Here is a 72,089-nt window from a genome sequence, read left to right as displayed (position 1 = left end):
AGGAAGGACTGGGAAATATATACCTCCATACACATATACACATATACACATACATTCATATACATATATACATGCATGTATGTATTCTAGTTCCTAACATATTGCTTCTATATACTACGAGTTTCAAGAGTTCAAAGTAGTATTTTCTAATTTAGTGTTATCTGTGAAAGTAAGTCACCCCCACTGCTCCACAGCTGAGATTTCAGATTTTATAAAATTTTTGAATCTCTGGAGACAGAAGTGCCATTTTAGGAGGTGGGTAGGAAGGGAAGTATATTTGACTCATGATTTCATTTCTATAGTTAATTCTTTTGTGAGTGAAAATTTATACTTGCCCTAAAATTTTGTCAGTCTTGGGTACCTGAAACATCAAGAAATTAAGTAATTTATTCAAGGGAACAATATATGCCAGAGGAAGGATTTGAACTCATATTTTCCTGACTCCAAGTGTGGTACTTATCTACTATGAATACTGCTTCTGAGTCAAAATGCTCAGGATACAAAGGGAAAAAACTCCCTGCCCTCAAAGGCAGGGTCAGAGTGGGGATTAAACATTATAGTTCCAGGTAAATAAATGCAGTACACACAATAAATATCATATAATTTCAAAGAAGATACTGATAAAGTGAAGGAGCAGTTGGGAGATAAGGAAGACCTTAGGTAAGATCTTGCACTAGAGTTGAATCTTGAAAAGACCTCACAAATCTAAGGAGAAGAAATTAGAAAGGAGAACATTCCAAGTACAATACCCTACCTGTTTTGTCTGCAGCATAATTCTCCATGATATACAAAAGAAATTGATAGAATTTTGGTAAAATTTTTAGCAATTGAATCATGGATTTAATTGAGATTACAATCTACTAAGTTCAAGGCCTAGGCAGAGACTAAAAAATTAATAAGGCTTCTATGATATGATAAAGAATTTGGGTGAGGTTATTTTATTTGTTTATCTTTTGTTTTTCAGGGGGAGCAAAAATGGAAGCCTCATCCAATAAACACTGAGCAGTCCCTCCTGTAACTTGGCAGTTAGAGTTTTGTGGTCTGTGGCGCCAAACAGATAAGAAGGAAACAGAGAAGGGGAGGGCTAAGGTTAGACAAGAAGGAATTTCTGGTGCTCCTCATACTAGCTTAGAAATACAGGAACCAAATGGAGAACTTAAAGTAAATAAAATGTTGCTTTCCTGAAATTGTTGAGATAACCTTAAGAAACACTGGAAGGTCATTACCAGATTAGGTTTAAAATTGGAAGAGACAGGTCCTCTGGTCCTATGCATCTCAATGTTGCACATGAGGAAACTGGCGCTCATGTAAAAGTGACTTGCTCAGTCATGTAGGATGCCAGTTGAGATTTCAATCTAGTATCTGGGATTCAAAATCCCATATTTTTTCCTCTGTAGCATATTGTCTGCCTTAGATATAGCATATGTCATTTGATCAATCATAGCGAGGGATGAAAACAGGTATCTCTGTTAATTTTATAGCTCTCTCTTTGCCCCAAATTCTTTTTTTGTCCCCCTAGTTGCCTTGCTTTTGCCTTATTGACCTTGACTTTCTGGCTAGTTATGCCATATGATTGATCAATAAGTAATCTATTTATTATCATTTATTAAGTGTCTATTATATGACAGTAACTGTGCCAACTACTGGGAATACAAAAAGAGGGATAGAAGTCAGTCTCCGTCTTCAAGAAGCTTGTGATCTCTATATTGACGGAGATTCTGTGGGTGAACTCATGTAGTACAGTTCAGTTGGGCAGCAGAAAAGACCAACAGTAGGCACCATTGATGCCATAGGCATGTCACTTCTTCCAATCTCACTTGGTTTCACTCTTACCACAAAGTTGTTGGGTTTTTTTTTTATCACCGTTACATAAAGTCCACTTTAAAGTGGGACCTGAGGGCATAGAAAAAAGGGCATTGAATTCAGAAAGACCTGGAGTCAAGTTCCAACTTTGATATGTACTAACTGTTTGAAGGAACAAATCACTTAGCCTCTCAATGTTCCAAGCAGGACTCTTAGACTATACTTTCTGAGCAGATGCTGATGGAATTGCTGGAGTTCCCTATATCAGTGAAATTACAGATGTTGTGCTAAAAAGCAAAAGAAAATAAAAACAACAATTAAAAAAAATTCAACAGGATACCCTTTCCACTCTCAGGCTCCTTTAAATACTTGAGCAGAAGGCAGGTACAATGAGTCACTCCTCATATCAGATGTACATGGCAATGCTGTATGTTGGAAGTATACCTGGGAAATCTCCCCTGTTCTCTGCAAAGTACTACCTATACTTTTTCACTTTTTTGTGCCCTGATATGATCCCTTATCTCTATAATGGTGACGAGATGTATTTGTGGGCTCCCACCTTTAACAACCACCTACTTACTAAACAGTCTAGATAATTGATAATATATATAGAAATATCAATATAGTAATTAGGGGCAAATGTCCAGTGTACCAGGAATCAATACTAAATTAAGCCTTGGAACAAGCATGAGTAATGTTGAAATTTGGACCAGGAGATAAGCCATGATGAATACACATTGAAGTGGGCAGCTCTCCTTTGCCCTGTTCACATAGATAATGCACTCTACCTTAGCTCAGGCCCCAACCCATTTCTACTCCACTATTGCAAGAGTCTTAATTGGTTTACCTCTCCCCAGTCTCTTTTCTCTTCAATCTATTGTCCACATCTTTGGCAAATTTATGTTTCTAGAACACATACCTGACTGCATCACTCCCCTACTCAAAAATCTTCAGTGACTCCCTACTTCTAAGAAAAAATGTAAAATCCTCAGCCTGACATTTAAGGTCTCTTTAGTCCAGCTCCTACTTCTCTTTCCAAGTTAATTTCTTCTTGTTCCTTATCATGACCTCTCCATTCCAATGAAAATACCCTTTTGGCAGGTCCTCACAGATTATATTCCATCTTTGCCTTCATACCTTTTCACAGTTTGTCCCTAGTTTCTGCAATTTATTCTGTCTTCATCTCTAAATCTTAGAATCGTTAGCTTCTTTCAAAAATACAGCTCAAATGCTAACTCTTGATTCTTCTCAGTTGTTAGTGTTCTCTCCATGTCTCTCTCTCATCTTCTTTCTTTCTTTCTTCCTTCCTTCCTTCCTTCCTTCCTTCCTTCCTTCCTTCCTTCCTTCCTTCCTTCCTTCCTTCCTTCTTTCCTTCCTTCCTTCCTTCCTTCCTTCCTTCCTTCCTTCCTTCCTTCCTTTCTTTTTCTTTCTTCCTTTCTTTCTTCCTTTCTTTCTTTCTTTCTTTCTTTCTTTCTTTCTTTCTTTCTTTCTTTCTTTCTTTCTTTCTTTCTTTCTTTCTTCCTTCCTTCCTTCCTTCCTTCCTTTCTTTCTTTCTTTCTTTCTTTCTTTCTTTCTTTCTTTCTTTCTTTCTTTCTTTCTTTCTTTCTTTCTTTCTTTCCTCCTTTCTTCACTGTATTCTTCTAAACAAATTTTAAGATCAAATATTCTATGCTGTCCAATAGGAGGTCCTTTCCAATTAGACAAAGTACAGTCCCATCACGTAGGCTATGAAAAAGACCATAAGATGAGAGTTCTAGGGTTTTAAGGAATCTCAGAAAACTTGCATCCCAAACTATCCATTTCACAGATGAAGAAATTGAGGTTCAGAAATTAACATGCTCAGCTTTACGTAAGTAGAAAAAAGGATTTTGTTCATACAAAGAGGATTCTCAGTCAGGAAATCTACAGATAGTTTTAACTATCCCAGCAATCCTAAATTCTGGAGGACTTGTCTTGATGCTATAGGTAGAAAAAACTTTAGCCACTTATAAAATATTTATTTACCTTTTGAAAGCAATGAAGTCTCCTGAAGCACAGTCAGTTTCTCAGAGGTTAAAACATCATATCCTGGCTCCACAGTTTGAAGTTCTCGGCTAAAAGGAAAGTAAGAGATTCTTTTTAAAAAATATTTATTTCATTTTTAATTTATGGAATAAAACAAGCATTTCTATAAGACTGTATAATAAATAAGATGAATGCACATGAAACTGTAAATCTATTGAGTACAACTTGCAATTCCTTTTAAATACATAATGAAATTATCATGTAAATTTGTTTCTAACGTGTTTCAAACTGGGGTGGTACTGGTGGTACTTTTTTCTTGACATGAAAAAAGGATGATATAACTCTTCCTCTTACAAGGCATATATGGGAATGGATGCTAGTGAGTGTTACTAATTAATGTCAATGAGCAGGCCTGGAAGAAGAGAACACATAGAGTGGACAGAAAATTATATAATCCAAGATGATAAACAGAACACTTTGAAGGTCTAAGCTATAAGCTTTCCTAGAGGTAACATGTACGGAGTTATAAGATAGTTTAGGAGGAAGAGACCCCAAACTAGGAGAAGTTCTGCATGGAGTAAGTCAGGTCAGTAAACTGATTGATTATTTTGTCTGGAGAGTGGGTCCAAAGAAACATGCTCTTACAGAAATAACATAATTGCCCCATTTCCTCCTAACTCACCCTTCTTAGCATGGCTGAAGCCCTAGACACCAGACCCTGAATTCAACTTAATCAAAGAATGCAATGCAGTTCAACAAACATTCATTAAATGCTTACTATATGCAAGGTACTGTGCTAGGCACTGGTGATGAAAAGTAAAAATGAGACAGTCTCTAATCTCAAATAGCTTATATTGTAAAGCAATTACAAAGTGGTTGGATTTTCAAGCTTAGAGTCTTGTGAACTAATTACTGTTCTAATGGACAGATATTTCTCCTGATGACTGGTGACTCTGCTAATCCTTTTTTTTCCTTAACTGCAATACCCATGTTCATATATGAACTTCTCCTGATTTCATTTCACTTCAGTACTGTGGGCTCAATAACTGAATTTTTTTTGTTCAATATATCTCACAGTGTTGGTATTTAAGAACAAAGGATAAGGTTCAGGAACTTGCCTTTTGAAGACATTTTTTGCCCTACTCAAACTGAATTTTGCAGAAACGGGTAGCTTAATACTCATTCAGGTTCTTCCAGGCGCAGGACATAACTAAAATGGAAATAACCTCTTTTTTTTTTTTATTCTGAAGGAACATATGACTGTCAATTCCTGATTAACCAAAATAAGCTTCTCAGTAGATGGTGAAGGATACCACTATGTACTTTCACTTGTCTTTTGCTAACTTTAGTTCTAATTTAGTCAGGAAAAATACAATTTTATGGATTTTTCCAGAAGACTATAAAACTCATCTACAAAGGAGATTAAGAAGCATGCTTTGAATCATTTTTTAAATATTCTCTATGTCTCAAGTGAATATCATAAAAGTGCTCTCTCAAAATTGTTTTTGTTCATCATAATCACAGGTTATCTACAAAATTCTCTAAGGCTATTCTGAATTGAATATTGACATATCTTATTTAGTGATATTAGAATTTCGAAACTAAAGTATAATTCTATTGTATTTCTTCAGGGATGCAAACATCATCACCCTTCCCCTTCCCAATTCCCATGACTACATATGTTCAGTTGAATCACTGTTTTCTCAAATCATTCTGACCTAAAACAACCATTACATAAGAAGTCATTGTCAGTCAGTCAACAGCATTTATTAAGCAATTGCTATGTACCAGGGGTTAAGTGCAGTCATAATTTAAAGAAATATACAATGTGCAAATAGCTTAAAGTCTAGCATAATGCCTTGCACCCATTTGGTGTCTAATAAATGTTTGTTATCTCATGCTACAGGAAACAATTGATGAATGATGTCAGAAAATAAATGAGTTAAAAAATGATACAGGCTATCAGAGGGTATAACAAAATCAGTGAGGCTGGGTATAACAGAAATTCTGTGGCAAAAGAATATATAAGTAGCCCTGAAGGATGATAAGGATCTAAACAGATGAAGAAGTCAGGGAGAAGGACATGCCAGGTTGGCATAACATAATGAGCAAAAGTAGGAATGAGTATGGTGGGTTCATGGGCCAACAAGGATATAACTCTGCCTGGAGCTTCTCCTCTACTCTTAATAAATGTCTGTCACCTGACAGTTTTTCTTACTTTTCATTTTTATTACTATAAAGAAGAACATAGTATGTAGTTATCACAATTTATACTGTTATAAATGTTAGTTATTTCTATTGAGTAATATTACTGTTGCTGATATAAAACTCCTTTAATACTGGAAACAAAGGCATCAACTGTTCCTCACATGTACCCATTAAACATTCGGTGTAGAGGTCTAATTAATTTAGAAGACTGGCATTCAATTAGAACAGTCAGTCATCTCCTTCCCTCCCTCCCCCACCCCACTACTATAAAATAGAATGTGTACATCCCCAATCTGGAAATGATGTCCTTTTCACTGCCAAGTATGTTACCTCATGCATTCTTATCACAAAGAACTATAAAAATCAAAACCAATTTTTAAAAAATGTTCCATGGATGGGAGTTAGGACAAATGCCCATCTCAGGGGTAGATATCATGATTTACTAGTATAATGTGTAAATAAAGATGAAAGAACTGAAATTTAGCAAGCACAGTTAGATTATACATGATATGGACATTTATATGGACATTTATTTTTGACTTAAGAAAAACATGGTACCTTTTCCCCCAGTGCAAAAGACTTTGTATTTGTTCGATTAGTATACTTGTTAAATGTATGAAACTATGTGTTTATCAAAAACCTTTGGGTAACCAAACAGATAGATACTTAGGTTTAATTAAACTGCTGAGCTTCAGGTCTAACTAATACCTGAACAAGAATTCCCTCTATGCCTTGCCCTATCGGTGACTGACCATCTGGACTCCTCTTGAAAAGTTACAATGATGGACACCCAATACCTCATTTACGAGCCCTTTCCACTAGTTAGGCTTTACTGCTAAACTGAGTTAAAATTTGCCACTTTCTAACTTCTACGCATTGTTCCTGGCTCTGCCCTCTAAGGACAAGTATTACAAGTCTAAATGCTTTTTGGCCCCTCATGGTAGTCTCTGAAGTTTTAAAAGATATTTTAAAAGCTATCATGTACTTCCTAAGTTTTCTTATTCGTAGTCTGAACATCTTCAATTCTTTCAATTGCTCTGTTGAACAGGGCAGACTACAACAAGAACATAACTTCCCTGGAACAACTGTACCAAGGTCAGTCAGAAAATATATATTTATTAGGCACCTACTCCATGCCAGACATTGTGCTAAGGACTCGGGGAGGGGGGGGGGGGAGGGGGGAAGGGGGGAGGGGATACAAAAACAAAAACAGTCTTTGCCCTCAAGGGACAAACCCATTCAGAGTTTTCTTGGTTTGCCATTTCCTTCTCCAACAACAATGACAACCACAAACAACATGCAAGGTATTGTGCTAAGGGTTGGGGATACACAAATCAAAACAAAGACAGTCCTTGCCCTCCAGGAGCTTCCAGTCTATGAGGGTAGACTAGACACAAAAGGAAAATAAAGACTGGGTTGGGGGTAGAGAGAGCTTTCTGAAGGCTCAAAGGCATGCTGGAGAGTTCCAAAGAACTCCAAAAGCAGTATAGCTGGTGAGAAAGAGGGAGGTGAAAGAGAGTAATAAAAAAGGCTAACATTTATATCCCTTCCAGTATCACTGCCATGTCCTGGCAGAGAGACTTAGGAAGCCCAATAAAACTACAGCTATGCTGTTTCAGGGTTACTCAAGACAGACAGGTCATGGTGGAGATTTCTGATAAAAGGTAATCCACTGGAGAAGCAAACCACTCCAGAATCTTTGCCAAGAAAATTCTCTGGACAAAGGGCTTGGTGTACTACAGTCCATGGGATCAAAAGGGGTCAGACAAGACTAAATAACTGAATAACAATGAAAACAACTAATATTTATATAGTAAATAAAAATGTATTAGGCACTGTGCTAAGTTCTTAACAATTATTATCTCATTTGCTCCTCACAGCATATTATTCCCATTTTACAGATGAGGAGATGGAGGCAAACAGGAGGTTAAGTGACTTTTTTGCTCAGGGTCCTACATCTAATAATTTGAACTTAGGTCTTCCTGATTCCAGGTGAAAGGAAATGTGCAGATCTCATTAAATAATCGGATTTTGTCATATGCCCTAACCCTAAAATGTCTTATGTGCCTCCATGTGCCAAAAACAATTAAAACTTGCCTCCTAAGAGGAACCAGAAGGCCCTATAGGGAAATGGAAAGAACTATTCTAGATCAACAACAAGGATAAATAAATGAAGTAAATGAAACATGGTGCATGGGTCTCATATTCAAGTATCTAGTCTTATATTTCACAAATCAGGCAGTTTGCCACAGTAGTTGAACAGGCAGGATTCAAACTCAGATCTTCATGAACCTAAGTTCAACGATCTATCCCCTGAGATACATCACCCTAGATATTTCAGACATAGATAAAATGGAACATGTCCTGAAGAGGGAAATCAAGGCAGTAAAAAGATGGGAGATATCATATGAGGAAATGGAGATATTTAGTCTGAAAAAGAAAAGAACCAGAAGGAAAAAAGACTATCTTTAAAAATTTGAAGACTTGGGTTGGTTTTTTTTGGGGGGGGGGGCAGGGTTTATGTGGAAGAGGGTTTGGAATTGTTCAGTTTGGCCCTAAAGGGCCACTGAATGATGAACTATGAATGATGGATGGAAGGTGCAAAAAGGTAGATTTATAATTTAAAAAACAAACAAAAACACTTTCCCTCCTTTACTTCCCCTCACAAACTCTTAAGGGTATGCATCTGTGGGGAAGGCTACTAGGAGACTAGGTGCCTTATTTGTACTCCCTTTGATGTTTGCATTTGGTCCACAGATTCTCTGTTGCTCTGGAATTAAGGCACAAAACACATTAGAAAAGGTGATTGAGTGCTGAGGATGTGTTCTGAATATTCAGTCTATGAGATCAGATTTGACCTTAGGTCTCCCTGACTCTGGGCAGCTAAGTGGAACAGTAGATAATATGGGGCCCAGAGTCAGGAAGACTTATCTTCCTAAGTTCAAATCTAGCCCCAGATCCTTACTAGCTGTGTGACCCTGGGCAAGTCATTTAACCTTGTTTGCCTCAGTTTTCTTACCTATAAAATAAAATGAGCTTAGTATCTTTGCCAAGAAAACCCCAAATGGGACCAGGAAGATTCAACTGAAATGACTCAAGAACAATAACAATTTCCAGACTCCAGGCCCAGGGTATTATCCACTGTACTACCTAGTGCTGTAATATTAATTATGTTAATACATCTTCCCCAACCATTAAAGGGCCTGCCCATCAAGGGAAGCTTGATTAGGGGAGATTTGTTTTATAGAAATTAACACCCTTTGTTAATTTCTAATGAGGCACTGGTTTTCAAGAGTTATGATGCCCTCTGTCTCTGAAAAGTATATATAGTCTGAGTTGAGGTTTTGTTTTGGGGCTTAGCTTTTGGAAGAAGATTGGTGTGCCAGATGAGACTCTGGATAAGGCTGTGGCTAAGGAGCCCCTGGCTTCGAAAATCCAGATGTTAGTGCTTCTCTCTCTGGTAACTATGTGTGTATATGATGGTCAGACAGTTGGATCTATCTGTTGATTTGTGACATATGCAATGCTTATGGTCAGATAGTTGGAAGCCCTCTCTGTTGGTTCATTAGAGAAGGTGATTGAGTTCTAAGAACATGTTCTGAAGATTCAGTCTATAATCCTCTACAAATAAATTCAATTCTTAATCACCTGGAAATAGTACCCAGACATTTGCTCTATTCTGAAGACAGGTAGTCAGATCTAACAAAGTGGTGCCATTGGGCACCAATAATGGCAGTAAACCAATGTTGCTTCCTATCTTTGAGAATGAAACAGAATGGATTGAAGCTATGTATGGACCAGTCATGCCTGGATATCTGACATGTTCAAGTGGAAACTGTGATTCAAAGCTCAAACTGAGTCATTCTTGGAATAATTAATTATAAGTTAACCTAAACTCTTCCAGATCTCATTAAAAAATTATGAGCATATCTGTGATTTCCCCTGTGTAAGAAAATTCTTTCCATTAATTCAGATCAGCACCTGATCTTCAATTTATAGTCTTAGAGAGTGAGCTGGTGGCATGGAGAGGTGAAATGCCATGCTGAGGATCACAAAGCCAGTAGAAGTCAGAGACTTGAATCCAGATCTATTCTGATTTTGAACTGGTTCTTTATCCACTATACCACAGCTGCCTCTCTTGACCTCATAAGCCTAATGAACTTCCGTTCAGTTTAATTTTGTCTGACCCAAGTCAATTTTGCTCCACAGAAGCCCTCAAACCCCATCTCTGTCTCCTTGTCTCTCTCCCTGTCTCTCTCCCTGTCTCTCTCTCTGACCTTGTCTCTCTGTCTCTTTCTCTCTGTCTCTTTCTGTTGCTGTCCCTGTCTCTGTCTCTCTCCCCTTCCCTCTCTCTCTCTCTTTCTCTCTCTCTCTCTTTTCCCTCTCTCTCTCTCCTTGTCTCTCTGTCTCTCTCTATCTCTGTCTCTCTCTGTCTCTCTCTGTCTCTCTCTTTCTCTCTCCAACACTTTCACTTCCTTCCCCTTGTCTTTGCCTAACTCAGCCTGCTAGCATTCTCCCTTAACTACTGGGTTGAGATAGATTGATAGCTCAATTCAGTTGTTTGCTGTATTTACTGCCCTCATTATTAATCCTAAAAACAAACTTTTTATTTTTAAAGGGGATCCTGGAGAATATTTGTGGAAAATCAAATCAATATTTTTTGAGGGGGATAGCATATTATATACAAGGCACTGTGCTAGGCAATGTGGGGTCTTTTTTAAGTACAAAATACCATCTTAATTTCCCAAAAGTTTTCAGTTGAATAATCTCCATAGTTTACAAACAACTATGCCAGAAATAAACGTGTACGTGATACAAAGGGAATAGAAGGCTAATTGTATAAAAAAAGAATAGGCTTGGCATAGTAGGCAGAGTGATGGATTTGAAAACAGGAAAAGCTGAGTTCAAATTCTGCCTAAACCCCAGTACTGTAACTGTGGGCAAGTCACTTTCCTTCTCTGAGACTGTCTTCTCATCTGTAAAAATGAAATCATTGGACTCGATGTCCTCTAAGGTCCCTTTTAGCACTAAATATATATTTAATGGGATGATCTATGATTCTATAGCTCCACAGAATTTCCCTTTTAGAAAGGGAAAATTGTTCTCATTTTTAAAAAGGGGGTGAGAGATCTATAAACTATAGCTGATGATCCTGGCTTCAATCCCTGGCAAATTTTTAGAATATATTATTAAAGGGATGCTTTGTGAGCACTTAGAGAGGGAAACAGTTATCACTAAGAGCCAGAAAGGCTTCATAGCAAACAGGTCATGCTAGATTAACTTCATTTCCTTTTTGGATTGACTTACTAGAGTGTTAGATCAGGGAAATGCTGTAGACGTAATATACCTAGATTTTTAGCATAGTATTTGACAGAATCTTTGTGCCTAACTCCTTCTGCCAGATAATGCAGCCCATTTCTCTCTCCTTAGTACGAATCCTCTTTCTTTCATGCCCTCCTGAAGCCCTGCACTAGGAGAAATATATATTTCTAGCTCCTCACTGCCACTTTTGGGCATTTCCTCTGCTGTTATTACCCAGCAGCCTCTCCTTCTCTGAGACACTCAATCCACTACATTCCCCAAATCCTTGTTGCCAGTCCCTAAGTCATTTTCACTCCTTTCTCAAAGCTTTCAGTTTCTACATCACAGCCTTCTCTTCTCCTGTACTCCTCCCACAGATGGGGACTATATCACATACATCAATGTCCCCTCAAATATTATGACATTTTAGTTCCTCAACTTTTAAAAATCTCAAGACCTATAGTTCCATAATGCCGCAGATACCATAAGAATGAGTATACCATGTCTTCCTTCTCACCATGAACTATGCTTCCTCCATACTTTTGAACTTTGAAATCCTCCTCTCTCTTTACAGTCTCCTAATCTTCCATCTTTCCAATTTTCTCACTCCTCCTACACCAATTCTTTCTTCTAATTGTGACCTCAAAATTCTCCATACTAATTCTACCCTCACCTCTTCCTTTTAACACCATGAGAATACATATTCAGGTAAACTCTACAGTGTCATCTGCTATTGAATCCTTTGCCTTCTTTTCCCATCATCACTGTTTGTGGGTTTTGGTTTACCTGCATAGATGTCTTCTCTCTTGCTATTCCTATGCTACTGGAATACCCCTGGAAGACTGTGCTGAATTAGTCCAGGGTAAACTTGTGCTATCTAATCTCATCTGGGCCCTCACTGCTTCACAGTAATCTTTACTGTTTCCTGAATTTGTCTCACATCATCAATTGCCTTATGGAAATTTCTACCTCAGTGTCCCAACACACTCATATTTAATGAATATGAAATGGAACTCATTGCTTTTCTCATTAAATCTATCCCTCCTCCAAATTTCCCTGTATCTGTTGAGAGCACCATTATCCTTCCAACAATGAGGCTGACAATATTGCAGTCACCTTCGTTCCTTTCTGCCCCCTCACCTCTAATATACAATTAGATGCCAAGAAATATCCATTCCATATTAACATCTCATACATAGATTCCATTCTCTTTACTTTTATTATCATCACCCTAGTTTAGGCCTTTATCACCTCTCACCTGAACTACTGAAATAGCCTAATTGGTCCCCAAACTTCCAGGATCTCCTCTCTCCAAACCATGTCACACAAATGCCAAAATATTCCTCATCAAGCACAGTTCTCACTATATAACTACACTGCTATGTGGCTCCTTATCACCTCTGACACCACAGCTTTGGATACACTTATAGAGAAGGTAGACACGGAATTAAAGGTAACAAAAAGAAGAAAAACAACATTTTTGGACCAAGTACACGTATGCAGATGAGAGCTGTGCTGGAGACAACATGATTTTGAGAGTAATGGGAGATTAAATCAGAAGGAACCCAAAAACTAGGAAGATAAAAAAGGGGGGGGTGTTAAAACCTTGAGTGTTATTAAAATCAACATAAGTTAACTGAACCCTAATATTTCCTAATCCTACTATCCCATCTATATAGAATTTTCATGTCAATAATTCACATATGCATTAAGGGCATTCTTCATAATGGTAATGGAAGAAAATAGGCTTTCACAAAAGGTACTCCACAGTAGACTACATCTTTACAATCATTTGGTTTACTAGAAAATTAGATATATAGATGAGAGAGAGAGAGAGAGAGAGAGAGAGAGAGAGAGAGAGAGAGAGAAAGGAAAGAAGGAAGAAAGAAAGAAGAAAGAAAGAAAGAAAGAAAGAAAGAAAGAAAGAAAGAAAGAAAGAAAGAAAGAAAGAAAGAAAGAAAGAAAGAAAGAAAGGAAGAAAGGAAACTTATATGCTTATCATATACCAGGAAATGTGCTAAGTTTTGCAAATACAAACAAGCTAGACAGCACTTGTCCTCCAGGACTTTATATTCTAATGGGAGAAAGAGATAAATAAAGTGTAACTGGAAAGGGTTAGGATCCAATCTGTAAATGAACAAGAAGTGGATTGGAAGCTTGGACTCCATCAAGATTAGGAAAAGGCTTTTAAAATCACAGATCTAAGGGCAGAGTCCAAGGTTGTCCCAGGTTGGGATAGGGATGTAGGGGAGATTAGAATGATGTCTGGAGTATGAACAGTATGGTGAAGAGATGGCTGGGAAGTGACATGGTGACCCAGTTCCAAGCAAAATATGTAATAAGGCCCAAAGGTTGAGTCCAATATGGTAGTGAGGGTTAGATGAGGGTGATAGCATTTGTTTCTTGGCTATAGAAGTACTTGATTAATATCAAAATTAATATCAAAAATCACACCCTAAAATTTCTCAGCTAACACGGTATTTCCTAGGCATGAATCAAAATTTTGCAAGATTTCTTGAAATATGAGAAAGAGAACCTTTCTTGATTGTTCCAACTATTTGAGTTTGCACATGACTTTGCACATATTTTAAAATATAGCCTATATTTACTTATCTATATTGTATCTTCCTAGTAGAATATTAGATTCTTGGGGGCAAGGACTGTGTTGTTTTTTATTTTGTATTCCCAGAACTTAGAATAGTACCTGGCACAGGGGAGGTAACTGATGCATGGTCAATTGGACCCTGTTCTTTGAACATCTACTCTTCATATTAGAAATTGCTTAAAGCAATGGAGATATATTTTCACCGAACGCATTTACCACTGGCATGGAGGAGATCCAGCACAATGTTTAAGTTGAAGAATAATCCCCAAATGTTCCTGTTTGTGGATGATATTGTGATGGGTACATCAGTCCCTGAAAATATGCAGAGACTTTGGGGTAAGAAAAACTTCATAATAATTGCAGCTATCTAAAACCGGAATATGATTGACCGCAGGAAATAGCAGATTCCTCTGCACCTGGGTGTGAGAAATGAGTGAATATTGGTGATGCCCATGTCAGATTTTTGGTCAGATACAAATTGGACATGATAGCTCTGAAGGTGACTTCCAACTTGGAGATTCTGTAAATCCTCGAGCAAGAAGGATTTATACTGGTGTTCTTAAAGAAACCTTCACATCTTATAGGTGAGTAAACTGTGATTCACTTTGCTTAAGTGTATGAACAAATTCTTATAAGTAGTGACAGAGTTGGGAATGGATGGAATAAGCCTCTTCCATTGTCCTTTTCAACACACCATACTTCCTGAATACCATGGATTCCAGGAAATACACATTTTCTTAACACATTACACTTCATTTTCAAATTCACATCTCTCCAACATAGACTAATGACATTTTATGGGAGAGTGGTGACATTTAATACAAAGGGTTACTACATGGACCTGTTTCAAAGATAATTGGATTACATAAATTATTATATTTGAGTGCTTTACAAGGACAAGATGGCATATTAGATAGTAAAACATGTGGACAGACTATGTAAAAGTTGTAAGACTCTCTGAGGGGAAAACTTCACAGATATGTCTTCATTAGGTTAATATAACAAGCAGAAATATGTATAGTGTACTCCAATGTATTAAGGCAGTATGAAAGTAGGAGAAAAAGACAACCACATGACCTTGGTTCAGGCCTCAACTCTGCAACCTACCAACTATATGAACTTGGATAAATTTCAGGCAACGAGCTAACTAGCTAGATGATTTATCAAGTGGTATGCACTGGGGAACAAACAAACTAGAAATTCCATGTGATCAAAGAGCTCACATTCTAATGGGAAAAGAGGGAAACTCAAAAACAGAGATGGAGGTGCAGGGGAAGGTAACTGAGGGGCAAGCTGGAAAAATCTGAAATGTGAGGAGTAAAACCAGAAAAGAAGTCAGCTTGACCTAGGAGTCTCATGAAATGGTGGCCTGGGCTACTGATGCATCAATTGGGAGAATAAGCCTCATAGTAGGAACACTTTTGGTGAGGGGATGGAGAAATCCAGAGAATGAAGTGTAGGGGCAGTAACCCTAAATCTCTCTGAGTCTCAAATTCCTTGCATGCCTAAAGGAAAATATAATGAGTACACAATGTGCTTTACAAAGATAATCTGAAGATTGATGTATATTAAGTGTTTTGTAAATGTAAAATACTATGTCAACATAAGTGACTTATTGACAACCTATTTCTCACTAATTCTATTGTCCAGTGTTGGAACTGACTAGTCTCAACTTGCATTACATAACATTTCTAGCTTTCTCAATTTAGAGTCAGAAAGATTTGGACTTCAATTCTAACTCTGGCACTTACTAGCTATACTATCAGGGGCAAATCTTTTAACTTTTCTCAGGTTCAGTTCCTCATCTGCAAAGTTGCCTAAAAGTACCTACCTCATGGGGTTGTCATGAGGCTTGAATCAGATATTATAATTATATTGCTTTGCAAATTTTAAAACACTAAATAAATTGTAGTTATCATCATCATCATCATCACTTTGTTGCATACCTAAAAGAAATTATAAAAGACAATTAAAATTCAAATCTGAAGATTATGAATACATACTTCAATACATAAATAATATTCATAACCTTGTTTTTGTGAGTAAACCTTCCATGAATATAGATTATGTGTCTAGAACTTGATAGTTGGGCTTTGAGAGTTGCTATGACCAAAAATTTAATCACCCAGTGGTCAAATTAATTGGCCCTTTTCCTCCAAATTTAGCTAGGCTGTTTCAGGCAGCTATCCAGGACATCATATGGATCACACTCACTCTACTTTTTTTCCAAATGACTTTACAAAGGTGGTTTTAGTAGCTATTCCTTGCATTTTGTGCTGTAACCTTCAGGTGCTTATTAGTGTTTTAAACAACATAGATTTTAATGTTTAATAATCTTCCTTGTATTCAGCAAGCCAGAGTCAGCCTACACAACAAATAAAATTGTATTTCTCCCAATTTGCACTTTTATTTAAGAACCACTATCTGTGGATTGTGTCATGATTCTGTAGTTGGTCTTCTCCATGATTGCAGAGGGTCAATTGAGAAAAGGTGTAGTGAAAAGGAAAGATTCCATGAAGAAGAAAGTCCTTAAACTTTTTCGTGAAGAAAACAGGGAAACCAAGAGGAAATGAGTGAGAACATTCTAGATGGGTAGCCAACACAAAGGCATGGAGATTGGAGTTTAAGTGTCATATGTGACATACAGCAAGTATGCCAACACAAATAGATAACACAGTGCAAGGAGGGAAGTAATGTATAAGAAGTCTGGAATGGTAAGAGTAAAATAATTAGTGAAAAGATGAAGACATCAAACAGTTTCTCTACGGAAAATCTGTGAGAGGGGTCAGAAAAAAAGTTGCACAGGATGAGCAGTTGTGAAATAAGAAAGTAAAAAAGAAAAGCAAGTCTTCAATGCTATTTAACCCCCAGGTTCTCTCCTGAGTGGTGTGTACATCTCAAGGTTCTGAGACTCTCATTTGTGGTCCACAATGAGAGGAGCAATCCCAGGCAAAGGTGGAATAAATGCATTGCATCTCATTTATGCACAAGACCCTTGTGTATATATTCATTATAAACTATCACAAAAAAGATGGAAATAGAATGAATGGAATTCTTAAATGTTTAAAAATGTTATTTCCCAAATCAAGTTTATTTTCATTCCTTAAAATCTGCTCTCCTTTGGATATCCCTTAGATGTTTCTCTTGCAGAATCTTGAACTACATTAAAGAAAAAAATCTGTACATTCTAAGCGGTCACTATTAAGGAGTTTAAGCAAGATGACTTACAATGAACATATTTTTGTATTAGTAAGTTTTAATAGATCCCATTTTCTACTGGCTTAGGAAAGATTAAAGAAAAATCTTTCTATTCATTTCTTCACTGTGTATACTAATAGCTTACATTTCTGTGGTGGTTTAAGGTTTACAAAGTGCTGCAACAACTCTATAAAGCTGGTAAATAAAGTAGTAGCCAGATTTTACAGATGAGGAATCTGAGGCATAGAGGAGTTAAGTAACTTCCCCAACATTACAAAGCCAGTAAAAAATGCCAGACCAGGACGTAAGCTCAGTTTGTCTGACTGTAAAGACAATATTCTGGTCACTTCAACACACTCCAAAAAACAAACAAAAAAAATTAATCTTCACCAAAAATTATCCATGATTCTTATTGCTTTCCATGATGCCATTTGACAAAATCCAATACAACTAAATGGATGGTCTGATGACACAAGGAACCTTCAAAAGGACAAAATCTACTTGCACAAGATGTGTTCAACTCTTGCTTATAAAACTTTATCATTTACAAAGTTTCAACTCTTATTTATAAAACTGTTTATCATTTACAAAATTTCAAAGAATAATTAGAGAGATCCACAATGCACAGAGAATTCTTTGATTTTTCTGTTATATCACATGTTCCTGAGCATTTGCCAAAGTTAAATAGCTTGAAGATGTCATTGAGGGGTGGGGGAAACAAAAAAAAAACTATTGAGGTTTGTCCTATATAGACTCTTTTTATCCCAGAAGGGTCTTCATAATAGGCTGATACTTAGCCCCATTAAAAAAAAAAGTAGAATTTCTGATTTGGTAAGTAATTGATAAATATTTACTATCCATTCTTTCTCTCTGATCCCAAGCCCAGACAGAAGTAATAGCTACAGTAAAAGGTAAAAGTCACATATCACAGGGACTAAATTGCCCATTTCAGTTCAACTTTACACTACTGTCAAACCTAGCCCTGTTGTTCTATTACCACTCATGCCTACTGCTGTGTGACAGTGAGTTCCTTACTTAAACTCTCTGAGACTCAGTTTTCTTATCTGTATGAACATTATGCATAATAATTTTTGCATTTGCTACAGGATTATCAGGGTTGCTGAGTTCTTTAAACCTTAAAACACTTAATAAACGATTATGCATTGACGTTATTGATTCAAAACACCAAGCTTCAAAGTTATATAAAGAATATAGCATAGAAGAAGTGGCTACTTCTACTCTTATGACCTATGTGCAGATGGTCTCATAGAGGGAGAAAGACTGGTGCTTTTTTCAGGGCTAGTAATAGCAGCTATAATATTGATAGCACCTGCCCCATGGATTAAATGCCTTCTTTTCTAAATTGTGGTAGCAATGCTATTTTTGTCTTTGAGCATTATTTTCATTTTGCTTTGTGAGAAAAGTCTATTCTTTGCCTGATTTAAACATAATAACCTTGATGAAATCTTCTGTCTATCAACTGGGGAGTCACTGGCAAATCTATCAAACAAATTCTAATAAAATCTTATATATGTGTACAGTGAGCTGTTTTATTGATGGACTTTAAAATCACATATATATCTAATTAGCTATACTGTGCTGAAGAAGTATTCAATAATTTATGCTCTGAGCTATTTTAAAATGTAAAATCATATCATGACTGCTTTGTTGGTGGATGTTTCATTACTTCCTTGCCAAACTGATGTGTGTTCTCCTATTTTCAAAACTAGATTTCCTCTTAGTAAATTTTATCTCATTTTATCTCAATCACTGTTCAAATTATACTGAATAATAATTCTCTTTATATCTATGAAGTGTATGTAATTTTGTTACCCACATTCATCTCTTGGTCTCCTGATACTATAGTTATATAACTTTTTTGTTTCTCCTTCTCCTTCCTCGTGATTGATCCCCAATTTAAGAAAATTATTTCTCCAATCTTTTAACCCTTTTTAAAGAAAACTTAGGTTTTTAAAAAATATTATTTACTTTTGGGTTTCCAATTTTAGAAGAAATGAGTTCTTTTCAGTGAAGCCTCCAGTTGGATTTCACATTCTTAACATTGTCATGTCTCTTAGGTTTGTTTGAATGCTTCTCATCCCTGAAGGATAAAAGAAGATGAAACTCAGTATCTTCTCAAGCCTTCCTTAGAGTTCTCTCAATAGCCAGACTGTTGAATAAAGAAAGCTGCTCTTAGGAATACCAGAGGGTGAGGAAGAACTTTACAAGCTGGAATAAAAAGTTGCAGAAGCCCCAGAACAGTGAGCTGTCAAAACTGTAATTATATCTCTCTCCTGCTGATACTCCTCAATTTTTCCATCATTCTTCTCCTGAGTGGGAAATCATAGAATTTCAGAACTAGAAAGTATGTTAGAGGTCACATATCCCCCTCATAGTAAGTGTGCTTTCTCTCCCATAATTTCATGTACATACTTGTCCATTTACATGTTAAATATGCCTAAAATATTGTAATCTCCTTGTGGGCAGGAGCCATTTTTCATTTTTTAAATCTGTAGCACCTGGAAGAGTAACAAGGATAGTACCTAATAAAATACATACATATATATATGTTATATTAGGTATTTCAATGTGTCCTGACTTGGATTTAGTCTAATCCCTTCATTTTATGGTTGAGGAGGTGGAAACATAGAGGCAAAGTGGTTTCTCTAATTTCACCTAATTATTAGCAGAAAAAGAACTGATTATCTCTCCACTGATTCTGAGCCCAGGGCTCTCTAGGTCAGACCAGTGATTAATTTAATGAGTTTACAAGATGCGTACCCTTTATTTGGGACTTGTTTCATCAAAGTGGACAAAATGACTATCTTGGACTGTTGTGGTTGAACTCAGAATTAAACAGTTGACTAGTACTGTTTAATTTCTGTCAGCCAGAATATCCTCAGCTATAAAATGAAGATAATAACTGTACCTGCCTCATAGGGTGATTGTCAGTATTAATGAGATAATGTATGTAAAATTCTCTGCAAATCTTAAGGCACTATACCAGTGCTAGTTATTAGAATATTGTAAACTAAAGCCATAATAAAGGGAAGCAAAATATGTTGACTTTACCTTTAACTGTTTTCTATGAGTTTTTCATATTCATTGGACAGACATGATGGGAAAGGAGTTGTTTATTTAGTATCCCCTAGTGTACTTCATATTAATCATGCTTATTCTCTTGGAGAAAGGACTGCCTTCAGAAATAAACGCAATGAACTTGAGAATGCCTTCTGAAGTTAAGCCTGTGAAGCATGTAAGAAACATAATCAGAATATGGAAAAGGAGTGGCTTTAGGGTAGGAAGAGGCAGCTTTAGAAGGTGAACAAATAGTAACTGCAGGAATAAAAGAATGGCCCTCAAACCCTCTTCCCCCTTGCCTAAGTGGTAAAAATTCAGACTCAGAATCAACAAGAAAGATTAAGACCATTCTATACTCAATGGAGGGAGACTGAGCTAGTATGCTTAGTACTACATGTGCAGTATACACAGTAGGTGAGTAATAAATGTTCTGAATCTCCAGGGTACATTTACCAACCCCTGAGGACATAAGGATTGATACTGAAAGGCAGTAGTTGTGAATCCAATGCAAATTGTGATTTACCTTTCTCCTTGCTAAGAGAGTGTCCAGATATCCTCTTTAAGCTGGTAGAGCAAGAGTAGCTGGAAATTCATCCATAAGAGTATGTGAAAGGGTATGCTTCAAGCTGAAGTATATACAATGCTAACACTGTGTTTGAAACTGATCAGTGGTGTGTAAAGAATCAGAAAAATGTGGGTTCAAATCTGGCCTCAGATAATACTAGCTATGTGATCATGGGCAAGTCATTTAACATCTACCTGCCTAAGTTTCTTCATCACTAAAACAGGGATAATAACATCTACCCCCCAAGTTTGTTGTTGTGAGTATCAAGTGAAATAATGTTTGTAAAGTATTTTTCAAACTTTAAAGTACTATATACTTGCTATTTTTGTTGTTATTATTATTATTATTACATGTAGAAGACATTCATAGGAATTCAGAAATAAAGTGAGAAGAAACAGAGGATGGTAACTTAAAAGGATGGTAAGATCTGATGAATGTACTTTTAAGGGTTGGTAGACTTGTGAATGTCCACAGACAAGTGGGAAGAAACCAATGAGTATGAAAAGATTTGAAGATAAGAGGAGTGGGGAGAGAAAAGTATGGGATCAAGAGTATAAATAGAGGGAATTGGTCTTTGAAGGGAGCAGGGTTCCCCCTTTCTCAAAGATGCTCACATTACCGAAGAGAATAAGGACTTGTATAGTAGAGGGAAAATAGAAGATAACAGCATATAGCCTTACTTTTATTCACAAAAATAGAAGTTGAGGTCATATGACTAGAGAGAAGAAAGAGAGTTCTGTGGTGCATTGGAGGAATGGAGATATTTGTAACAACGATGATAGAATCAACATAAGAAGATTTTTCTTTGAAGAATTTCCTGAATATTTCAGTATTGAGGGCCATACTGAAATGAGATTTTTTTAAAAATCAACCATTTGTAGCTAACCCAGTCAGCACAGACTTTCTCTAGCAACACTGAGTAGCACATGAGGAAAAGCAATGAGGTATGTGATAGAGAAAGACCACAAGAACTAAGAACACAAGGGGAGAAAACAATGTACAGTTGTCCTATACACATATAGAGTTAAGAATATGAAGGGAAGTGAGGCCAGAGCAGGGGTGATGGACTAAGAGAAGAGAGAGTTATGGAAAGAGCCGAGTTCACGGTGAAGAAAATAATGTATTGTAGGAGAATGAGGCACGAGGTTAAGACAGACAGGAGAGTATGATTATAGGTGAAAATTTCAGAATGTAATGTAGGTTATGGGTGACTGACCTAAGGTATAACCATGATGGTGAGCTGAGGTGGAGTGAAGAAAATGTCATGGGAGTTGAGATAGTTTATATTCTGAAATACTGGAGGAGATATCAGTATATATGAATATCTATCTATCTATCTATCTATCTATCTATCTATCTATCTATCTATCTATCTATCTGCTGTGTGGTTTGTCCTTTCTCAAAGAGGACCATGACATCAAGGAGATCATGACATGACTTGCAACTAACTTTGTCTTGAGCGAGGGAGGACTGTGTGAATTCACTGGCCTCACTTTTTCCTCCAGAATCATCTGGGTTCAGTGGCCACATATCGATCAGGGCAAGTAGAGATAGCCCAGGATGCAGCTGGAGAGCTTGGCCCTATTAAATTAAAGTCACCTTTAATTTAAAAAAAATGAAACTGAAAGGGGAACACCCTCAAGATTGCTGGCCAAAAGAGAAACAGTTACTATTTACATTCACTCTGAGGTAAGAGAGCCCAAAAAATAACCATTCAATCGTGCTTAGGCAAGGACCTATTGTCCAATACAAGAGATACAGAATGAATTGAGTTTAAGGTTTGATCTCTAAGAAAGAAATCTATGTCCACAGGCATAAGACAGGACTTTAGTTGGAAAGGAATGCCATAAACCAAGTATGTAAAGAAAGGAAAGATAATGCCTTTGATACCAGTAAATTATAACAATAAATATATGAACAAGGTCATAAAGAAAGATGAAGTAACCCTAAAAAGAGGATAACTGGCAGAAGATGGTTGTAGAGGGTAGTTTGGAAGTGGCAATGCATAGCTAATAACATTTTTACTTCTTTATACTGATTAGCGAATCAGGGCACAGGACAGAAGAAGTACCCAATTCAGGAGAGGGATGACACCCATGCTCTATCTTCCAGAGGGAAACACATTTCTATGAATGCAACAGGATGAAGAGTATAAGGAAGAGGTCTACAATTCAAGGAAGTCTATCAGTATAGAATAGAGGTCCCACAGATACAATGGAAGGAGAATAAAACTTGGGAAGAAAGGGCTTTTTGTTGTTTTGTTTTTTTCTGGGTGTTAATCAGAGAAAAGGACCTTTAAGAGAGGAAGGGGCTTTAAAAATATTTTATTTTCTTTTTATTTTGGCTGATAGTAATTCTGAATTACAGGGATTTGGGAAGTAGGAGGTTGGAGTTTACTAGCCATAGGATGTGAGAAGTATCAATTGCCTGGGTAGCAGTAGAACATTTCAACTCTAGATTGAATTTGATAAGAAGAGTGTAGGTCATTATAATTGCATTTATAACAAATGCAGCCAAACTGTGATTCTGTGATCACATAACCATGAAAAGTCCTTGGGGATGATCTGATCGAAAACCTTCCTTTGGAATGAATTCTTATTAGTTCTCTGATTGAATCAGACCCATTGGGTATGGTGTAAAATGAAAGGTTAAGCTGAGATTTCTCTCTAATCCACTCTTACTTTCCTAGACATGAGCCCAAGGATTAAGAATTATCTGGTGAATAAAACCAATCCAGATAATTTCTCATAGTCAAGTAGAATACGGCAAAACTTCCTGATATGGAAATGCTTTAACCTTACTATAGAAGGTTGCAATTCTATAATATGACCAGATTTTTCTTACACAACATATTGGAAAACTGGGATTTTCCCCACAATTCAGACTAAATTCCTCTCAATGAACTAATTTAAGAAATAAAAAGAATTAGTGCCTGAATTAAATCTAGATAATTGCTTTAACTATCCTTGAGCCCATTTTTACATGAATATTATATCTATAGAAGATAAAGGTTCATACGCATATAACTGCGAATCATGGGGAAATGTTCTATGTACTTTGTGAAAATTTGTGTTAGAAGTTGTGAACATGTGTAGGAATTTCTATTTTAGCATTTTAAAATCCTTGGGGAGGAGGGAGAAAGTAACATATAAAGAAAAGGATTGATTTCTGTTTCATGTCTAGTTGGAATAGATTGCACAAATTATAATATTTTCCTAAACCATCATTGCTAGTCATCACTTAAAAGAACAATGAAAATGCTTACATTCTGAGGATAAATGTAAAGGTAAACCTTGAAGTAAGTTTAGTGATACATTTTTGTCACCAAGTAGAATTTTCACTTGTTCTAATACCATTCAGTTAAAGATCTTTTCCTATTTGCTTCATGATTCACTGTCATAACTGTCAGACCTTCTTTAATAGTTGAATCTATATTATTACTTATGTCAGATCATAACTAAAATGTGCCTTGCTCTAGTAGTTAGAAAAATCATCATGACATAAACAGAAAACAAATTTTTATATGGATATTAGTGGTGGAAAATACAAAAGTCATTCAGCACATTCACTCAAGAACTGACTTTATGGCCTTTTTATGAACCATATTCTTTTCTCTTATTTTATTTTAGAAAATAATTTTTCATTCCTTTTTATTCATAATTAAAATTTCCATCTCTATATCCAAAGATAGGTCCCAGAAGGCACAAATACCTGAAGAATATGTAACTCTTTAAAAATCAATTTGCATAAATCATGCCACAAAATATTCACAATTTTCTGCTCAGGTCATAAAGTAACATGATAAGAATGTAACTCATCTGGGCAACATGGCATTTTTTAACCCTTTCTAACCCTACCAGAATGAAAGGAGAGGTAGAATACAAATTCCAAGTATGCCAAAACTGAAAGAGATTTAGTTGGTAAATCTAAGCTCTGTATTGGTACATGGCAGATAAAAACATTGAAATGTTCCTTCCTTACTCTCTTGTATTCTGGTTTATGTTGCTACAGTTTGAATGAAAGTATTCTCTTTAAAGTTGTCAATAACTTTCTTCTTGACAATTATACAACTTCTACTCCCATCCCATTCTCTTTTACCTCATTCTGCATTTAAGACATTTACCCCATTTACTCACTTAAGTGGCTTACATATGTAACTCTATTTATATGTGTTTCCTCCTACTCACAAAAAGCTATTATAAGTTTGATTTTAATGTAGATCAGCATCCACTAAGGACCAGAGACCATGTGCCTTTGCTGATATGTTTACTTTTACCAGCCTTATTTTACACAACAGTTCGAAGTTTCAAAAATACATAAGTAATCAGCATTGCAAATAAATTTCCAAGAAAAGAACTCAAGCATACATAGGGTGCAATCTACTACAGGTTAATGTATAACACCAGGTAGGAACAAAATTCACAAAGACAACATGCACACAGACATGAAAGGTACGTGTAGAGAATATGTATGTAGAGGAACATGTATGTTAGTAGTTTGTGTGAGCAGGGTATATGTATGAAGGGTCCACATATGGACAGTTTGTAACTATCAGGGCAATTCATATCATTGATATTAATGTTGTAGAAGGGCTGAGGTTGTCTGGTTATGTCCTCATGCTGCTCTCAGCTGCATTCTTCAAGGTAATCCATTTTGCCTAGGCATCTCCACTTATCTAAAGAAGCCATTGAGAGAAAAGAAAGTGTAGACATTGAATGAATACAGTTATTTTCAAGGAGTATAGTTGAGAATGGAAGGAGAGACATTAGACAATAGCTAACAGGCATGGAGGGATGTGGTGAGGATTCTTTAAGGAGGAAACTTAGAAAAGATATTAGGCAACAGAGCAAAAGCCATGAGGTAGGGATAAAAATAAATATTAGAGAGAGAAAAAGGAGAATAGTGAGGGCAATCTATTGGAGAAGTTGGATTGAAAGAGGTAGAAGGTATGTGTAGGAGGGGTTGGTCTTGATAAGGAGAAGTAATACATCTTTATCAGAAACTGGAGGGAAGAGTAGGAAGAAGAATGAGATGAGAAGAGGAGAAGAATGAATTTCACATTAATGGCCTTATTTTTCTTTTCAGTAAAGTAGGAGGTAAGGTCTTCAACTGAAAGAAAGGTGGGAAAGTATGCTAAGAGGCCTGAGGAAAAAGGTTTTAAACAGCATCTGTGGTGAATGGGAAAGATAAATAATTAGGAAGGAGTATAAGGATCATCTTTCTCTAATGAGGCATCAGTTGAGATTAGATAACATAAATTTAAGATGGAACACATCAGCATGGTTTTGTGATTTCCTCATGTTGTGTAAGCAGAACAAGAGCAAAGGAAGTGGTAGTTGCTAGGAGAAATCCATGGCTTAAATCTAATAAAGTGTGAATCAGAAAGGAAAAGAGATCTGGGATTCAGAAATAAAAAAAAAACCCTGAAATTGTTCACCAATAACTATCTCTAAAAAGAATACATTTTTTTTTCAGAATTCAAAATTAAGCTCATTGCGAATGGTTTATAGAATCTATTCTTACTCTCCTCCAATTTTTTTCAAAGTTGGGATATTTTCTTCTAGTTCTAAAGCATTTCTTTTGTTTCACATATTTTTTTCATATATTACTGACCATAATTCAGCAAATATGAGTGGTAGACAATCTGTGTCACTGACTAACCTGATTGTAGGATTCTCTCTGCCACTAATTCTTTTCTTTTCTGTTCTAGGAACCAGACTTAGGCTACTGATGCCCCTAGAGGAAGATAACCTACAATTGGCAGAAACCAGCTTTCCTTTTCTTTTCAGGTGTTTATTCTGAGTTTTGATGCTAAGTGACACTGCAGCAGGAAATACGTTTGAGGAAACCTTAGCTATACTGCGAAAGTCCAAATTTAAGGAACCTATCTAATATAGTATTGGACCAAGAATCAAGAGACTTGTTTGTCCTCCACTGTTGTAGTAGTTCCTGCTCTAGCATTCATAACACCATGCCTCCCACTATAAAGTGAGGGGATGGCAAGATGATCTCTTAGGTTTCTTACAGTTCTAATGGTTTTTGAGTCTTGAAGACTTGAAACCCATTTGGTCCCACTTCAGCTTAGCTTTAGTTTCTAAAAAAGTTTCTGTGACCTTGGGTATATTATATCCCTGTAGTTTTCTGAAAAAATAAAGGAATTGAGCTACTAGTATTCTCCCACTCTACCATGTTTTCATGATTCTTTTAGGATATTATTTTTGGGGGTGGGGGTGAGGGATTGGCTAGAAGAGAAAATGTTAACTTCAACCTTCCTCCCTTGCTATAGAGATTACTATTCCATCCCCAACACCCTGTGGTTGGGATTCTTGGATGGTAGGAATAAAGCAATTACTGACATTAACACAAAAACTTAAAGAATAATTATTTAAAATGGAAGCTCCCAGGCTGACCACTTCATTTGTTCAGGGAAGAACTACTAAGCACAACACCAGCAGATTGTAATGTCCTAGGGTCTTGCTCCACAAGTGGCAGGGACCTGGAGGTATCTGTTCTCTTACATGTCTGCATCTTCTCCAGTCTCCAACACTAATAGAAGATGTGAGGTTCACCACAGTTGCAAAATTTCCTTGTTTAGGCTTTGGTCATAATAAATAGACTGTTAGATCACTCCCAGACCTAAATCCTTTGAATTGGAGCTTGCCCCCACCAACCCAGGACAAGGGGTGATGTGTACCTCTACATACTCAATATGGTCCTTCACAGCAAGAAGGAAAGAATTGCCTAATGTTTTAAGCATTTAAATGCTTCAGTTACAGATGGTTTAATGTATTGATTCATATTAACTCTATCTCCTTGAAATTCACATTTCTCCAAACAGATGTCACAATCCACAGTTTCAGAATAAATGGCTTTGACCAGTTGGGACCACATATGGGTTCTTGCCTTTTCCATCTGGTCTTGCTCACCCTCTATTCCAGAGTAGCATCAAGGCCACTCACTTCTCCCTTCTGGCCCTGTCAGCCTTCTTTGTGAAAAGCATATTAAATCAGACATTCTACACTTTTTGGGGGGGATATACTATGCATTATATGTTTAGGATCTGTTAGATGTCCTCAGAATGTAAGCTAAAAAAAAAATCCCACCATGGCCTGTTACTAATCAGGACTTGTTTTATTACTCTCCTATTTTTTTTTAAAAGAGAGCAGTCATCATTAGCTGATACTGAGATAGCATATGCATCTACATAACATTATCTAATAGATTCAGGGTTGTATGTTATAAACATGTAATATACATTAATTCATTGCATTTTCCCAACAAACCTATGAAACAGGTGCTATAGATATTGTGATCCCCAGTTTACAAATGAAGAAACTGATGTAGTATCACATGTGGGGAATTGAACTGGTATCTTTCCTGATACAAAATCCTCCATTCTTTTCCTCTGCCATAGCAACAGTTTGCTCTGACCAAAATTCTGTGCTAGAAATGTAACAAAATACAGACTACCCAACAGGACAGAAGGTGACTGCGCATTTGTCCCCTATGTTCGTCTAATGCTGCTAGTATCACTAGGTTATGGGAACCCCACGAAAGGAAACAGAATAAGAACCACTCATTTGGCCAAATAAAATTATCTTGTGTGACATAAGTGAATCAGCCTTTAAGCTCATTGGTATCCCCAACTGCAAAAAGAATAACAGTGCCTAAGTGTCAGATCTGATTTCTGAGGTTTTTCTTAAATTATGAACATACTTTGTGTCCCTTTGAGGAAAAGAATTAAGCCCATGAAAATGGTAGCTACACTCATGAAATGAGGAAAACTCAGGGAACTGTGAAGAAAATGCAGACAAAAGCAACCAGTTAAGGAAAATAATGGAGGCATTTGGAGGCAGGAAATAAGCAGATCTTCTGTCAAGATTAGATTAATAGCATTCATAGATGACCAAGATTTCCACTCCTTGATGCATATCAGTGAACTGAAAGACAAATGCATGCTTATGAACTGAAAATTATGTGCATTTAGTTTGCTACTCATTCTCTAAAATGGGAATTCTAAATCCCTTCTCTGTATGCCTAAATCAAGTAAAAGCAAATCCTGTGGTGAAATAGAATGATTACTGGGTTTGGAAACAGAAGATGTGTTCAAATCTCAGTTCTGACCCTTACTGTTCTCTCATCTTGGGAAAGTAAATTCACATTTCTGGACCTCCATCTACTCATCTGTGAAATGTTGGAGTTGGACTGGTTTTCTTACTAACTCTAAAAACTGTGTCTCCTTGGATCACTCCTCATGCTCTCTATCTGACCATTCAAGATGAATGTCCTCCCAAATTCTGTCCCTGATACTCTTCACTTTTCTTCCCACACTATTTCCCTTGGTTTTAGACATCTCATTCCTCCCTTCTCCTCCTCTTCCCTTCCCTTCCCTCCTCTCCCCTCTCCTCTTAATGTTCTACCCAGGGGAAGGTACACTTCCATGGCTAAAAGCTGTCTTTTTTCCTTTGGGTTTACTGGCTACATTTCTTGCTCAAAGATCAAGCCTTAAACACAATTCACTCTGGAGCTCATAGACTAGAGGACAAGTCCCCACCCACCTAGGGCAAAGTGAATGTAATTACTAAAAAATAATTGTTTCTCTTTTACCCAGGAACCCTGAGGGTCTTCCCCTCCCAGTTTGATTTTTTTTTTTTTAATTAAAGGGCCTATCCCTTGAGTAACTACTTAAAGAAGCCCATTCATTGAATTGATATATCTCACTCAAAGTGAGAATGTGATAACACCTTAGTCTGAAAGGGCCAAGGTCTCAAATTGCATAGTGGGCCATCTGCAGTCAGGCCACTGGATCCAAATAGCTCAGGAGAAAAAAGTGAGGTTGATAATCTTGCACAGCCCTCCCTCCCTCAAATCAACTGCAAGTCATGTCATCATCTTGATGTCATGGTCCTCTTTGAGAACAAAGGACAAACACAACAACAAGACATCTTACTCGATTCCATATTCTCTACTTAAACTGTGACATATAATCCAAACCACACCTGAAAACAATCCATTGTAGAATCTACTCAATGAATACTTATCTAGTCTTTGCTTTAGACCTCCAAGGAGAAGAAACTCATCATATCCTCAAACATCTCATTCTACATTGTGATAATTCTAATTGTTAGTTTTTCATTCCCTCAATTCTAAATTTGCTTCTATAAAATGTTTACCAAGGGGATTCTGGGAAGATGGCAGAATAGGTCAGAAAATTTCAAGTTCTCCAGATGTTCCCCCCCTAAAAGAGATGAAATGGTCCCTCAAGGAGAATACTGAGCAATAAAAATAAATAAGAGTAGGGGCAGAAGAGGGGTCCTCCTGGGATAAACAGAAGATCTGAAGAAAAGTCCCAGGAGGAGGTTTGGTCCATGTGAAGAGTAAACACTTCCAGGCTGGGTCCTAAGTCCACTTAAAGAATAAACATCGAACTGGGTTTAGCTGGGTTGGGAGGTTGACTTGGCCCCAACCTCAAGAATTTTTACCCCAAGGATAGTGAGGTGCATTGGGCATTTAAATAGGGGAAGACTGAGAGAACTTCTGCTCTCAAGAAATGCCAGACCCAGTTGTGCTTTGGAGATATTGTTGGGGCAAGGACTCAGAACACACTTAGTGAGTGCAGAAGCAGTAGGGCAGAGATGCCCCTGGCTATGAGCACTTACAGGAGGCTGGAGGTCTTGATTCCAGTTCCAAGACAGAGGGAAAACTTATGGAGGATCTGAGTTCAGAGGCACCATTCTCCATAGGTCTAGGACTAGAAGTGATTATAAAAACTGAGCTACTACAATTTTTTTTAATGCATAGGCAAAGGAGAAGAAATTCAACCATAGAGAGTTACTATGAGAATAGAGAAAACTAGGGTTCATCTTCAGAGGAGGATATTGAAGCAAAAAACTATCATTTACCCCAAAGAATGTCAAATGGTCACTTGATCAAAAATAATTTACAGAAGAACTTTAAAAAGACTTTAAAAATCAAATGAGACAGATTGAGGAAAAACTAAAAAAAAAAAATAAGAACAATCCAAGAAAAACAAGAAGATTATGAAAAGAAAGCCAACCAAATAGAAAAAAAAGATCCAGAATCTTAAGGAAGATAATGACTCCTTGAAAATCACAGTTGGGCAAGGGGAAGCCAGAAAAGTTATAAGAGATGAAGAAATAATAAAACAAAACACAGAGAATGAAAAAAATAGAAGAGATTGTGGAACATCTCATAAGAAAAATAACTGATCTACACAACAGATCAAAAAGAGAAAAGAAAAATAATTGGACCACCTATGATAGTGAAAGCTATGATGAAAGCTATTATTAAAAAATTGATACAGTAATACAAGAAATAATCAAAGAAAATTGTTATGAAACATTAGAATAAGAGGGAAGGTAGAAATGGGAAAAAATTCCACTGATCATCACTTGAAAGGCATTCTATGGGGAAAAGCCATAAAAATATTATAGTCAAATTCCAAAAACTCCAGCTCAAAGATAAAATATCAACAAGAAAAAAAAAAACAATTTAAATATGGTGGTGCCACAATTAGAATCATACAAGACCTAGCAGTGGTGACACTAAAAGATCAGAGATCTTGGAACACTCTATTAAAAAGCAAAAGAACCTGGCTTTCAGTCAAAAATATCACGTCCAGCAAAGCTAAGCACAATCCTGAATGAAAAACCAAACAAAACAAAACCATGGACATTTAATAAATTGTCAGACTTTCAGGACTTTGTTTAAAGAAAAACTGAACTTAACAGAAGATTTGACACACAGGAGGTCAAGGGAAATACAAGGGACATACCAAAGACTAATTGCAAGGGACCCAATAAGGACAGATTGTTTACCTTCTTATGTGTGTATAATATATGTCTAAGATTGTTATTAGTAAGTGGGTAGTTCATAAGAAAGATTGGGGTAGACCTAAGTATGATATGACTTCTTTAAGGAACAACTAAAAAAGAGTTAATATTTTATACAAATGAGGTGCTAGAGGAAGAACCAAAACAGGAATTATAATATTAAGCTACTGCTGCTAATATTGATGAGTAAACAAAGGAGAAAGAACCTGACCATAGAAAGTTACTATGAGAATAGAAGAAATCTGAGTTCATAGAAGTTAGTGGAGTTAAAAAACAAAACAACAAACCCTTCCAATTCAAATGGTCACAAGCCCAAAAACAGTTCTTGGAAGAGCTTAAAAAGAACTTTAAAAATAAAATAATAAGAACTAAGGAAAAATTAGGGGACAAAAAATGTAAAAGCAATCCAACAAAATCAAGAAAATTATGAAAACAAAGTAAACCAGCTGGAAAAAAGAGATTCAAAAACTTAAGAAAGTAAATATCTCCTTAAAAACCAGAATTGGTCAACACAAAACCAATTCCACTATGAAGCACCAATAAATAATAAAATCAAATCAAAAGAATGAAACAATAGAAGAGAATATGAAACATTTCATTAGAAAAACAACTGATCTAGAGAACAGAACAAGGAGAGACAATATAAGAATTTTTGTACTACCTGAAAGTTACCACTAAAAAAAATGTCTAGATATGATATTATAAGAAATTATTGTGGAAAGTTGCTATGAGTTCTACAGTAAAAAAGTAAAATGTAAGAAGAAAAAAAATCCATCAATCACCAACTGAAACAGATACCATGATGAAAATTCACAGGAACATCCTTGCCAAGTTTCAAAGCTCCTAGGTTAAGGAGGAAAATACTATAAGCAGCAAGGGCAAAAAAAAAAAAAAAAAAAAATCAGACCAAAAAAGAAGTTAAATACTATAGAGCTGCAAGCAGGATAACACAAGATCTAGCAGCTTCTACATTAAAAGACTGAAGAGCTTGTAACATATATATTAAAGAACAAAGGAGCTGGGTTTGCGACCAAGAATATCTTACCAAGTAAAGCTGAGTATAATTCTGAATGGGGGAAAAGTTATATTTAATGAATTGAAAAACTTTCAGGTATTTGTGGCAAAAAGATCAGGCCATAAATAAGCTTCTTAAGAGAAAAGAATCAGGACCAGATTGATTTACAAGTAAATTCTACTAAACCTTTGAGGATCAACTAATTCCAATATTAAATAAATTATTTGGAATAATAGTCAAAGAAGGAGTCCTTTCATACTCCTTTCATGAAACAAATATGATACTGATACCTAACCAGGAAGAGCAAAAACGAAGAAAGAAAATAATAGACCAACTTCATTAATGAATATGAATGCAAACATTCTAAATAAAGTACTAACTAGGAGACTACAATAATATATTACAAAGATTATACACTGTGACCAAGTGAGATTTATACCAGGAATCCAGGGATGGTTTAACATAAGGAAAACTATTAACATAATTGATTACATCAATAACAAAGTAACAAGAATTACATGATTATATCATTACACACACACACAAAAAAGCTTTTGATAAAATACAACAGTCATCCTTAATAAAACACTCTTGAGACTATGGGTAAAAAGTGACTTTTCCTTAAAATGATAAGATTACATTGTTTGTAATGAGAGCAAGCTAGATGCCTTTCCAATAAGATCAGGAGTGAAACAAGGATACCTGTTGTCACCACTGTTTTGGTTATATTATATTAAAAAAAAATTTGTACAAATAAAAGTAATGTAGCCAAGATTAGAAGGAAAACAGAAAATTTGGAGAATTTTTTTTATAGAGAGTCTCTCAGATAAAGGTTTCATATGTGTGTATGTGTATGTGTGTACACATACGCATAAACCTTTGTCAAATTTATAAGAATAACAGCCATACAGTTTCATTCATTCATTCCTCCAATCTTTCAAATATATTTGTTAAGTATCTAATATGCATTGAACATTTTGCTGGGCACTTGGAGACATGAAAAATTTAAATGAAGCTATATTCGCTGTTATAAGAACTATTCCCTTACAGGAAGCATTTATATTGTTCTTTAAGTTTAGGAAAGACTTTATCCCTGTTATTTCAATTAATCTTTACAACAACCTTATGAGGAAGGTGTCGTTATTATCCCCATTTTAAAATCAAGAAAACTGAAGCAGACTTACCCATGGTCACACAACTAGTAAGTGTCTGAGGTAGAAGTCTGACTCAAGTCTTCCTGATTCAAGGTCCAATACTCCATCCACTGTGACACAGTGTTATTATAAAAACACTGCAACAAAACAAATTTTTCTATATGGTTCTAAGGATAAAGAGTTGTTTTTTTTTTCCTATCTTGATTCCCATAAGAGAAAATTTCACAGAGAACATTTGTGTTGGATTTTAACCACGAAGAAGAAATCCTACATGTAAAGATGTAGAAGGAGGTTATTCCAGACATAGACAGCATGAACTTGAACCCAGCCAGTAAATCTCACTCTACAACAAAATGCTTTCTTTTGCATCTCTCTCATACACTCTTCATATGGTCTTGATAACTTTAGCAAAGTAATTAGAGGTTTCACAGAATATTTATAAGTATGACTCTAAGGAACAAATGTAGAAGAAAAAAGAGAGGTAGGAACAATATTGAGGTAATGGTGTGAGAATGTCTCTAGAAAGGGACATGGAGCAGTGGTTTGTGAAACAGCCACAGGTGGTTGGTATGTACGCCAAGGAAGTAGAGGACCTATTGTTAGGTAAGCACTTACTATTAAGTTAGCAAATATGGTAATTTTCTCATGGAAAGGGAAATAAAGTGAAGTCTCAAGCCCTCGACACTACAGTATAATTTTTCTTCATTTATGCTGCTTAAAATGTGCCATCTTTGATGAAGTTCATAGTATTTTGAGTGCATTCTATTTCACGAATCTCTGACATACAGAAAACATTGCTTTACAGCTTTTATATTGATGAAACAAATCAGAGAGTTGTTAAGTGAAATGTGAATAGAAAATAGTGAGATTTAATTTAAAATAATGCAAACTGATTAGGGTGCAGGCAGCAAAAAGCCAGTTAGAAAATACAGTTGGCTAATGGGAGGAACCTAGGAAAGAGCTAAGATAAAATATATATAAAGATGATAAGGGAAATGAAAATCAGGCCAAATTTTTCTGGCTGACACTTCATAAACAAAAACACAGTAGAATGCTACTTTAGCTTGAGCTCAGATAGGATGTTTATAATTATTTTCAATTAACAACAATTGAGACCGTGCTCAACGCAATTATATTCAGTAAAGCATATTTCATTCTCATATATACTCAATGAATATTGAAATAGGCAGACTGTCATTGAATTGCCTTCAGTACAAAATGTGCCATTATGATTAGGTGCTAAAAAAATGCTAGAGACATTCAATTTCAGTGAATTATGAAACTGATTTTGTGGCAAATTCTAAATAGTACAGATAACATTTTTTCCCTCCTTGTCTCCAATATAGAAACAAAAAGACTAAAACCTTTTCATCTAAACTCTATCCAGCCAACATTTCTCCTCATAGTCAGCTAAAAGTAGACCTGGCTATTCAGTCACAAAGTAAGAAACAGAAAGTGAATTTTGTGACTGTTTAATTTTAAAAAGCTGTCATGTTGTTTCTGGAAATTTAGTTGGATACTCTACTGTTTAAGGAGTTCTAGGAAACTGAAAGATGCCAGTAATGCAGATTTACAGACAACAACAACTCATGTCATGGATATCATGTCTGCAGTGGTGTTCTTCAACTGTGTCAATCTTGATCATTTTTTTCATTAAAAAATGTATAATTACACCCTATTTAACATCCGTAAGAAGGTAATGAAACCCAGGGTGGGTGTACTCTATGGATAAAAATGTGATTGCCACAGCCATTTCCCATATATTGAGCTATCATACCTTTCTGCTTTCTGAGCCTGCCAGCTGTTTCCTTTGGCTAATGGTAATGGTGCAGGATCCTGGCATCAGACCCCATTAATGTCTGCCAATTGAAATGTTACAGTCATTTATTAAATGTGTCCTTTGTTGAACTAAGTTCTCTCAGTGTTGCCATATTCAGTAAGGTAGAACACCTGATCTCTGAGAAAAGAAAGGCAGCAAGTACAACTTGTCCTAAGGAGGGCACCAACTTTTCTCTTATTATAGGAGGCAGCGAGGTGACCCAGTGGATAAAATGTCGGATCTGAAGTCAGGAAGATTTGAGTTCAAATTAAGACACAGGCATTAAATGTGTCCCTAGGCAAGTAACTTAACCTCTGTTTGCCTCAATCTACTGGAGAAGGAAATAGAGAACCACTCAAAGAAAACCCCATGGATACCACTGGAGTGCCATGGGCTATGAGGTCACAAAAAGTCAGATAAGACTGAACAACAAGGATATAAAATTAATGACAACCTGAAATCTTAGCCTGCTGTTTGGGCTTGCCCATTATACACTGATTCTTAATTCAATACAACAAGAATTTATGAAATATCTGCTAAGAAAAGAGTGCCTTATTAGATGCAGAGAATACAAAGTAAAAACAACCAAAAAATGCCTATCCTCCATTCTGCTAGGGAAATAAAACAAATATAGAAGCAAGTCAATAAAGATTATAAACAAAGTAATTTTAGTGAGTATGCAAATGCAAACCTGAGGGAACCAATGAAGGCAGAAATGCACAACTTGGTACTGGGTATGAGCCAAAATTAAAATAGGCTAAACTTCTTGAGGTTGGCAGATATCTGACTCAAGACAGAGTGATGGTGGCTGGTTACCACAGGTCACATGAGAAACAGAAGAGAATGCATAGTGGCAACCCTATATATCAGAGGTCACATGAAATCCTCTGGCAGGCTGCAATATATTGTGTTAGACTGAGTTAAAATCTAATGTAGAAAGGGCAGCTAAACTGAGTCCTGGAGGGATTTCAAGCTGGAGACTCCAATTGTCTGACATGAGAAGGGGAGAAAGGTGAGACATCTTAAGGTCTGAGAGGAGGGCCTCTTGCTAGTTTGATTACTCAGGATTTCCCTGCACTTTGGGTTTTTTTTTTTTTGCCCAGTATGTGTATGTTATGGAGAAAGTCTTGTGCCTTAGGTTATGCCAGAAGCTGTTGAGGTCTCAACAAGTAGTTTTATGATGATAATTCTATGTTCCTAGAGCAAAGACGACTAGCTATATCTGAAGTCCCATAATCTCTCAGAAGTGTTTGCCTCCCATCCTGATGATGTAGGAGCCTCATGTACTTCCTAGAGACTATACTGGTGCATCTCAGGGTCCTCTGTCTTGGGTCCTCTTCTCTTCTCTCTCTTTATGCTCTCTGTTCAGATTTCACCAGCAATACAGATTCAAATGGAACTACTGCAGATCACTCCCAAATCTATGTCCTGAGTTCCAATTCCACATAGTCAAAGATTTCAATATTTCTACCTAACATGTATACTTTGTAACCACTCTGTATATATGTTGTATTTCCCTATCTATATACATATTCTTTAATTACATTACAATGTAAGCTACTTGGGAACACTATTTCAATATTCCCTTTATGTCTAGGGCTATATCAGCTCCAGAATCAATTGTTAAATTTTCAGTGTGAGCTTTTGTGCCATATAAATCAGCAAATGCTAAAACTCAAGGCTTGTTATTTTGCTTTCTTATTGTCTAGACTTAAGAAAGTGATAAAGGAAATATTCATAATGCAGAATAAACTTAAAAGTATATCATGCATACTTTTTCCCCCTAGACAACCAGTGGTTGTTAAATATTTACTTTCATTACTTCAATTCTAGTTCATTACTGATTGTGTCCCCAGGACTTAGCACAATGTCTGACACATAACAAGTGCTTAATAAATGTTTAATTAATTAACCAATTAAATAGAATAGTTTTGAAGTTATATTCTGGGAAGATACTTTTAACTCTTTACCTGTTTTGTAGCAGAAATTCCCTAAATAACTCATTAAGACATGGAAAATACTCATTAACTTTTCCTTAAATAACTGTTTAAGAACTAGGAAGATTATTCTGAGAACACTAAGTTTAAAAGCCTTGACACATTTTAAAAAAATATTTCCTCTTTAAAGAATCGAGTTCACAAGAACATGAAACATCTAAATATGAAAAAGAGGAAGGAGGATAAAATAGTATAAGATCAGAGTATCAAGAACAGTTGCAAATTGAACCAGTCTTCTGCCTCCTGAACAAAAGCAGAAACTACATGCCTTAATATTGCAGTATCTTTACAGAGACTAGCATTCTTAACTTCAATGTGTAGTGAACAAGTCATTTCAGCATCTCTCATTAACTCTTTCAACTCTCAAATTTTCTGTTTCTTAGAGTACCTCAAACTTCAAAGGGAACTAAATTGAATTGAATCAAGCCTAACCTTTAACTAACCAAGAATTTCCTCTACGAAATCTCCAAGTGGGATAATCTATCTTTTCTCCAGTGAGGAGGGGACCATGACCACCAATCCCTCTATCCCCTCTAAAAGGTTACACTCTCCTCCTTTCCCCATCTTGACCCATCGATCTGCCAGCTCAACTCTCTACTCTTAAGTAAAAAAGCACTCTGGAGTTCTTTCACACACACACACACACACACACACACACACACACGCACACACACACGCACACACACACACACGCACACATGCACACTTAGCTTACCGAGCCTCATCCTTGGATTATTCTCATCATCTGCTACCTTCGCTCCTACCCATGTGTTGCTGAAAGTAGTGGGAGAAAATTATGAAACCATGTTAAACGGGCCCCAAAACTTTGTTCTACAATTTCAACTGGACCATCATAACCCTAAGGCAAATCCTTTCACAACCACCAGACTAATTCCATATCTCACCAAACTGACTTTTCCAAATCTTTTCATCCCTTCTCATATCTTCCTTCACTTTCTCCTCCCTCTCAAATGAAACTTGCCTCTTATTGCCTGAAAAAAAAAAAAAAACTGAGGCTATTCACTGAAAGCTCCCTTCTGTTCCACTCTTTTTCACATCACACAGATGCCTTTCCAAAATAACCTCTCTTCTTACCTCTAACATGACCCTTCTCCTTGCCAAGATAAACCCTTCTACATGCACAAGTACTTACTCTTCATCCCATCTTTTCAAGCAGAATGTTCCCTCTATCATTCCCATGGTCTCACTAATCTATAATCACTCCTTGTCAACTAATGCTTTCCTACTGCCTACAAACACACTCATAACCTCTCCTATTTTCAAAGCCAACTAATTAATTAATCTGTTCATACCAGCTAGCTATCATCTTAGATCTTTTCTCCCTTTCATTGCTAAACTCCTCTGCTTCCTTTCTTCTCACTCCTTATCTCTATGCAATCTAATACCTCATCATTAAACAAACACTGATCTCTCCAACATTACCAGTGATCTCTTATTGGCCAAAGTGATTTGTTTTTGCCAGTCTTCATCTTTCTTTACCTTTCTATTGCCCTTAACTCTATCACCCTCTTAGCTTCGTTGTCTCTCTTCTCTCCATGTTTTTATGACAATATTCTTTTCTGGTGCTCACCCACTTGTTTGACTGCTCCTTCGCAGTCTCTTTTTCTAGATCTCAGTGGTTATGCCAATTAACTGAATATCTCCCATGGTTCTATCATGGACCCTCTTCTCTTTTTCCTCTTATTAGAGATTTCTTTAGTTTCATTAAGATTCAATTATCATCTCTAAACTGATGATTCTCAGGTCTACAAGTCTTAGCCTGTTTTCTGACCAGCATCGCAAACTGCCTATTGAAGATCTTGAACAGGATGTCCCATAGACATCTTAAATTCAATACGTCTAAAGTCATTATCTCCCCCACTCACCTAGCCAAGCCCTTTCTTCTTTACTTTCCTATTATTTTCGAGGACACCATCATCCTCTCTGTCACCCAGTCATGCAACCTAGGTATCATCCTCAACTCTTTATCCTAATATCCCATATCCATTCACTTGCCAAATTCTTTTTTTCTAACTTCATAACACCTCCCTCTCTCTGTTGATACTGCAATCATTCTAATTTAGGCCCTTATCACTTCATACTTGGACTATTGAAATAGCCTTTTGGTTTATCTCCCTGCCTCAAGTCTCTCCCCATTCTAGTCAATCTTCTACTCATGTCACCCCTTACCCAAATTTAATAAACTTCAGTGACTCCCTATCACCTCAAATATGAAGTATTTTAGACTTTTAACAGAAGCCCTTCATAACCTGACCATGTATTTTGTGATTTAATGATACTGGCTTCCCTGTTATTCCTCTGATAAGACACTCCATCCTGAGACCATGCATTATCAGTAGTTGTCCCTCACACACAGAATTTTTCCTCCTCTTCTGGCCAAGTACCATCTAAATCCCCACATTTTGCAAGAAGCTTTTTCCCATCCTGTTTAATACTACTGTTTTCTCTCTGTTAATTTTCTCCAGTTTATCTTGTACATATATTTGCTGTGGAAATTTGTGAGTTGTCTCCACTACTGGATTATGAGTTCCTTGAGAGTAAGTAATGTTTTTTGCCTTTCTTTGGGTTTCCAGTCCTTAGTATAGTGCCTGACATATAGTAGATGTATAAGAAAGGTTTTTTGACTTGACTTGCCATCAAGAAACTTACATTCTATTTGGGATGACAGTACAAAAATAATTAAGCACAATATGATATATATAGAATAGATGAAAAGTAACCTTAGAAGGGAAGGCTCTGGTACTTGCAAAGATTAAGCAGGATGCAAGGAATCGGAGAGACAAGCAGGTGGCACATGGAGAAAGAGCTGGACCTGGAGTCAGGGAGACCTGAGTCTTGCTGGCAGTATGACCTTGGGCAGGTCACTTCACATATCTCAGCCTCATCTGAAAAATGGTAATAATAATGACACCTGCCCAAATGTTTTAAAGGAATAATAGTAATCAATAGCTAGTATTTATATGTCACTTTAAGGTTTACAAAGTACTTTACATATATTTTCTCCTTTGGTCTTCATAACAACCTGCCAGGGAAGTGCTATTTTTTTCCCCATTTCACAGATGAGGAAACTGAGAGGAATGTAATTATGTGACTGGCCTAGGGTTAAGTACAATGTTCAAGTTTGGATTTGAATTTAGGTCTTCTTTATTCAGGTCCAGCATTCTAATCATTCTCTCAGAATCTAGAATGCAGATTGTATGCCTAGCTTTGTTCTACTCTACCACAAGTTCTAAGAGTAGTCATCTCCTCCCACCCAATTCTCAACTCCCTCCAAACATGTAAAGAAAAATAAAACTTACACATTTGTAAAGGAAAGTAAAAGTCAGTGAATAAGGAACAATGTAGCTTATAGCATAGCTGACTTTGGTGTTAGCAGGACCTGGATTGGAGTCCAGCTTCTGACATGTAATGACTCTGAGACTCTGGGCAAGAAACAAGCTCTCACTTCCTCAGGAAAGCTTGTAGGACTCTAAGTAGGGGGAGGGGAGTAGATTTCTGTTGCTGAGTAGGTAGAAAGGGTTTCCTCACTGGGATTTTCCTTTACCAATGAAATCATAGATCCAGATTCCCCTCTCACCAAAAAGAAAAAAAAAAACTTATTCATCACCACAGTTTTCATCCAAAATTATTAAGTGAACATTTGCATATAGTGCTGTGTGGGTCTCACAGAAAAAGAACAACATTATCTTATTCTCATTCAATAGAATATTGTCTTTTAAAACAAACATTTTACTATTGGCCCAGGAAGATTGGATCTATAAGTAACCAAACAGTCTTAAGTCCACATGTGAATGAAATGAAAGCCTCATCAAGAGAACTGGATTTGGGAGATTCTTGAGGAATTTAGAAAAGTGATAAAGTGAACTGGATTATTCCAAATAGAAGTTAGGCATTTATTTGGTGCCCCCAAAATGACCTTTCACCAGGAACATTTTTCTTAAGGTTTATAGATAGCAATCACAGTTGTAACTTCTAAAAGCTTGGTGTTATACCTGCATCACTGAAGTTTTTCCAAACTGCTTTGGGGAAAAAAAAGTTTAACCTTATTGAACAGTAGGATGGATTTAGTTTAAATTTAAAGAATCATCTAAGTAAGTAATGGAAGTGACCCTACCTAGGCTCTGGAAAGCCATGCTAGCTAGCGTAACGTAAGTTGAAGACAGTTCTGTTAACATGGAGAGACTCTGAGTACAATCTCGGCAACAGATTGTGTGTCTGAGAAATGGGGTAGCTAAGTTTAGAAAGGTAATGATTTTTAAAAATTATGTATTTTGGACGCAGAAACTCATTATATTGCCTGTGAAAGGGAGAGAGGAGAGAGAGAGAGAGAGAGAGAGAGAGAGAGAGAGAGAGAGAGAGAGAGAGAGAGAGAGAGAGAGAGAGAATTAAGTATAAGGATGGACAGAAAAAAAAAAAAACCTTCCTAACAGGTCCCCAAAGCAAGCTGTGCTCTGTCCTTACTGGGATTTTTTCCACAGTAGAATAAATCCCACCTGTCTAGGATGGTGGCAGATGCAGTTTTTCTGTTGGTTTCATCTAGCCCAGGGATTCATTTGGCTCCATGTGAAGAAATAACTGCCATAGGAGGCAGAAAGAAATGGCTTTTAATTTAGCTGTTCAGGCAGCCTGTGCAGTGGACAGAGCATGGAACTGAGGCACAGATATAAGCTACCTATTTGACAACAGCCAAGTTATTTACAAATTTGGGCCTCAGTTTACTCCTCTGTAAAATATAAGGTTACATTGTTTGCCTTTTTTCTTCTTTTATTGAGGAGAAAGAAAATAAATGAAAGAGAATATAAATGTCAATTGGAAAATAAAATGAAAAATTAAATAAGGGAGATGCATAATATAATTTATCTCTATAATCCCTTCCAGCTCTAAAGTTCGTTGAAATTATGACTAATACCATATAAAAATTCCACATACAAGTATTTGACTCACTGTTTATACTTTCTTTTCAGGCCTCTCTCTTATGCTGTGATTGTGTGCCACTCAGGTTCCATTTTCTCCCGCCACAGAATAATAGATATGGTTGTGGGTGGGAGTCTTAATGACAGAACAGGATTGAGCCAGGATGACATGAAGGTTTTGAGTTCTGCAGCAGCCACTCTGTTTCATTTCTGTTACTTCTGCTTTCAATCTAAGCTCTTGCTTTTATGGAGCGATGGGAGCATGAGAGCTGGCTGCTTCCCATAGCTTCCGCTTGCAATTAAAACCTGTCATGGCCACTGGCCATGCCATGTTATGACAGTTAGTCTCTAGAGAAATTCCTTTGCAGGGGTTATAAGAGAATGCGGGATAGAGGATGAGCCAACAGAACAGAATCAAAGCTCTTTATCAGCCTGGGCAGTTGTGTTTGTTGACAATTATGGCCTGCCTTTATTAAATCTTCTGACTTAATTGGGACATTTGTGCTAAGGTAACTTTGTAGGAACCTAGCATAGCTGTTTTCACCTACTTCCTCAAAATATTGTGCAGAAACATACCTCTTTAAAAAGAATATTTAAAATCAAACTTTAAAATATGGCATACAAAAATGCCTATCACTTACAAGTGAATAGATTATTTGCAGTTTAATTCATATTTTCTTTCTAATACTGGATAATAAATATTATAGCAGATTTAGTAAATGTCAAATTATTTATTCTATTTTCAAATAGCCATAATTATGATGAATATATCTGGTTATTCAGAGATCTAATTTGTGCTCTCAGTGGATTGCCAATGAAACTGAAGGTGAATTAATAACAACTTAGAGAAACATTGCTACTAAATATATACCAAATTCCAAATGATGCTAGGACCATCTTTATATGCTGCTTATTTTCAGATCCATATACAAGATATTTTCAACATTCATATGTCTTCCAACTATCCCCTCATTGAAAAAAAAAGAAAAAACAATTTCCTCTTTAACAGTAATAGTCAATAATTATGCAACACTGAGCTTTTCTCATTTGAACTCCATATAATGAAGTGAGTTTACTCATTACACAGATAAAGAAACTGAACTTCAGAGAAATGATGTGCCCATGATTAAAATAACAGTTAAATATTAGAGGGAAGATTTGAAATTAAAGGAGATCTTCTAACTTCAAGCACTGTACTCAATCCACTATAATAAGCTAGCTTTCAACTTCTTTTTTTTTGTTTTTGGCTCACATATACTAATTTCCTATCAGAATAATGTAACTAAAATTTCAGTGTATCAGGATTGTCAAACAGTCTGAGACACTACTAATAGGTTAGTATTTATTATTGAACCTTTTAAAAAATGCTTCTTCAATGCCTTATTACAAAACAGATATCACCCTTGTTTCCTTAATTATAAGAAGGTAGGCCATTCATTGATCAATTTTGTCTGTTGTTCTTGGAGGTGGGGGAATGATCTCTTAAGGTATAGATGGGTGGCCAAAATCAGTCAATTGTTAATCAAAACATTTGGTTGATAAATCAAATATTAAGTACCTGTCATTTGCCACATACTATGCTAAGAGGCAAAAGTCTGTCCTACTCTCAATGAGCTTGCCATTTAGTGGAGGAGACAACATGCAAAGCTCTATTTAGGACTAACATAGTGAAGGCACTGGGGAAATCTCACTTGTAGAAGGTGAGATTTTAATTGGGACTTGTTGTGTGTCTTTCATTCTCGAAGAGAACGATGGTATCAGGAAGATGATGATATGACTTGCAATTGACTTTGATTTGAGTGAAGGAGGGCTGTGTAAAGTCATCAGTCCCACTTTCTCTTCCAGAGCCATCTGGGTCCAATGATCACATATCAAATCAGGATGACTGGAGATAGCCCAGGATGCGATGGGAGACCTTGGCCCTTTTAAGCCAAGGCCTTTTCAGGTTCTCACTTTGAGTGAGGCAAAGCCCAGAAAGCTAGGAAGATTAGTAGTTGGAGCAGAAGACAAAGTGCATTTTAGGCTTGGGGAACAACTAGGGAGAATATCTGGAGCTGAGAGATGGAGTGTTGTGTTCATGAACAGCCAAGAGGCCAGCGTTACTAGATCAAAGAGTGTATGTCAGTTCACTGAAGAACCTTTCAAGTGGAAAGAGGTCTTAGATATCACTTAGCTTAAACTCTTCATTTTACAGATGTAGATATTGAGTCATTGTGAAGGAAAGTGACTCACTCAAGATCACTGAGACAAGGAGCAGAAGCTGAGATTTGCACTCATATCCAGAACTCTTTCCACTCTGCCATACAATTGGCTTTTGGCCAACCAAGGAATACAGACAAGGGTTTGGAGATTTCTGGTAGAACACAGAGAATAAGAAGTAAACTACTTGAGCAGACTGAAAGCTGTAATTGACCGGTTCCTGGGTAAGTACTGCATTGTCTTTGAAATTTCAATTCACTGATGCTTGGGTATCTGGGCAAGGTGAAGTAGAAATCTTGACTGTCTACGAATGTGATTAATCTAATCTTGACAGAAGATCTGCTTTTTTTCTTGCCTCCAAATACCCCCCATTATTTTCCTCAACTGGTTTCTTTTGTCTGCTTTCCTTGCATAGTTGCCTGAGTTTCCTTCATTTCCTGAGCGTAGCTACAACAACTTTCCCAGGCTTAATTCCTTTCCTCAGAGGGGTTCAAAGTGTGTTTACCATTTAAGAAAAACCTCAGAAATCACGTCTGAGACACAAGCATTGTTATTCCTCTTTTGCAGTTGGGGGCACCAAGGGGCTCCAAGGTTGATTCACTTATGTCACACAAGCCGTTCTCAGCACTATAAACAGAAACTCAAATTACACATCTCAGCTGCCTCAGTTATTCCCCAGATTCCTTTTAAAAAAAAAATTAAAAGAGCAAGCAGAGCTAGGATGTTTGATCAAACATTTCACATCTAAAATGCTGGTCCCATTTTGCCCCTAATTATGCAAATAGTGAACAAAGTAAAGACATTCAAGCCCTAAAACTGGGAGAAACAACAACCCAAAAGTACAAGCAACAACAGTAGTGATAAAGAAGAGTGAATTTTAAAGAAAGAGGACTTCTGATTATCACTAGAATCCTTAAAAAAAATCCACTGTCTTCTAAGTGGATGCTCTATCTACAGGATCATTTTTCCTAAGTGCTTCATTTTTTATAGGTGTGATTTAATGAACTGAACTTGAATGTCATTCTGTCCCTCTATCTCTATCTACTTTCCTGTCTGAACTGCTTGGAGACATTGAAACACAGCTGAAAAACTCTCTTGTATAGCCCTACAGTTATTGTTCTCAACAGGGCTTTTTCCCTGTAAGTAGTTATATTTTTGTCAGCTGGCAAGACAACTCAAAAATATAAGAGCTTCTTCCACAAACTTCGTTTCCACCTGACTTTTTTGATTTGTCAATCCAATATCACATCCAATATTGAGCACGAGATGTGTTATTGTTACCTGTGCTTCTCCTGTTTGACTAAAGATGTATTATGTTGGAAGGAATGCACCTATTTCCATTAGGAAGATTTACTTGACCAAGGAGAGAACAAGAAAGTCAATGAAGTGTATTTATAGAGGTGGTAGTGGTGGTTTTTTAGTTAGTCAACAGAAGGAAAAAATGTCTTTTGAATTTCACAGACTTAAAATTACAAAATATAGAAAACTGGGTAATGTTGAAATGTCATGCTCCCCATTTTCACAAAAAATATAATTGTCCTAAGTAACAGTTTAGCCAATCATAAACAGCACTTAACAGTGAAATCACCATGATTTTCTAAAAATTGCGGTTGGCAGAATAGCAGCCTGTTTTTTCAATTGTTTGTTTCTACAGTGGCTACTTTATTTTGAGAGAGTCACACATGTTATGAATGCTCTATTCCATTATATCTCCAATTTCCCATTGCAATAAACTGCTATTTGTTTCATGGATTGCCATGGACAAAGAATAACCCAGCAAGCAGTCATCCCCCTACCTGGGGCTACACAGGATGCCCTTCATATGCAGAGATTTTCCAACCCATCACAATTTGACCTCTGCTAGTGTAGTTGTAAAGAACCCATAGTCACCCATACTATGCAAGGAGACACTATTATGAAAATATACTTAGAGAGCCAGTGTGGTGGGGTGGATAGAAAATTGATCTTGTAATCAAGAATTGAGTTTAAGTCAAACCTCTGACAGAGCACAGGAAAACTACAAAACCACAATGATGGTGGACGGAGAAAAAAACTACACAATCACAATGATGTTGATAATAGTAACTACCATAACAACAACACTATAGAACAGAAAATCTGAGTTTCAGTTCTAGTTCTGCTTTTTTATATCTGTGTGAACTTAATTTCTCTGGGTCAAAGTCTCTCCATTTGTAAAATGGGGATCAGGCAAATAGATAATATTTGAGGCCTCTTCCAGCTCCAAATTTATGACCCTATGATCATCACTTAGCCCAGTGCCTGACAAAATGTAGGTGCTTAATAAAAGTTTATAGAATTGAAATAAATATTTTTTAACGTTATTTTATAGTATGTATTATGTCATGTGCTATGTAGCATAATATAGAACATCAACATATATTTTATGTTAATTATGTGCATATATATGTATGTAGATATACATATATATGTTATCGCTCATGCTTACATCACTTATATTTGGGTATTATTATTTTATTCAGCCTAGCTTTTTTTCTTGTAGTATCACAAGACACAATGTCCTGTTATAAAAACATATAAAATTTTTATTATTTATTTTTTAACATCCTTTTCTTTCTAAATTTTAAGTTCCATATTCTCTTCCTCCCACACCCTCTCCAACCACTAAGAAGACAGGCAATATATCAATTATACATGTGAAATCATGCCAAACATTTCCATAATAGTCATATTTCAAAAAAAATCAAGAAAAATAATGCAAGTGAGAAAATTATACTTTAATTTGCAGTCAGATTTCATCAGTTCTCTCTCTGGAGGTGGATAGCAGTTTTTCATCATGAATCCTTTAGAATTGTTTTGGAATGTTACACCGATCAGAATAGCCAAGTCCTTCACAGCTGATTATCATTACAGCATTGCTGTTATTGCATACAATGATCTCCTGGTTCTTCCTACATTACATTGCATCAGTTCATATAGGTTTTTCCATGGTTTTGTTTTTTTCCCTGAAACTACCCCTTTCATTTTCCATAGTACAATAGTATTCCATCACAATCATATGCTACAACTTTTTCAGTCACTCCTCAACTGATGGGCATCTTCTCAGTGTCCAATTCTTTGTCTCCACAAAAAGAGCTGTTATAAATATTTTGTACACATAGGTCCTTTTTTTTTTCCTGTGATTTCTTTGTGGTGCAGACCTAGTAGTGGTATTTCTGAGTCAAATAATTTGCACCATTTTATAGACTTTTGGCCATATTTCCAGATTGTGCTTCAGAATAGTTGGACCAATTCAGTACTCCATCAATAATTCATTAGTGAATCTAATTTTCCTCATCCTCTCAAGCATTTGTCATTTCCAACAGGTATGAGGTAGTCATATCTCAGAGGTTTGTTTTTTTTTAACTGGTCTTTCTCTAATCAATAGTGATTTAGAGCTTTTATTCATATGACTAGAGGTAGCTTTGATTTCTTCTTCTGAAAATTATATACTTTGATCATATACTTTCATATACTTTGTTCATATACTTTGATCATTTATTAGTTGGGGCACGGCTTTTATTTTTATAACATTGACTCAGTTCTATATATTTGAGAAATAGACCTTTATCAGAGAAATTTGCTGTAAAATTTTTTGAGATTACTTCATTTTTTATGGTGCCGTTTAGAAAAATGTAGTTTCCTTGATTATCTCTTTTAATTAATTCTATTTTTTTGCTTTTCTTTTGTCTTAGCTCATGATTTCTACCTTTGGTTTTTCTTAGTACATCTAAAGCATATTTGATTCTTCTCCTGCCCTATATTTTAACTCATCTGTCTGTGTTTCTGTTTCAAGCATGTCCCTTATAGACAACATATTGTTGAATTCTGGTTTCTAATCATTCTGCTATTCACTTCCATCTTATGGGTGAGCTCATCACATGTACATTCAGAGTCAGATTACTGTGTGTTTCTCTTCCTCTCATTTTCTTCCGCTTCTTCTTATCTTTCTTTTTCTTCTGTCTGTCCTCAAAAGTTGATTTTACTTCTAACCACTGCTTTCCTTAAGCTATCCTCCCTTTTATCACTACCCTTTTCTTCTCATATTCCCCTTTCCCTCCTTTATTTCCTATTGGGTAAGTTACATTTCTATGTACAACTGTGTATATATATCCTTCCCTCTTTGAACCAATTCTGATGAGAGCAAGTTCAAATATTAACTTTCATTACCCCCTTTCCTCTCACACTGTAAAAACTCTTCATTGTGCACCTCTTTTATGTGAGAAAAAATTTCTCCATTTACCTCTTCTTTCCCTCTTCCATCAGGCATCCCTCTGTCTCATTCCTTCATTTTTCTTGGTGATCATTCCAACATAATAGAATCGTATCCATGCCCCCAGTCTATGTAAAATCCTTTTAACTGCCAAAGTAATTTTAAAGTTCTTAGGAGTTACAAGTATCATATTACTATGTAGGAATGTAAACAGCTTAACTTTATTAAGACCTTTATGATTACTCTTTCATTTTTACCTTGTTTACGCTGCTTTTGAGTCTTGTGTTTGAATGATAAATTTTCTGTTCAGCTCTGGTCTTTTCATTCTTTTGACTTTGTTTTATTGTTTCTTGGTGAGTCATGGATTCATTAATTCCCACTTGCAAATTCTAATTTTTAAGAAATTATTTTCTTCGGTTAGTTTTTGTACTTATTTTTCCATTATGCAAATTCTGTTTTTTTTAAATGAGTTCTTTTCTTCAGTGATTTTTTTTGTTCCTCCTTTTCCATTTGGCCTGTGCTACTATTTAAGGAGTTCTTTTCTTCAGTGAAATTAAGCCAATTCTGTTTTTTAAGGTACTTCTTGAGATTCTTTTCTGTGCCTTTTTAAAAAAATTTAATTAATTTATTTGTTTTCAGTTTTCAGCTATCGCTTCCCTAATTTTTAAATTTTCTCCCCTTCCCTCTCTTCTTCCTCCCCAAGATGGCACTCAGTCTTCTATGGGTTCTACACATACATTCTTATTAAACACATTTTCACATTAGTCACGTTGCATAGAAGAATTAAAATGAATGGGAGAAACAATGAGAAAGACCAAAACAAAACATAACACCAGAGAAAATTGTTTCGTTCATTCTGCATTCTGATTCTATAACTCTTTCTCTGGATGTGGATGGCATTTTGTATCAAGAATCCTTTGGGAATGTTTTAGGTCATTGCATTGCTATGAAGGGTTGAGTCTATCAGAAACAGTCCTTGCACACTGTGGCTGTTACTGTAGTTCTGCTCATTTCATTCAGCATCAGGTCATATTAGTCTTTCTAGGTTTTTCTGAAGTCCACCTGTTCATCATTTCTTATAGCATAATAATATTCTGTTACATTCATGCACCACAACTTATTCAGCCATTCCCTAACTGATGGGCATCCCCTCAGTTTCTAGTTCCTGGCCACCACAAAAAGAGCTGCTGTAAATATTTTTGTACATGTGGGTCCTTTTCCCATTTTTATGATGTTTTTGGGATACAGCCCTGGAAGCGATACTACTGGGTCAAAGGATATGCATATTTTTGTAGCCCTTTGGGCATAGTTCCAAATTGTCCTCCAGAATGGTTGGATCACCTCACAGCTCCACCAACAATGAATTAGTGTTCCAATTCTCCCACATCTTCTCCAACATCTTCTCCTGTTTTGTCATGTTAGCCAATTTGATAGGTACTTTGTGGTAACCTCGGAGTTATTTTGATTTGCATCTCTCTAATTAATAGTGATTCACAGCATTTTTTTACATTACTATAGATAGCTTTAACTTCTTCCTCTGAAAACTGCCTGTCCTTTGATCATTTATCAATTAGGGAATGACTTGTATTCTTGTAAATTTGACTCAGTTCTCTACATATTTTAGGAATGAGGCCTTTATCAAGGACATTAGTTGCTAAAAATTGTTTCCCAGCTTTCTGCTTCTCTCTTAATCTTGGTTGGATTGGCTTTGTTTGTGAAAAATGTTGCAATTTATTGTAATCAAAATTACCCATTTTGCATTTCATAATGTTCTATATCTTGTTTGTTCATAAATTTCTCCATTCTCCATAAATCTGACAAATAAACTATCACTTGTTCCCCTTATTTGTTTATAGTATCAGCTTTCATACCTAGATTGTGTATTCGTTTGGACTTTACTTTTGCATATCGTGTCAGGTATTGGTCTATGCCCAGTTTCCATCACACTATTATCCAGTTTTCCCAGCAGTATTTGTCAAACAGTGAGTTCTCATCCCAGAAGCTGGGGTCCTTGGGTTTATCAAACAGTAGATTTATAATCACTGACTACTGTGTCTTGTGTACCTAAGCTATTCCACTGGTCTATCCTTCTATTTCTTAACCAGTACCAAGTGGTTTTGATGATTGCTCCTTTATAATACAATTTGAGATCTGGTAGCTCTAGCCCACCTTCCCTAGCATTACTTTTCATTAGTTTCCTTGATATTCTGGACCTTTTGTTCTTCCAGATGAATTTTGATATTGTTTTTTTCTAGCTCTAGAAAATAATTTTCTGACAGTCCATTTGTTTGTGTTTTTTTTCTGTTTGTGCCTTTTTTTTTAAACCAAGCTGTTAATTCTCGTTTTCATAATTTTGTGGCATCACTTTTATTTCTTTCCCTAATTTTTCCTCTACCAGTCTTATCCCTTTCTATAATTCTTCCAGTAATTTCTGGTAGGTGTAGGTCCAGTTAGCATTTTTCTTTGAGACTTTGTAGCTATTTACATATTGTTTTCTTTCAAGCTTATGTCCTGGTCTTCCCTGCAATGATAGTGGCTTTTTAGTGGTCACTTTATTTTGTTGTTGTTTGCTCATTTTTCTAGCCTATTTCTTGATTTTGAATTTTATGGTAAAGTTGGGCACATGAGAGTGGGAAGGCACTGTCCCAAGCTTCAAGATTTTGTATACTGCTGTTTTCAGAGTTAGTTCTGGGGGTCTATAGAGTTTTGGTGCTTCCAAGGTGGTGTTATTTGGAGAGAAGTATGGTCCCTGCTCTCCTGGTCTTGAACTCTGGTCTTTACCCAGAAAGGGCCTCGTTCCCCTGCAGCCCCAAGCTCCAGAACTTAGAACTTAGAACTGCAACCAGGGCTCCTGCTTCCTTGTTATTTACTCTTAATATTCCTCTTTGCCCTGGAACTGTGATATATTTGCATATGTATGTAACCGAGTTGTCAATCAACGCCAGCAAAGCTTGCCCTAATCTCTTTCTGACTACTTATGTTGCCCTTTGCCATCTATTCGTTCAGGGCTCCTGAAGCTGCTGATGCCATTGCTCATATGACCTCTGGATAGGTTGCTACCCTAGTGTCACAAATTTCTGCTGATCTCCTAAGTTTTCTTAGGCCAGTAGAAGGTCTCACTTTGACCTTTTATTGGCTCTGCCACTCTAAAATTTGATTTGAGGACTTATTTTAAAGTTGTTTGGAATGTTGAGACAATCCAGCCAAGTTTCTTCTAATCTGCCATCTTGGCTCCTCCCCCTCTGAAATGAATTTTATTTATTAAATACTATCCAGGTGACCATAGGCCAATTACTTAGTTTTTCAGTGCCTTCAAAATTCTCTTAGACAATAAATCATTGAAAAGTTGCTAATCTGCATTGGTAGAGGGCATACTCACACCAAGAAATTCTTGTATAGATAAAATAACAAGTCCAAACCAAAATATATACTCTAAATCTATGCTTCTCATAGAAAATATTTTTGTCCTCAAGTACACATCTGGGGATAGAATATAAGGAAGTTGTGTAAAGAAGACCCCTAGTATCAAAGGGCTAGACTAGACTAGACCTTGTATGATTATCACCTTATGGTCCTTTCCTTTTCTTACATGTATGATTTTACCTTAATTATCATCAGCACATACCACCACCAGATATATCCCAGAATCAGAACCAAATAGTTTCTTTTTATTTTTCTTATATGAAAATTTGAACATTTGACATGTAGGATTCCTACTTCTTTAGGAATTATTTTTGATCTGATATTTCTCTGTCACAGCATGACACGAAAATACTGGGTAAAAATGTCAGTTGGTGTGTTACACTCAAAAAGAGTTCTGAGCTTAACAGTGTTAAGCCTTCATAAGAATAAATGAACTGAGTGAACTGAGATCTGATAGGAGCAAGTTAGTCATAAGAAGAACCAAAGCAATCTTAGTAATTGAAAATTAGTATGGACACAGGAGATAAGTTGGTATATTTGGAAGAAATGATTCCAAATCATGGAAATGCCAGAGGTAATCAATTCCAGAATAATGATTTTGAATTTTTCAATAATGCCCCTTGAATCCTGTCAGCTTAGCCACTTTTATTTTCAAATCCAATTAGTACACCATTGTCCTTATCTGGTATGTCACCAAGGCATGGAGGTAACCATGGCTTCTTGAAGGCTGCCTCAATGTTCACAAACTTTGGCAGATCCTATCTAGCCAGAAAGATTCATAGAGTAATAGCTAGAGGCCATAAAGTCAAACTGTCTTCCTTACATATGAAGAGACTGAGGCCCCAAAAGGATGTCACTTCCCCAAAGTCACACATGTAACAAGTGATAGGACTGAGATTAAAATGAAGGTTAGGATGTGAACTGAGGTCCTCTGATTCTACATCCAACATCCATTCCCTAACACTAAGGTATCAAGTACAAGTTTGGTGACAGACTGTGCTGTTTTTGTCCTATCACTGACTGAGCTAAGTGTGAAAAGGACTCATCACCCATTAATGGCAAGATGATGGCAATCATTCTCAGAGATCTTTAAATGAGTTCTTTTATCAAGTAGCCTTGGTGTGGGAATTTGTATTTGTGACACAAATGTTCACTCTGTTGAAATAGCGTATCCTAACAGAGTTGCAGGGCAGCACAGTCTCAATAGCAGGTGTCTGTGATTTTTGGTTTCTGTTGTGTGATTTATGTGAATAAGGTGAAAGTTGCAGTCCTGAATTGCCTCTCTGATGAACCCCATCCAATCAGCCCCAGAGGTTGGTCTTGAAGCCTATCAAAGAGACCTTAAATACCCTTGCAGCAGCAGTCTCAGGAGTTTTTGATATGAAGTACTTTCTGTTGCTATATGGTAACCTCAATAGTACTGAGGCTATGGAGAGGTCTCAGATTGTGGCTGCTTTGCAATTATCTCCCATGAGGGTACTTCAAAGGCAATGAGTCAGATTCTCCCAGTGCCCAAATTACTATCTGGTTGGCCACCTCTGGAAACTTCATTAACATGTTCAGGACAATAGGGTGATATTATTGCTTCTAAGACTGAGAATGAGATAATCATCAGTTTCTCACTCCTGGAGATAACAATTGAAACCAGTAACCCTTGACCTGGGCATGTAAATGAGCCCATTTGGTGTGGCCTAATGATGGTTGAAAACTATAAAGCTGCTCAAATATCATTAGAATTTTTGACTTTCAGGTGAGAACTGAAGAACAGAAAGGTAAAGTTCAAAGAAAACAGACAATTACTCAGAAGTTACACTTCAGATGACTCATTTCTTATTGATTCTCTATCACACTCTCCCCAGTAGTTCCAAACCTTCTCTACTTTCATTAAAAAACTCAATCCTCCCCCACATACCACCCTGGGTGCTTATTCTCAGCAAACGACCTCCTCTCCTATTTTACACAGAATACGAGGTCATCCAGCAGGGGTTCTCTCATATTTCCCACTGTCTGCCTGACAATATTTCTGTCTCTGTTGTAATCTTTTTCTTCTCCCTCAGAGGAATAGAAGTCTCTCCTACTTTTCAAGGCTAATCCCTCCACCTAGATTCTTAGTTTTCAGGCTCTTTTTGGGGGGGAACTTGTTTCATCAAATTCCTTCAACATCTTCAAATACTCCTTAACTATTCCTTTCATTTTTGCATTCAAATATATAGGTCTCCCTTTGAAATAAGTCAAATGATCTTGATATACTTTCTAGCTCCAATCCTATTTTTCCCCCATCAACAACTGTCTCCTTATCTTCTTTTTTTTTTCTCTTCTTAAACTAATGCAATCTGGCTTCTGTCCTATCCTATCCATTTCCACTAAAACTCTCAAAGTTGACCAGTGACTTCCTAATTACCAAATTCAGTGATCCTTCCTTAGTCTCCTATACCTTTATTTTAAACAACTGAGGGAACATCCAAGGTTAACTCTAAAATTAAGCTATTAGGAATAGGACTTCAGAACAACAACAATAAGTTAGGGTCCTTTAATTCTTAGCAATACTGTGGAGACAATTAGGTCAAGTGCTTGTGAAGTTAGCAACTTAAATATTATTTGTGTCTCAGTTGGTTAATTTAAAAAAAAAATTCTTTTGTGGTCCATATTGTAAATGCTTTAAAAAGAAATATCACCTGACCAAAAGTTTGAATTGCTTTACCTATTATAAACTGTGTTAAAAAATGAAAAACTAAAAATTAAAAAAAAAAACTGAACACATCTCCTTTTGAAACTCTCTCATTCCTTGGCTCATATGACACAAGTCCTGTTTTTCCTTCTATTGCTTCAGTTGTTCTCTCTTTACCCCATCATTGGGAGATTCTCTTAGCCCCTGCCCATAGAACTTCTCAGGACTTAATCTTCAATCTTTTAGTTTTCTCTCTGCTCTTTCCCCTTTAGTACAGTGAGGTTAAAAAAAAGGAACCATAAACACAGCATCAGAAAACTTCTAGTTTATTTAAAAAACTAGATATCTGAGTGACTGTGGACAAGACATTGAATGACTCCATGTCTCAGTTTCCTCCTCTGTAGGATATAAAAATAATATTTTTGCTATCCACCTCTTGGGGGATATTATGGCTCATATTAAACACAATGTAAACTATGAAACACTGCATAAATCTAAGTTTATATTATTGTTAGCCATTCTCATGCCTCCAAAAGGGACCTCTTATGAAGATGCTTCACAAGGGTGGATCTCCAGCCCAGGTTTCTTGTCTTATGTCTGATTATATGTCTCTAATAGCTTACTTGACTGTTCCATTACCTCCTCAGACTCAGACTGAAAAACTAGCTTAAAAAGGCCAAGGACTCTACTGTCCTTGGCCATCTCCAGTCGTCCTGATCTTTATGTTGTCACTGAACTCAGATGCTGAGGAGGAAAAAAATGAGACTGGTGACTTTGCACAGTGCCATACTTAAATCCAATTCACTTGCATGTCATAGCATCACTTCCCTGATCATGGTCCTCTTTGAAAATGAAAGAAAAAACAGCAACAATGAATTTGAAGAATGGTTTGATTATTCTTCTAATTACACTGGAAACAAATACCTTTGACTTACTCTTTTCTTGTGCTTACTTCCCACTCACATCCAGTCACTAAAGTCCCACCAATTCTCCCTCTTTAATATCTCTTCCCAATTCTATCCTTCTAGTCTAAAAACTCCTCACATTAGACCTGTATTATAGCAATAGCCTCCAAATTAGATTTGGTGTATCAATTTTCTTTTCTCCTCTCTCCCAATCCATTTGACATTTCACAGTCAGAATAATTTTCCTGAAACATCATTCCGTCATATCAGGTTTTTGAGTATCCTTACTTTGACTCCTACTATCCTGACCTTGACCCATGACGTGCTTCTGACTACTGATTGAGTGAGAAAGATGGGATGGTTGCAGTAGTAAAATCCAAGAGAAGGTATACAGAAAAGGAATCAAGCCAGTTCTAGCATTTATTAAGTACGTCCTGCGTGCTAGGGGTTGAAGGGTGCAAGTAGAGGGAGAAACATTAGAGATGCATAAGGATGCATTTTTCCTCCTGATTGGAGAGGAAGAGAAAAAGGTTGGTGATGATGCCCAAAGTTTAGAAGAGAAGGGAAAAAAGAATTAAGAAAATTCTTATACAGGCTCAGTATTTTCTGCAAACTAAACTCTGTGTTGTAAAGGTCTGGAGACTGATGTATAGTAGAAGAATTGAAGAGAAGAAAAAATTTAGAATTCTTACTATGTAGGCAGTTGGTGAGAATAAAGTGAGAAAGCTTATTGAACTCCTGAGATTATTAAAAATCATGGTACATCAGGAAGAGAGATGGCTTTAGAGTTAGAGGAGCTCAGTTCAAATGTTGATCATCATCTGCGTGATGTTAGACAAGTGACTTAACCTCCCTAGTCTCCAATTGTCTTGTCTGTAAAAAGAGATGGCTGGATGAAATTATCTCTAAATTTTCTTCCATCTCTGATCTTTTGAATTTGGATTTGTTTGTGACTTTCTCCAGGGATATTCAGGAGTCTGGAAGCAGGAATAGAAATTTTTAGATAGTTTTCTGTCGCATAGATAAGCAGTTTGGGAATAATTATAAAAATGTGAGGGATTTTTTGGAGTTGTGGTTAGGAAAACATTGAAGAAGTTGCCAATTGGATCAAAATATGGGTGTAGAGGCAATGATGAAAGAGTGGGGCCCAGGGAGTAGACTGGTAGATTAATGCTATTTTAAGGGTCCGATGGTCATGATGAAGACAACTGTTAAATTTATTGTGAGTATCAAAAGAGTGAGAGAAGTAAAAGGGTAGTAAGTTTAGCTCATAGAAGGGAATTTTCTCATTTCCAGTCATCCCATTTATTTGATGAAGACTTCTGTGATTATTCTAGCCTAAGGTGAATCTCTCTCTTCTCTCAATATCTAATATACTTATTGATTGTATCCTCATTTGACATTTAATCATATACTGCCTTGTGGCAGCTTCTTTTTTTAATTGCCCGGTTATTTAATTTTGTGTGTGTATATCTTGTCACTCCAACTGAATTTTAAGTTAATTAAAAGTAGGAAGTGAATTTTATATGAATTTTTATCTCCTACAATCCTTATGCTCAATGAGTTAATAACAGAACAATGCACAACTCCAAACTTCCTGTGTTTCTTCCACCAATGTTCTGTCAGTCTAATGTATTGTAATTAAATATTATCAGATCAGAAAACCATGTTATAATTTCACAACTTAAATAGGCTCAAGCAATTATTGAAATGTTTTATGAATATCTAATTGTGCTTGAAGCAAAACAAAAATGCTAGGCCCTCTCCTAAATGGCTTGAAAAGTTTAATTTTGGGAATTTTAATTATTTGAAATTGCATATTAGATCAGTGTGGTTAATGCATCATATACATAATTTTAACCCCTTTATCATAGGCTTTCATAAAATGAAGGGCCTAGGTTCCCATCTCTCATTTCTCTGCTTTCTTCCAAGAAAATCAGGGGGAAACTATTCCTGATCCTACACCATAGGAATACCTACTGTGTTGGCAAGCATGCAGTTACAAAATTAAGGAAAGGATACTGAATAAACTAGTCTACCTCAGTTTTGAAGGAATTGGCTAATTTTAAGCCTAGAGGGAAATAAACTGATTCCTAAGGTCCAAGGAGTATCCTTGTCTCCAGCCTTAATCAGCTTTTGATACAAACTTATGAGTTAAAACACTGCTCTGAGACCCAGCTAAAACAATTCCCAACTTTTAGGCAGAGTTTTTATTTTCCTTCTCTAACTTTACTTTTATAGCAATCTCTACTTAACCCCTGGTCTTTTTTGTGGTTGAGGTTAAATTCAGATTATTGGAAAAATTTGGATAATGAAATAGTAGATCATGTATTATAGTGTCTATGGGCAAGGAGAAGGAAACTTGGGGAAAGAGTTCAACATTTCTCAAAACTTCCCTCAGCCTAAGACTTCTGCTTTAATATATCTGTAGAGCCTATGACCCTTTTTGAGCTCTATGACCTTCTTTTATGACCCTTCTCTCTGGCACAGCTCAGTTCTATTTTTCCTCCAGATGTATAAAAGGAATTCAAGTTTTATTCCATTTTTTTCAGATGAACACATCTAACTAGAATGGTTAGAAGACCCCTAAGCATAGTCAAATGTGTTTAGCCTATGGAACATGATGCTTGTGTAACATCCCTACAGAAAGAAAGATTTTTCCATACATACTCTAAGGCTTATCTATTAAATGATAGAGTGGGCATCTTATCACTTGCTTTATGTTGATGGGATATGAGTAAATTAAATCAGCCAAACTTCATATTTGAATGTGTGTGTGTTCACATTATTTGGAAAATGGATAACCTGCAATGAATAAACATCTCTCAAAGATTTCTAGAAATTCCCCATTACTTACAGACTCAGATAGACAGGTTATTGTTCATGACTCCCAGCAAGTAGATTTTCTAGGTACATGTTCTGCAATTCTGTATCACTCTCCAGAGACTGAACTAGATATGGCTCTAGAAAAGGTGCAAACCTTCGCTAAGGCTAATATTTCTCACAAAGAAGACTTGCATGTTGTCTTTGCCCACCACATGTTGCATTCCTCCCTTCACTGGAGTTCTAGAGAATCAAGACCAGAATAGAACTTTGCTCTCACTGAGGCTCTTGCCCTTTGTCATTATTCCAACTGACCTCTGTACTTAGAGAAGGATAATATTATTCTCCAAACTTCCAGAGTTTGTGTGTGTGAATTTCTCTGAAAATTTATCAAGATGCAACTATGACAATGTATATGATAGCAGTTTTAGGAAGTTAACCTGTTTTTAGATAACCAAGAATGGGCTAATGGATACAACCTACATGCAAAGAAATAGTAAAGCCATTTAAACATTCCTTAAAAATGGCCTCCCAATAATCTAAATGGAAAGTTACTTTAGGCTCCTAATAAAGAAAATAAACAAAACATTTAGTGATTTATGAGGAAAAAGGGAAGGAAATATGTATTTATTAAGCACCTACTCTATACCAGCCACTGTACTAAGAGCTTTACAAATATTATCTGTTTGGGTTTTCACAACAACCTTGTGAGGTAGGTATCATTATTATCCCTGCTATTTAAATGAGGAAACTGAGGCAGAGAGAGGTCAAGTGATTTGCCCAAAGTGACACAGATACTAAAGCATCTGAGGCCAGATTTGAATCAGGGCTTCCTGATTCCAGATCTAGTACTCTAATCCACTGTGATACCTATCCACCTTTAGTGCCTTGTAAGACACTAAAGCTTTAAAAACTTTACTTTGAAAAGACAGAAAATGGAGAAAGATAGTTCATTCCTGTGATTGTTTCATCTGCTAATATAATAATCAATTATACTAATGGTTTTCAATCGAGTAAATAAATCTTTGAATGAGCATAGACATATCTAAAAATAGCCCTGGACAAGTCACTTAACCCTGTTTGCTTCACTTTGCTCATCTGTAAGGTGAGGTGGGGAAAGAAATGGCAAATCATTTCTTTGTCTTTACCAAGAAAATCCCAAATGGGGTCATGAAAGGTTGAACGCAACTGAAATAACTGACTAATGTGCAAATAGACCAGATTTTATAAATAGGTTCTAACATTACAAATACACACACACACACACACACACACACACACACACACACACACACAAGCACACAGAGAAAGAGAGAGAGAGAGCGAGAGCGGTGCTCAGTATAAGAATACAAAAACAAAGGAGTCGCTGTTCTCAGGGAACTTTTATTCTACTGTTGTAGGGGTGAGGAGAGAACAACATGTACAGAAAAGGTACAAAAAGTGTTTGCATATATGCATTTATAGGCACATGTACACATACATTATGTACATTTATATACAAAGTAAGTTTAGTGTGGAGCCAGCACTAACAACTTGGGAGATTAGGAAAAACCTTCTGTAGGAGGTGGCAGCTCAAGAGTCCTTTGAAGGTAGAGATTTTATGAGGTGTATGTGAAGAGGATGAGCATTCCAGGCATGGGGTAAATTCTGTCCAAATTCATGGGAGTAGGAGATGGAATATAGAGTGTGGAAAGAGCAAGCAGTCCAGTTTGTTCGGAATGTAGAGTGCATGAGTGGGAGTGATGTGTAATTAGTTACACAGATTTTAAGAATGTTATCAAGGGCTTTAAACGCCAGGCAGAGGAGACTGTATTTCATTCTAGGGGCAATGGGGAACCATTGAAACGTAAACAAGAAAGTTACGTGGTCAGATCAATTTGGTGCTAATATGCAGAAGAGATGATAGAGTGGAGAGATAACATCATCAATTCTCTCTGGAACTGGAGAGAACCTTCTCTTGAAAATAAAGCAAAACAAAACAAACAAAGAAACAAACAAACAAAAAAAACAAGCAGTTAAGAGAAACAGCAGCAGATGCCACATTTAATAAGGTACATAGCATTTCGAGGGCAGGAGGGGAGGTCTATCCCCTGTTTACCAAAAGATGAAAGTATGTTTCACCAGTGAAGGTTCTCTGGTGGGCTCTAAAATGTATCCAGACTAAATAAAGTGAAGGTAGAGGTTAAACTGGTGCCCAAGTTAGCCAGGCTCCTCAACTGTCATTCTGAAAGGAATCCGTGTGAGGCACTGAGAGAAGACTGAGAGACAACATCTTTCCTGAGAAGAATTGGAAAGTCAGTTGTCATGAACAAAGAGTCTATGAGAGACTTCAAGAATTAACTGTTATCCTTGAGTAAATATGAAGAAACATTTTAACTGAACTCAGTTTCACTCCTCTTCTGTGAAGGAGACATTATGAGTAGTCCTTTGAGACTGAACTGCTATCCTGAAAAAACTGAATTATTGGACTGTGGTTCTAGGGTTTTGAGGAGTCAGAAGTTATAGCTATTAGTGAGAGGTAACTAACTGGCTAAGATTTTCGTAAAGTCAATATATTGATGAAATAATCTCTGTGTTTTTGTATTAATCAGTACTGTTAATAAATTTTTTGGATAGTAGTATTGATGTTGGTTGAAGTTTATGAATTTGGGTTTGAGACAGTGGAAAGAGAAAACCTATGGAAAATAAGTTTCTTGGGTTTTTACAAATGGATGGGGAAGGAATTAATTAACAAATTAATCACATTTTTTTCAGGTTTAGAAATTTATCAGGAAACATTAGAATAAAACCTTTTATTGTCTTTGAAATTGATGCAAGAATTAGTAAGACAATGAGCTAGTAGCAGGCTAATGGGCAGGGGTTAAGAGTGTTTATAACTGAAAAGCATACCTTTACAACTTATTTATCATATGTGTACAGGGACTGCTATAGGTAAGCATAGCATTACACCCTGGTACACAAACACCAGTATAAGAAATAATTTTGCTAAAATCCATCTATTTATTTGTTAAAATCATATTTGATTCTCTTAACACAGAATAGTAAAATATTCTAGCAACAAAGTTCCCATCAAAGAAACAAGCATATTTTTGTCAAATTATTGAGATAACCTTTTAAAGCTATTGGTATTGGGGAAAATTCTCTAGCATTCTAAGTCAAGTCTTTATTCAACAGGATATCTCTGACTTAATCTCAACCCCTCCCCTTCTCCTGCCTGAAACCTCCTTCTTTTTCCAGGAATTTGCTGAACTATAAACATCCATCTCCCATGCAATCTTATTGATTGGCTCAGTTCCCTGCCTGTAATATCTGAGGTAGAATACCAGTCAGAGGCAACTGAACAGGACCCCTCTGCCTTTCCCTATCAAAAAACCTACTGACCTTTAGCAATCCTGAGCCACCCTGTTGAAGAGGATGATAACAAAAGAGGTGATCATGTATCAAGCCTGGAGGACAGCCATCATGGATTTATTTGCTTATAGATCTAGAGCTGCAAAAAAACAAAAGAAAAATTAAGATATCAATTCAATTTCCTCATTTCATAAACAAGGCATTGAGGCTCAAAGAAGTGGATAGGACAGGTAACATGTGGCAGATATGAGAATTAAACTCAGACCCTTTAACCCAATACTAGGCATTCTTCTGCCTTCATGATGCTGACTTTTTTCTCCTTTTGTTTTGACCTAAAGACCACTGGGCATGAGGATTGCTCTCCATCACTGGTTGTTTCTGTTCCCTTTTCTTTCTTATCTCATTTTGTAGGTATGCCAAACTGGTTGGGCAAATGTTGCCTAATTCCTCTACACAATTCCAGACTTAGCTGCCTCTAGTTAGGTCACATAGCCTTTCCTTAAACATGCCAAATAAAAGAGCCTATTGTTTTCAGTAATGACTGGCTGTTCTAATTCTGTGAAACCTCCTTTAAGTATCAACTATGGATTGCTTTAATAGCTATCAAATTCAATAAATGATATTTTAAGTCTAAACTTCATTTTTAGCCATGTAGGAATATACTAAATAATTCTTTGAGTTGCAAATAAAGAAAAGGATCAATAATTAGGTCTTTAAAGGAGATCATATTTGCCTCTCCTCTTTGATGGGAAATGCATTCATTCCAATAACTTATAGAAAAAAATGCCCCCATGCTCCCCTCCTATGTAATCTCCCTCAATTGTTCACTGCCTTTCACATGGCATATGGCTTGGAAAATTTCTGCATCACCATTAGGACCAGATGTAAAACACCTAAGATTGCAAATGGTCCCTTCATGCTCTGCTGGATGACCCCACCTACTGTTCTACAGCTCCCATGTACAGAATTATTCTTTTCCTCTGCAAACCTGCTTAGCACTTTTTTTTCTTTAGCTTTAATGCAAGGCTGGTCTCTGATCTAGAGGATATAAAACCAGGCTTATCTTGTCTCTCCAAAGTTGCGTTTGATACGTATAACAACAAAACTACAATTTCAAAGTGATGGCACTGTCATAGGAGTATTTGTAAATTCTATAGTTAATGCACAGCCTTTGCTTTGCAGAAAGATGCTCAGTATTGAGTGGCACAGATGGGTAATGCCAGCAATGCAGGATGAAGCAATAAATCCCCTTCTCTTGTCATCCCTTCCTTTTGTCACTTTCATATTTTCTCATTTTCGCAATCTTAAAAGCTTAACCCTCATATGGAAGTTCTATACAGGAATAAGCCACCCCTCCCCTGATTTTGGTGACAGATAAAGTTAATGGAAATGATTGGAAAAAAGTTATGTCAGTTTGTCATTTGCACAACACAATTTTTGTTCCATTTTGTCTTCTAGTCCCTTATCTTTTGTTGCTCTCTTATTTGCTTTGTTTTTAGTATTTGCATATTTAAAAGCAATGCTTGATGACCAGGATAGTTTTATGAAACTCACATCTCAATTTTATGGGCATCCCACAGGGACAGCTGTCACATAGTCTCACTCTAAGGTTTTCCAGTATAGTCAAGACAGCTAGGATAGAGGACACTCTATCTAAAGGAACAGAAAGAAATAATCAGTCTTCACTGCAGCTGTGGCTATTTCTCTTTTTAGGTACCTTTCTAAATTAAAGTGCATTATGATTTTGTGTGAAAACTTATCTTTTCCAAGCAGGAAATTGTGTTCCTCTGGTTTTGCATTAACTGAAATATTACACAATTTCCTCCTGCAAACCTTGTTCATATTTCTAATTTTGAAAGAAGAATGCAACTTCCCCTGATTTAGTGGGAAAAAAATCTGGAAATTAAGATGTTTTCTTGTGCAACCATCACAAATATTTTCTTTATCATTGTAACCTGAATAGTATCTCATAATATCTTCATTTTTAGGAAATTGGAGTTATCTTTTCAACTTTCCCAACTTTTGTCAACAGTTATTGTCAGTTTTAGCATTAATTTGTAGTATACTGGGGGATAAAAAAATAAACCCTTTTATTTTATTATGACATGCTTTGAAACCTGATTTAGTGAAAATACACTATAAGACCTAGATGATGGATTTTATATTATGCTCTCCCTCTTTGTCCCCAAAGTCCAATTGATATCAGTGGTGGAAAGCTGGAGGAATAAAGGTCACCAGTGTTGTCAAGATACAATGAGAAGATTGAAGAGGGAATTTAAAATCAATAATTCATATGATTAATAACTATTCTCTCCATATCAAGGAAAGCTGAAAGAAGCAAGTAGTATAGGGCCACCATGGGGAAGAAAACAATTAAAAAGGATACTGAAAAAAGAGAGGATGACTAATGAAACTGGACTTATTTCTGAAGTAAAAGAGGTTGAAATATGATTTAATAACTTTCTTTCAGTGACATAAAGGGCTATTATATAAAAATAGTGACGTTCTTGTTTCACGTTCACCATAAGAGAAAATGGACTTAAGTTGCAACACAACTTAAGCTAGCCACAACTCAAAATTTTTTATGTTTTTAGAATTTGGGAAGGCAGCAAAGGAAGGAGAGAGGGCATTAGTTATGGAACTTCATAGAAACAATAGATATCCATCCATTTGGAATGGCTCAGTATAGTTCTGGCTGTAGGTGATTGACCTTTGCATTCATATGCAGATATATAGTTTTATGATCTAAAGGAGTCATCATCATAATAACTGACATTTATGCAGCACTTTAAACTTTGCAAAGCACTGTGCAAATAATATCTGCTCAGAGCCTCATAACAACTCTTTAAGACAGATTGTTCTGCAGTCATTCTCATTCCCATTTTAGAGAAAAGGAAACTGAGACTCAACTCTGCTACTTCTTGGCTCAATGACATTGGGTGGATTACTTAACTTGACTAGTCCTCTGTTTCTTCATCTGTCAGCTGCAGAAGTTAAACTACATGACTTCCAAAGTCTCTTCCAGTTCCAAATCTATGAATGATTTTCCTAAGGTCACACAGCTCAGTAAGAGGCAGCGGTAGGGACCGAACTGATGTCTTCCTAATTCCAATTCCAACATTCTATCCACTAGATCATACCTAACAATCTTAAGACTACTAAACAATAAAGAACAAGATTTTTTTTAACATGCCTGGACAGTAGCATAAGTCATAATAATGAACTTTCACAGAAGGATAGTTTGCTGTAAGTGAACAGAATATAGACTCAGAGACAGGAAGAAATGGGCTGGAGTCTCATCTCAGATACTCTCTAACTATACGTTTCTAGGCAAGTCACTGAACCTCTCTGGTCTTCATCTTCCTTATCTTTAAAATGAGAAAGCTGAGCTAGATGATTCCTAAGGCTCCTTCCAGCTTTAAATGATTCTATATTGGCATGGGAATGATTGAGAACCTTAGGCAGTTCTTCTAACCATTCAGTGCTTTAGTTGGAGAAGAGTTGCTGACTTATATTTGTGGAGAAACTACAAACTCCTTACTTAGGAGTTCCCTTCATCAATGAATTCACAAGTCTGGTATCTATCTCATATTTACTATGTTCAAGAAGTTTAGGATTTAATGCAATTTTAGTCTGCATAAAGAGAAGCATATATTCTAAATGAGGATATTGTCAGACAGTCCTACTGTATTCTTCCCCATTCAAAGCAGTATTATTGTTCAAGTGTCTGAATATCATTTTAAATGACATTGATAAACTGGTATGGATCAAGGAGAAAGTGAATGGGCTATGGAGAGGACTGAAGACCATGGCATGCAACAATCCATTCAAGGAACTAGGGTGTTTGACCATGAAAAGAGACATCTTAGGAGGTCATGATAGCTGCCTCCAAATATATGAAGGGAAGTTGGGTGAGATAGGAAGTAATCTTGTTCTTCAAAAGGGCAAAAGTAGAAGCAATACAAGAAAGCCGAAGACAGTTCAATGTAAGGAAAAACTTTCTAATAATTAGAATTGTTGAAAAAGAGGAATGGGTTGCTTTAGAAAAGAGTGTCACCTTACTGGAATTCTTCACTAAAGGTAGGATGACCGGTTGTTGGGGATAAAGTCGAGTGAATTCCTATTCAGGTTTATTGTGAATCAGATGACCTCTGAGGGCTGTTCTGACATTCAGACCCACATTTCAAAAGGTCCTTTTTTCTCCTTCAAAGGCATTTCTAGGTCTCTGCATTCTCCTGAAACTGCTTCAAGTTTACTCTTCTCCATCCTCAAAATCTTCACATACAAATAGCTATCATCAGCCCCTCTTATTCTTGTTAATAACAAACAGATTGCTTTGTACAGGAATCAAATTTGTTTGGAATGTTATTAACTTATTTCAAGCATTAAAAAAATTAAAAAGATTTCTCCACAAATTCCACATAGAAAAAGAAATCATAGGCTAAAAAGTTTTTGGGAGGAGGGGGAATAACAGGTGCTGTTTTAATCTATTTGCCTTATAAATAATCATAACAACATCTTGCTTTTATATCTTTAGAATATCCCTACAAGGTGGTAGTGCAACTGGTATCAGTAAACATTAAAAGCAATTTCCATGAAATAGAAAATTGATATGTTATGTATGCCACAAATATCAGTTTTCCTCTTCTGTTCCAAAATCAGTTCAAAGTAACAAAAATTATTTAATAGTACTACATTGAGAATGCTTTGTTGCACAAGGGGGAAGGCAAAATTTATATAGGATGCCCTTCACTTGCCTCTTTGAGTTTACAGTTTCATAAGAGGGTAAATCTAAAAAGGAAAAGTGTTATTAGTGTAAAGGGAACTGGACTCGGAATCAAAGGACCTGCATTTAAATCCTGGTTCTGTTATTTGCTACCTATCTGTGAATACTTGGATAATTCATTTCAGTGTTTTAAGCATCATTTCCTCATTTCTAAAGGGAAGTTGGCCTAGACCAGAGGCCTTAAACTGGGGTCTGTGTATGTCTTTTTTTTTTTTCTTTTTAGCATGTTGATAATTTTATTTCAGTATAATCAGCTCCTTTTCTAATACTATATATTTAATTTTCTGTATTTATACAGAGGAGTCCATAGGCTTTATCAGCCAAATGTGTCCATGACATACAAAAAGGTTAAAAATTCCAAGCCTAGACCATCGCTACAATCCCGTACAGTTCTGAATCTTATGATTCTATAATGAACTACTCCCTTATAAATGCAATAACAAGGTTTAACACATAATATTGGGGGATGGTGGGGTAGGGGAAGGGAGATATCATTACTGACAGTGAAAAGGGAAGGTCATGAAGGGGGTGGCATTTTAGTTTAAGGAATAGGGATGTAACAGGCAAAGAATGAGAGCGAGAATTCTAAGCATAGAGAAGAGCAAGTGTAAAAGCATAAATAAAGTTTAATAAAGATACCTTACCCTTGTCAAAGACAGTTCAGTTCTTACTTTCCCCATTACAGTATAATGCTGGGAACCTATTACATACAAGCGAGGTGCATAATAGCATAGCCTTCAAACGAATCATTGGCTGTTGTTTAGAGGCATATGTCCAATCGCTAACCTAGCCATTTGTAGACAGACACATACAGTAAATTCTTGCAGGCTTTTACCTGGGGGAAGTCATTAAAATTAAATGGAAATAAGTACTTTTCCTAAGCAGGAGCAATCTTCTCACAGAATTTTTTTTTTTTTTTAACACCACCACTGGTCATTATTTTTCTGTCTTGGAAGTGTTCCTTCACTACACCATTTTGTATCTCTAACCTAAGGAAAAAAGATCTCTATTTTATCCCCTTTAAAAAAAATCAGTACTAATAGGAATATGTTGGAATATACTACTTCATGGTGAGAACTCAGGACAGGTTCAATAGTTCCTACAGACTTTCTGCAAATTGAAATGCAGGAGTTTTATTTCCAGGACATTATTGCCATGGCTTTTGGACTTTTTTTCAAAAAAAAAGATTTTTCCATTTGAAATGCAGCATCTTTTCATTTTTTCCTTCCAAAAATGATGTATATTTTTTTCAAAAATGAGACAAAAGTTAAACTGAGACTAATAAAACTTGGTTCAGAGTATCTTTCTTCCTTGCCAAAGGGTTTGTGTTATTTATTTATTGATTTACATTTTAAAACAGCCTTGTCACCTGAATTTACCTTCCAGTTATTTGGGTGGTCTAGACATTGACTTGCCTAATCACAAACTAAAAGGCAAAATACCAACAGAATGCAGAAGGATGAATACCAAACCAAGGTGAATCCAAAAGAATCCTAACTGCAATGTATTCCAAAGGTGAAGTCTTGAATCTATCTATAAGAAGCAAATCTGAATCTAATTCATACATCTAATAACCAGAGTTCTTTCTCTTCAGACTATATGAAGGCATTTTATCATTAAACAGTGTAGCAGGAATTGACAGATGATTTAGAAATGGTAATAGATGATAACGTATTGATACTGATTTCTTCAGCTTACAGGGACCATTCTAAGATTTCAAGGTATAAATCAGATTACAAATATTAATAGAATTGTAGAATTTTTGAGGTGGGAAAGAACCTAAGAAGCCATTTAGATGTTTCCTTTATTTTTATAGATGGAGAACCCAGAGGGTTTGAGCTGATTGTACAAGGCCTACCTAGCCAGTGATAGAGCTGGAGCTGGATCCCCTCTGCATGGACTCCTACAAACTTTTAATGATCATGCATATGAATTCCAAATTTACACTTAAATCAGTATTGCAAAGGATTATTAACAGAATATAACATTATCATTTTTCTCTCACTATAAGATGTTTCTTCAGTGTGAGGTTTGGGAATAAAGGAAACAGTTCAAATTCTTATTGGGCATTTGAACTTCACAGTTTATTAAAGGAATGTGGGCTGAGAATATGTTAAAGGCAGAAGACAATGGATACATAGCCTAAAGGAATTCACAAAAGTCAAGAAAACACACAAAAAAACTACATTATGTTGGATGGACATCTCCCTTCCCACTCCACCCCATTCATGGAGGATTCATAGGAGGATATAGAGAGAAGTTACACAGGAACAGAAAACATGGAGGGGTCACAGTCCACAAAAATAGAATGAGTGCCTACATTGATGAGAACACAGATCCTTCAAAGTACTGAAGTTTGGTTAAAAAGATATAAAATAACACAATGCTTAGGATATTCATTTAATTTTTAAAAGCTTTTTTCAGGCTATATTACTTTTAGTTAGAACTACTGACTTTGAATTTATTTTCATCTAAAAAACTGAAGAATAATAGCTAGGTGATACAATGTGTAGAGCACTGGGTCTAGAGTCAGGAAGATCTGAGTTCAGAGCCTGAGACACTTACTAGCTTTATTTACCTCAGTTCCTCCTCTGTAAAACGGAAACGTACTGAAGAAGGAAATGACAAACCACTCCAGTATCTTTGCCAAAAAATCGTATGGACAAAGTCCATGGAGGTTGCATACAGTCAAGACATGACTGAATAACCACAAAAAGCAAGATCACGAGGTAAAAATTTAATTTACCCTCAAAGTGCTGGGAAAACAATTATAATTATTTCGATCCCCATTCCCTTTGCTCCCCAGCCTCCCCACACCTCTGATTCTTATCTTTGAGTCTTTGGGTTCGACTAACACCAAGGACAATTAGGTATTTTATTTGCCTGATGTACTATAGGCTAGCCTGCTCTTTTCTTATACACTAAGCACAGTGCTCTGTACATAGAAAATTCTCAATAAATGTTTGTTGAAGTGAATTGAAAAAAAAAAATCTTGATGGGGAGAGAGAGAATAGAAGTAGAAAGAATAAAAGCCCTGAGGAATAGCTGGACATCAAGGGGGTTTATTCAGCTTACTTTGTGGAATTCATCTAACATTGACAATTCCTCCCTCCTCTTTCCCCTTGCTCATCACATATCACGGATGTATTGGTAAATTTAATATGCTTCTCACAAAAGGGACTGGTGGAGCCAGAAGGGACAAGCAGCCCCTTTGCCATTATGAAAGAGGAGTAAGACCAGATGGAAGGGCTAAGGACTCATTTGTAGTCCCAACTAGTCCACGTAAGCCATTCCTTTTTTCTCCCCAAGTAAGTTATTCTTAAACTGGGGATTGTGACATCTGTTTGGGGGCGTTCCTTGAGACCTCAAGGGGATAGAGCTAATGTGAATGAGAACATTAAACTACCCATAAATGAGGTGTTTAAATGCTCAACACATTAAACCTAATTCTTCCTTTTTTTTTTCCTGAGGAAGAACATATTGGAGATATGCTCTTCTTCCCTTACCCCATAAATCTCTAAATCATGCTGTTTAGAGCTGTAAAGGACCTTACAGAACATCTAGTCCAACATTTTCATTTTAAAAGAAGAAAACTGAGGCTCAGAGATATTAGCTGACTTCCTCAAAGTGTCATAGGTTGCTACTAACCGAGCTGGGATTCAAACTCAGGTCCTTTGGACCAAAATGTAGTATACTTTCTATTATGCCACATTTCTTTATTTAATACAAATAACAGTTTGCCTTTTTATAATAGGAAGACAAAATTTAATAAATATTTCTGACTGGCCATTTTGATCTTGTTATTTTTCACTCTTAACTTTATATCCTTCATAGATATGAATATGATAATAAAAGGAATGATTCCAAGTTTATAAACTCTTCCTTCTTGCCAATCCAGTGAAGTATTATTGACCCCATTTACCAGATAAGGAAATGAATTGTAGAAAAGTTAACTGACTTGCCCATGATTACATGTATATTATGGAAAGGAAATAGTACAGAAAACCAGATCTTCTAGTTGCAAATGACTCTGAATTTGGAGTCAGAGGATCTAGGTTTTTATCCTAACTTTCAAATATACTAGCTCTATTCATTGTTATGTCATTTCAGTCATGTTTGATACTTAATGACCTCATTTGGGATGTTGTTGGCAAATCATTGGAGTGATTTACCATTTCCTTCTCCAGTTCATTTCACAGATAAAGAAGCTGAGACAGAATTAAGTGACTTGCCTAACATTACACAGCTAGAAAGTGTCTGTGTTAGGTTTGAACTCATGAATTGATGAAGATGTCTTCCTTATTCCAAAGCCCATTGCTCTATCCACTCTGCCACTTAGTTGCTCTATGACCCTGGGAGAATCACTTAGGCACACTCAGTTTTCTCATCTTTAAGATGAAGGAGGTAGATAGATGACTACTAAGATCACTTTCACTTCTAAATTTAAAAGAAGAAGAATATAGCTTTATGGTTTTCTGGTTTGGATACAATTTTTATTTTGATAAATTTTTCTCTGCTATTCCCTTTCATTTAAAATTGCTAAAATCTTTGAACTTTTCCCTTTTCTCTGTAAATTTCTCTCTTGGTTTATTATTTCTGACTTCTCTAACAATAATAACATATGTGAATAGTAATAAATAGAGCAGGAAATTTACCACCATTTATTTAAACTAGATTATTTGATTTATCAATTTTGAGAATTAAAAATCTTTTGTCCTGGAGCATAAGCAAAAAGAAGCATTTTAAAGACATTTTTAGAGATTGCAGCCAGGATGCTTTTTACTATCACCATTTTTTTTTTAAAGGGACACTGCTGGGCAATCATATCTATAGATAATTATGTGATTAAAACAAAATAACTTCTAAATTACTAATGGAACTAGAAATTAGTGGCCATAAAACCAGTGATTAGTCAGCTAACATTGGGGAACGGTTCATAAGCATCATCATTTCCATTGTTCATATTTTACACATACAAATAAAATGAAGAGTGCACTAGTTAAGGATTTACTAGACCTGGGTTTTTATATCAGTTCTGGAAGTAGTTATTTATGTCAGTCTAGGCAAATAATTAAACCTCTCTGTTTCTGACTGTCCTCATCCATAAAAAGTAGATTCTGGTCTATAGAAATCAGAACTGAAAGGCACCTTAAGAGGATATCTAGT

The sequence above is a fragment of the Notamacropus eugenii genome, chromosome 6 (genome assembly GCF_028372415.1).
Source record: "Notamacropus eugenii isolate mMacEug1 chromosome 6, mMacEug1.pri_v2, whole genome shotgun sequence".
Classification (NCBI taxonomy): Eukaryota; Metazoa; Chordata; class Mammalia; order Diprotodontia; family Macropodidae; genus Notamacropus; species Notamacropus eugenii.
The sequence above is the reverse complement of the archived record's forward strand: the minus strand, read 5'-3'. Positions refer to the sequence as shown.